At 41.5% G+C, this 67,658-nt stretch overlaps 1 protein-coding gene across 1 annotated transcript; it reads left to right on the forward strand.

The window, feature by feature from the left end:
- The first annotated feature begins 8,506 nt into the window (after window positions 1–8,506).
- Window positions 8,507–54,507, forward strand: GUCY2F (guanylate cyclase 2F, retinal). The gene is made up of 18 exons (XM_090134151.1): window positions 8,507–9,408; window positions 10,967–11,268; window positions 12,501–12,855; window positions 16,173–16,257; window positions 19,464–19,560; window positions 20,283–20,417; window positions 21,053–21,133; window positions 22,299–22,475; window positions 23,422–23,578; window positions 24,871–25,020; window positions 26,930–27,078; window positions 28,843–29,006; window positions 29,321–29,513; window positions 29,635–29,809; window positions 36,380–36,478; window positions 39,253–39,347; window positions 41,612–41,697; window positions 53,284–54,507. Exons 1-18 carry the CDS (start codon window positions 8,577–8,579, stop codon window positions 53,420–53,422), a joined length of 3,471 nt encoding a protein of 1,156 aa, XP_089990277.1. The 5' UTR covers window positions 8,507–8,576; the 3' UTR covers window positions 53,423–54,507.
- Window positions 54,508–67,658: the final 13,151 nt, after the last annotated feature.

Below are 67,658 nucleotides of genomic sequence, written 5' to 3' on the forward strand. Positions count from 1 at the left end.
ATCAGCTTAGGAGATGTAGGTCTCCAGGGAATTTTAATCAGCAAAGACACTTTCACATCCAGAGAGACAAAGATATTATCAATTCCCTTAAATGGGCACCAGAAGAGGTGAGCTGCAGGACTCTCCCACCATTCATCCCATCATATAAATTGTTCCAAGGAGCACCACAGTGCCATGCTGATTCCCAGCAGCTAATGCTCTGGCTTTTCAGCCACAGATGTTCTTTGCAAAGTTCAATTCCTCTGCCATTGAAGGATTTCCTTATCCACGTAAAATACTATACTTGTTTCTCTTAAATGAACCCTACGTGATGGTCACTTTAAAGCTGTGCTGTGCAACAGCAGGCTGTTGCTATTGACCAGTGCCTCGCTGTGTATTTTCAGTGCCTATTTTCACAAGTGGTTTTGATTTGTTTTTTTTTCTCTCCCCCTCTCTGAGGTCACTTGGCCTGCTGTAGTGTACCATGCTGTGCAGCAACAGATTATAGGGACTTAGGGAGGTGTTAGCCTGGATACGTGTGTTTCAGATGGAGGGATTAATACCTGGGGGCTTTTTTCCTGGAGAACTGGGATTTCAAGTACAGCAACAGGGGAGATTTAGTCTGGATATAAGGGAAAAGTATTTTACAGTCGGGGTGGTGAGGCACTGGCACAAGTTGCTCAGAGAGGTGGTGGATACAACATCCCTGGGGACACACAAGGTCAGGCTGAATGGGATCTGAGCACCTGATGGAGCTGTGGGTGTCCCTGTTCATTGCAGGGGAGTTGAACCAGATGGTCTTTAAGGGCCCCTTCCAGCTCAAATGATTCGATGATGCTACAAATATTTGCACTGGCATTAATCTTTTGACTTGTGTCTGGCAACACTCTTCATTAGACTCTCCTGGAAAAAACAAATTATATGGTTGACATCACCATAGATGAAGGCAATTTATCTTTGCTTTCTATTCTTTTTTACTTTTTATTTTTTCTTTCCATGATTAAGTGAGCTGTAGATATTGCTGGTTATTTGATGGCTGGGTCCCAGTTAGGACTGTATCTATACCATGTAGGAGACAAAGAGGAGACATTGGGGTGTTTTGCTTTGTTATCTCAGATATTCCCTTTACTGGAGAGTTGAAGTAGTGATTAGCAGGTGAGTTACTCTAGTTGGATTAACTGAGTTTAAGCAACACTGTGAAATAACCATCTGCAACTGTCCATGTGGTTTGAATCATGGAATCATTTGAGTTGGAAGGGGCCCTTAAAGGTCATCTAGTTCAGCTTTCCTGCAGTGAATAGGGAGTTCAATCAGGGTTCTCAGAATGGCCTTCAGGAACAGACATCTCAAGGGTTATCTTTATGAGTGACAAATAAAAGGCATTAAAAATAGGCATGCACTGAAACAGTGGATATTGGCCCTCATTAGAGTTCTGTGCCGGCTCTGGAAAAGAAGTGAAACCAGAACAAGGCTGCTTTCCTTCAGAGAGAGTCCTCAGAAAGGCTTTAATAAAAATTCCTTATGATTAGCTTTTCTGCCAGTTTAAATAGGGCTAGTTAATTGCCAGTTACTACAGCAGGCACTTGCCCAACCCTATGAGGAGAGTGGCAGTGGGAAAGTTGGGGTTTTTTTTTTCATGGGAGAAGGCTTTGCAGGGAGTCCAGAGAGAGAGAGCTGCAAGACACTGCTGTCACAGCAGCCCAAAGAACTTGGACCATAGAAAATGAGGATGTAAGAAATCATTGTGTATGCTGCTGGTAAATTAATAATTTGCACTGTGACAGGAGAGCTCTGATGAAGCAGAGGTTGGGGTGGTGGGGAGCCCAGACGATGGTAGAGAAGGGAGATGGGGCTGAGTCTACAGTTAAAATAGGGGATATGTACCCCTTGAGCCTTGCTTTATCCCACACCAAAAAGAACAGAAAACTATGAAAAAAGTGCACACTTTTCTTAAGCAGCCTAAACAAGGTAGCCACATTGTGTGTGTTCTCAATTTCTAAACCTTTAAGTGATGATGATGGTCCTGTTCTATGACCAAACATCTTCAAGATGTTTGGGTAACTTGACAACGGGGTACAAAGATGAGTATAATGATGTGCAAGGTTGGAGGTAGAGGAAGTAATAGCACCAGTAGTGTGTGGTCTGTGCTGTAGTTCAATATCCAAGTTAATGCTTCTCCAGGAAACATTTTAAAGTCCAGATGTATAGATAAAGTTGCAAAACAGGCCATTTTTCTTCAAGCTGCCAAAATTGCCAGAGGCTAGGATGGGTCTACTGGGACAAAAGATGCTCTGGGATTGTTTTCTCCATGGAATCTGTAAGCCTGAAAGTAAACAAAATGCAAGTTAGTGTTGCGTTGAAGCTTTATTTTAGGGAGAAATTCAATTTATCAGATCTGTCAGAATCTTATAAACGCTCCAGTGAGGTTATGTGGTTGCAGGAAAGTTTGCAACATAGCAAAGAGTAAGTCATCATACAAAACGTCAGCCAGCCATTCATGAATCAGTTGACGCATTTGGAAGTCGTGTTACCATTCACCGTGAACAGAGCTGGCCAAAACCCATCATTCTTTGTCTGCCAGAAGATTTAGTGTGGATTTTATTTATTTACTTACTTATTTTTGCTATACTGCACTGAAACCATTTATTTCTAAAATATCCAAAGAACTTCCTGAAACTCTAGAAGCGCCGGGTGGGTTTGCTGTTCTTCTCAGGTTAAAGCCATCCATGAAACTTTCATTGTCACTGAGCTGCTATGGCTGCCTTCCAGGCTCCTTTGTGAGGGCTGGACTTGCAGAGTATATATCAAACACTCATCTGCTTTCAACTGCACTACCTTGATGATCCTTGGGATACCTTCCAACCCAAGCCATTCTACCTATGAGACAGGCCTGCTTGATATCTCTGTTCACAGATAAAACTCCTGGCAGCTTCTAAGGCCTCCAGACACAGACATTGCAAAAAAAAAAAAAAAACAAAAAACAAAAAACCAACTTATAGACTCGCTGGGCAAGTGTTTTTCATGAGATACGCTTATCTCCTACTGCACGTAATTTTAAATTGCTTAAATGGTCCCGCTTCATTAAACCTCGTGTAGAGAAAATAGTGAACAGTAGTCACTTCTTAGTTCAAATGAGAGAGCTATTCTAAGAAGTTGGAAATTTTCCCTGGATGAGATTTGTCTATTTATTGCTAAATAATGAGCTTCTGGAGATGAGGTTGTCAAATTAAACACTTGGATTTTGGTGCCTAAATAAATATATATAGTAAGACCTCATCTGGTGCTATAAGGCTGTTCTCTGCCAGCTTTAGTATTGACAGTACTAACTACCTGCATTGTCACATATTCCACTAACGTCAGTGCCAGAGACTTCAGATCTCACAAGATAAGAAAGCAGCGTACAAGAAAGCCAATTTAGAACCATTTTCAGAAGGAAGTTATTTGAGCCTGATTCTCCAGAACTTTTCAGTGCTGGAGCAAAACCAGACAAAATGGAGGGATAAAAAAGAAGAAAAGGGATTCTACATACTAGACTACAACTTGAATGCAGGGCAATATGGCACAGCAGGACATTTCCTCTCAAAAATACACAGCACTGCCAAAAAAAATGGGATGTCAAACCCTTCTGTACCACCCTGCCAAGAAGCTGATGTCAGATTGAGTTGATGTCAAGCTTACTCAAAGTCAAGGAAAGGACAAAATGGAGAGGAATTGGTAATGAATTACAAGATGAAAGTTAACACCAGTCAGGGAGGTTGGCAAGGTAATAAATCTTATCAGCTCGATTTTACATAACTTTTTATTGAGTCACAAGTCTGAAATGTAACATCAAGTGCTGATGTTGCCTTCTTAAATACTGCAAGGCATCGTCTGAATGAAAGGTGATATTTGAGGGAGGTAATTTGTGCTTCACAGATATGTGTCCACATCACAAGGAAATAAAAATGATTAATTGATACCTTGAAATAAAACAATGGATGAGGATGCCTCATTTGGTAGTGGAGCCTCAGGGGGATCTCATTTTTTTCCCCAGTGCTGTTCAATAGCTGTATCACATTATCTCAGAAGAAACAGAAAAATCATTATTGATAAAACTTGCGGATTGTTCCGGAGCTCTCATTAAGCAGACACATTTAGAAAGTGTCCTTTAAACCCAGATGGGGTTACACAGAATCATAGAATCACAAAATTGTAGGGGATGGAAGAGACCTCTGGGGATCATCAAGTCCAGCAGGTTCGTATACACTGGAACAAAGGATTCACATCATATTTCCAAGGGAGGCATTTGTATTAAGGAAAGCAGAACTGAGCTTGCAAACGGTGCTGCTGCAACTGTGCTCATGTGAACTACAGAATTTTAGAGGTCATGGGGAAGATGGGTGGATGGTTGGACAAGATGACCTTAGTGGTCTTCTCCAACATGATTCTAAGGTTCTATAAGTGGAGAAAAACAGGTGGCAAAAGATGACATCAGCTCTATACTCACCCATGAAAAAGTGACGCTTACTCATGGGTACTATTTCTAATTTATCCAATAAAAGGATAAGAAAAATTTAAAAAGATGAGTGTCCAAAGTGTTATGAGGATGAAATCCTGGAACCATGCTCTATGGCAAAAGCCTTAAGGAGACGTTTTTTTTTTTTTATTTTGAGCAGAGGATGACTAGAATGTGAGCTAATTATGGTGTGCAAATGCCTATGGGGAGGAGATATTTATTGTGTTCCTGGCTTTTTGTTTCTTAGGCAAAAGCAGGGTGAGATCAAATTGCAGGAAGCTGAAGCCAACACACTAGACATGAGGTGGATATTTTTAATGTTGATGGTAATTAACAGTTGGAATAACAGAGATGGGAACTTGACAGATCCTCCAAAGCTGGGGCTTTTAATTAAGGCTCGGAGGACGTGAAAAAAAAAAAAAAAAAAGCTGAAGCATTGCTATGCTGCTCTCCCTCCGTTTTCTCTATAATCAGTGGAGATGGAGATTTTTCTGCAGGGAGTGTGGTAACAGAAGCCAAGCATTCCCCATTTCTGTCTGCTGGCTGCAGAGGGTTCCAGTGAGATCAGCTTTATTCATCAGGACCCTCAGGGATAAGTGGTTACAAAATGCATTTTATTTCCAGCATGCTTGGCCAGGCTGCTTCCAGGAGAGCAGAGCGAGAGATTAGAGCACCCTCTTCTGCTCTGAACATTTAAAGCAAAGTGAGACAGCTGCAGCTCAGCCTTCCCATGGGAAGTACTATGGATGCATAAATACATACAGCTCCCACTCACTTCAATGAACACAGAAGCATTGGGAATCTGATGGTATACAAATAGCAGCACGGCAGAGAAACACTGCATGATGTGGGTGTATGCAGCAGTGATGAGTTTAAGATGTGGGAAAAAAGCAAGGTTTGGAGGCATAGGTAGGATCTTCTAACAATAATTCCAGACAGACAGATTGACTTATTAACATTTTTTAATTATTCTTTTTTTTTTTTTTTTTTTTTTTTTTTGCCTCAGCTGTGTGATTATTGATACAGGCTGCCCAGGGTGGTGGTGGGGTCACCGTACCTGGAGGTGTTCAAGAACCATGGAGATGTGGCATTGAGGGACATAATTACTGGGAGTTGTGGGATGGGTTGGGGTTGGACTTGGTGATCTTAGGGGGCTTTTCCAACCTTACTGATTCTGTGATTCTGTGTAGAGCTAGCAGGGTTAAATCCAGCTCTGGGTATCCTAAGCATGGGATGGACAGGGCAGAGCTATTGGAGGTAACCAGCTTCTTATAGAGGATGGCCTCCTGTCACTGGCATTATTTCGTTGCACGAGGGTCTGCTCTTTCACTGGCAAGCAAAAGGCAGAAGGGAGAAAGGGATAGAGGTTTCAGCCCACTTGGCTATGGAAAAATATTAATTGTTAAGAGTGTAGGTATACTAATAAAAAGACCTACATGTCAACTAATTTTCAATCTTTCATTGTTAGATGCCTAACTCAAAACATTTTTTGTTTCAACATAGGATGTTCTAGTACTATAAACATCCCCTAGAAGTGAGCCTGTGATGCTACAGCAGGAGACTTTGAAACTGCTGACCCTGAATTGAATTCACTGGTGCAAGGCCACTGTCAGTACAAAAATAGAGACAACAGTGAATATGCTATATATCATAGAATCATAGACTGGCTTGGGTTGGAAGGGATTTCAAGGATCATCAAACTCCAACCCCTCCTACCACAGGCAGGGCTGTCAACCTCCATATCTAATATTAGACCAGGCTGCCCAGGACCTCATCCAACCTGGCCTTGAACACCTCTTTTGATTTGGAAGGCACCATTAAAGGTCATCTCAGAAGAGGTATACTTGTATATACGTATACATGTAAATTAAACTTTTATGTTCAAAAGTTGCACAATTTGTATAATTTCATTCTTTGATCAAAATCTGGTGTGCAAGCTTGATTTGCTGGTTCCATACTAAGCAGCATCCTGAGTCCAGGCTTAAAGTTTACATGCCTTTTAAGCATTTTCCAAATATGAAGCACTTTGGTAATTCCTGATAACTGTCTTGAGCTGCACCAATCATCACTGCAGCAACTTTCTTAGAACTTTCCTGAATCAGTGCAAGGAAGTGAATGAGCAGAAGGAAATGAATGGAGAAAGACGCTCTGCCCACTGCAGCTGAGTGACTTTGTGGCTTCCCACAATCATTAGTCATAAAGGGAGACTGAACACATACTGAGGAGATGTATGTAATTTATATGGCTTACTTGAAGTACTGCTGAAGGGTTGTGTTAAAAATGGCTCCTTCTAGACAAAGTGCTGGTCCTATAACCTCAGCTAAATTATTGTAAGGGGCTCTGTACTGTAGCTAGGGCAGGTGTGGCAATGTTCAATGTCTCTCCAGTTTGATAGTTTCATTGTCAGGTCCACTGAGGAAGGAATGAGTCTGCAGGGCGTTACTGAAGGGAGCTGCAGGGAGAATCCTGTAAGGTCTGAGAAATAATCAGTAATCTTTTGCTGCGAATGTAAAAAGCTCTGTGTGTGTCAAAGCAAACAAAAAACATGAAACTGTAAAACATCAGTAGTATGGTGGAGCCCAAAAGCAAATATTCTGCTTAACCCAGACCTGAAATAGCTCTTAGCTCTGCTGCTTTTGGGGCACAAGCAGAGCTATCACTGCTGTGATGCACAGAGGCTCAGCTGTTCTGCAAGGGGCAGATCTCAGGAACTAATCCCACTAATCCAAGGGCAGAGCTTTAAGATGCCATCCCTACAATTGCTGAGTTAGATATAAGTAAGTCTTTGCACAGAGACTGTTCGGAGGGAGGCAGCTTGGGAGTTCTCTTCACTGAGGGCCAAAGATCTTGAGATGATGAATCTGAAGTCATGAAACCATGGAGGAGAAGCATGTTCCTGACCAAACGAGGCACAGGAAACTATTGACACCACATGGAGCATCCAAGCAGAAGTGTCCCATGCAAACCACAAGCTGAAGAAGGTGAGCACCCAAGCACATTTACAAGGAAGACTGGCCACACATTACCTCTCCCTGGGGCAGGAATCATGCCCAAGGAGAGCCATCACCACCAGTAAGAAGCTGCTCTGCTCCTTGGTGGCTCTTTCTGGAGACCTCTCCCCATAGGGGACCTGCAGATGTATTTATAGCATGTTCTGCACTGCGGTGCACTGCATTGCATCTCTTGGAGGCTGGGGATCCTGGATAAAAATACTTCTTCAGTAATGAACAGGTAGGCTGGTAAGGGACAAGCTGCTTTTAGAGCACAAAGCTGTTTGGCTCAGCAAATTTTCTAAGCCCTGGGATGACACTGTCAATGGTTGATGGAGGAACTGTTGTGGGTTTCAGATTTCTGTGCCTGAACAGGAAAGGTAAGGTTTTTATTCCCAACAAACATACAGCTCTGCATCTTTAACCAAGAATATTTTATGCCAGAAGTCAACAAAAGGCTTTTGCCATGGCAGTTGTTCAGCATTTTTATCTACATCAAATCATAGCTCTACTTTTCCCTTGTTCTGTGATTACTTGTTGATGCCTCTTTCATTTTGCCAAGACTCTGGCAAGTGAGACAGGTTTGTCCTTGAAAATCTTTTTTCAGAAGTTTTTAATATCTTATGCATGTGTATATACATCTATAAGTACATGCATATATGGATCAGTACATGTGTGTATGTATTTAAGTATGTGGGCCCTAGCATATGTTCAAAACTCACTGAGTATTTGGGATTGGCAAAAGGTGCTGGCTCAGTGCACTTCACCTTCATGTGTTCTTACCTGTGTGTTTATCTGTGTGATTTGGGACATCCTTCCAAATGGGAAGGATACCTGGGTTGTGTTTTCTGCTGCAAGCAGAGTCTCTCTTCACTGTCTCATTTCAAAATATATACCAAAACATTTTAAAACGTTTTTATTAAGTGTGCAGTTCAGGGCTATGGGAAGTTAAATTGATAATTTATGTATGATTATCTGTGTGGTACACTGGCTTTTTGGGTGCTTGTCCATGGGTTTATGCGGGTTCTTAGCACCTCACACTCTTGCACCTTGAGAATTGTTGAGTAATTTGGACTGATTCAGCTGTATCTACATGCACTGAAGAAACCCATATGCAGGAAAGCAAATGTATTCCGCTTTTCTTCCAGCAGCTGGTATTGCACTGCTTGGCTTCCTCCAGTTTAAGTTTCCCCAGTTATAAAACAATGCCATTTCTCCTACTGCGTTCTAACAGCTTGCTCTGGGGGCTGTCACAGCACACTGAATTGCATCACATCAATAATAAGAATCGAATGAAGGCATTTTTCCATGCTGTCTGGTGGGTACTGTTGGGAATAACCATACTTACCTCCCCAGCACACTGCTTTGTTTTTAAAATTGGACTGCTTGGACCCTGGAACTGTGATCCCTTCTTTTCCAAAGCCTTCCCCCATGCTGCTGCCAGGTTAGCAGTAGAACGAATAAGCAAAGACCCTTCAATAGATCTTGGCCAGAGGTTGGATTACGTGGTCCTGCAAGAAGAGTGTGAGACATCAAGAGCTTTGGTAAGATTCATTGACTTTGGAAAGACTTCCTCAGCTTTCATAGGCCCTTTGAACCCTGGCTTCTGTGAGGAGGCTACATATTTAGTGGAAAACTGGAATAAAGCCATCTTCTCATGGATGTGCATCAACTACAAACTGGATTCTACCACCCACCACCCTGCGTTTGCCAGAACCCTGCCTTCTCCAACCCGAGTTTTGTTTACAATAATGAAATATTTTCAGTTGGCTCATGTTGGCATCATTGCTTCCAATCAGGCAGTTTGGATGGACACATCCAACAAGTTAGCGAGCGCACTCAGGAACCAGGGGCTGCCTGTAGGCATTGTTACATCCATGGGTAAGGGAGAAAAAGGCATCGAAGACACTTGGAACAGGATCAAAAAAGTTAGTGGCATTAAAAGTAAGTATTTCAAGTATAACTCCTTTTTTTTAAAAAAAAAAATTATTGTTATATTTCTTTCTCCACTGTTATCCAGCAAGCATAGCCTAGAGAATGAAATTTTGAGGCCAAGTAGAATTTTATCTAAACTTCGCAGCAGCAGAGCTTCAGGTGAAAGAATGCTGGGCATCTTGTGTTTGATGGGGATAAAGTAAAATGGTCTTCTACACTATCAAACTATGGGTAGTACTTAATATAGATGGATATCTGTGCATGACCCTATCCAGTGTAAAGAGGGGTTTGTAGGAAAGTTTTATATTGTTAATGTTTTTGACTATGGATTATCAAAATCTCATGCTTTGGAAATGCTGTGTCCTTGATACCAGTGTTCACTGAGGTATCAGAGGTGAAATCCAGTGTTATACTCACTACAGCAATAGAAGAGTCCCTGATAGTGTATAACACCTATAGGAAAGAATCATCGTCTCTTGAGAAAAGTGAGTAAAAGTTTTCCTGGGTCAAAGCCCTTTTAGGAACTCTGTAATGCAGCTCCAGTCCTGGTTGTATACCTTTGCAACCAGCTCTGCAAATCCGGATGATGATGCATTTCAGCTAAGATGTTTCAGTTAAGATGGGCAGCAAGGTGCTGTCTAACTTGAAGTGTTATCAGAGTTCAGATCTGTGCTGGAAACCAAACCCACCTTGGATGAGTTAATCTCATCACTCTCACAACACTCTATGTGAGTTAGAGATGATGGATTGCTTTCATAACCATTGGAAGGAGTAAGTTTCACTTCAAAGATGATTCATTTGACCAGTTTAAACTCCCTGAAATAGTATGTGATAAATCTCTGCCTAGACATATCTATTTATTTCCTGAAATTCAGACACCCAGGGGAGAACACAAGTCTCCTCTTTGGTGATCTCCAGAAGTCCATGGACATGGTGCTGGGCACCCTGCTCTGGGTGTCCCTGCTGGGGCAGAGGTTAGACCAGATGGACCCAGAGGTGCCTCCAGCCTCAGTCTCTCTGTTATGCTGTGCTAGAGCCAGCGAGTACTTTGAAAATCCCATTACACAGATAGGTATTTCACCAGACATTGAGACACTGGCACCATGTCATAGAATCAAAGAATCATAGAATGGCCTTGGTTGTAAAGGACCACAATGATCATCTAGTTTCAACCCCCTGCTATCTGCAGGGTTGCCAACCAGCAGCCCAGGCTGCCCAGAGCCACATCCAGCCTGGCCTTGAATGCCTCCAGGGATGGGGCATCCATACCCTCCTTGGGCAACCTGTTCCAATGTGTCCCCTTATCCTATCACTATCCACCCTCATAAACAGCCGTTCCTTCTGTATGACTCCAGGAATGGGTAATGCTCACAGCCTCCTTTGCTAGATGTTGCAGACCTGCAGAGATCAAACAAGTTGAGCATAATTCCCAACTTCTTAGGCTCATTATGTGGGTAGGGGACCATTAGGATACAGAAGTTCAGACAGCTCTTTCACTGGAGGGAGCTATTTAATTTTGAAAAGCCCAAATGGATTAACAACAATGTCTGTGATCCTTATGTTTCAGTTATTCTTCTGTGCATGCATTCTGTGCTCATTGGAGGGGAGGAACAGGCTGCCTTACTCAAAAAAGCACAGGAAATGGGACTAACGGATGGAAGATATGTCTTCATTCCATATGACACTTTACTTTACAGCCTTCCTTACCCAAACAACTCATTCCATGTCCTCGACAATGACAGAAAGCTCCAGGAAGCTTATGATGCTGTGCTGACCATCACACTGGAGTCTGGAAACTGGACATTTTATGATGCTTTCAGGGAAGCTAAAGAAAATGGTGAAATAGCCAGTGAGCTAGAAGATACACAGGTAAATATTCTTTTTCTTGGACTTCAAGGGAATACGGTAATAGAACATATGGGTTAGGCAATAGTAACATAGAAAGGACAGTTGAGAGACAACCCAGATTGTATGAGCTTGTATTTTGAGAAAAATATGGTGAAGGTTGGATGTAACCTGCATTTGCTTTGAAAATATAATTCTATTCATTGACTGGCAGTCAGTTAGTTCAACTGTAGAACCATGACAGGAATTTAAGAGAAAGGATTGTCTCTGAGGCTCTCAGATTAGTTTTACTACATGCTGCCTGCAGTTAACTCAAGATGAAGCGGTATCTCTTGAAGCAGACAAAGTCTGTGGGTATTTTAAGGCACCAGAAGAAGGAGCCCACATGCCTGATAATTTGTGTGAACGCGACAACACAATGGATGCATTTAAATGGAAATGATTCATATCATGGAAATCAATTAATATCATTGCTTCCTCATTCTTCTTACTCTTTGTACGATGAGAGGTAATGGCCTTAAGTTGCACCAAGGAACTTTCAGGTTGAATATTAGAAAAAATTTCTTCTCGGAAAGAGTGGTAACACATTGGCACAGGCTGCCCAGGGAGGTGGTGGAGTCACCATCCCTGCAGGTGTTCCAGAACTGTGGAGATGTGGCAGTGAGGGACATAGTCAGTGGGCATGGTGGGGATGGGTTGGGGTTGGTCTAGGTGATATCACAGGTCTTTACCAACTTAAGTGATTCTATGAATCTAAGGTGAAAGTTATGTTTCTTAACATTTTAGAACAATTATTTCAAAGTCTATCTAAGACAGTCAGATTCTACCTTGTAGACTTCAGAAGGACAATTGGAGAATCTGTCATGCAGGATTCAGCTGTGCTCATCTTCAAATCTCTCTATGATCTTTCAAAAATTGGAAGCAGTTTTAAGGCACAGTTTATCAGATCTGCATGGATGTCTACTTCAGAAGGAGATGGTTCATGCCTTGAAAGCATCCATTTCTTTTCCTTCTTTGTAATAGGAATCCAGGTTAACCATATTGAGTGTAGGATTCTTCACTGCAGGTGAAATACCCAAGTCCTCTAATGTATCCTCCTAGCTATCAGTCTGAGGTTTCATATGTCAAATCTGGAGAACAAAACCAGATGTCAATCCTTGAGTTTACAGCTAAAACAATGTGACATCTTTTGATGCAAATGTCAAATAGAGGATGACAGCACTATATCCTGACCTTAATTTATCCTCTAACTTCAGGTTTCTCCACTCTTCGGGACAATCTATGATGCCATTTACTTCATGGCACTGGCAATAAACAGTGCTCGGAGGAATGGAGCATGGGTCTCAGGAGCTAATATAACAGAGCACACAAGAAACGTCAGTTTCCATGGATTTAGCCACTTTGTAGAGACAGACAGCTGTGGGAAGTGGCTGTGCAACTATGTGGTACTAGACACAGATGGTCATGGGAGCCAGCTCTCCCCAACCCACTTGCTGGACATGTCTTCAGATTCTGTCAAACCCCTAGGAAAGGACATTCACTTTCCAAGTGGAACCCCACCAAAGAAAGACTGCAGCTGTTGGTTTGATCCAGATGTTCTCTGCTCTGGAGGTAAGAAAAAGTAGTATGGTGAAATGGCCCATACCTCTTATTTATTTCATCTTCTCTCTTACTCGGAGCAATTGCCATGTAAATTAGATCTCCTCAAAGAGAAAAGACTAAACCCAAGAAATTCAAGTGAATCTGACTGGTTATTATGCTAACTGTAGTGGCAATCCTATGCAGAGATCCTACTACTGATCTACAAGACTCCCTTATTGTTTTTAAGTCAATAATGCTGTTACCACTCTTGTGTGCTTGGAAGAGTATTCCAGATTTAACAGTCAACATCAATCAATTTGAAAGCAAGTAATGTATGCCAGAATAGCAATCAATATATGCCAGCTGCTCAACCGAGCACTGTGTCCCTGTCCTTCTCAGGGACAAAGTACTAAAAAAATTTGTGTTACGACAGCTTTCTTAGGCTGCGCATCTGCAGATGCTCTCATCATTACCCCTGGCTAACCTCAGCTTCATTATGCAGTTTGGTAAGTGGTGTTAAGGATTAACAGAGCTCACCTTATCGAGAAAAGAAAATAGTCATTAGTCAAAATTAATTGATTTAAAGTAGGCAACAGAAGTGATCACTGAAGACAAGAGCAGAAAAATCTTTCCAGGTTTGCTGGACTGGGTGCTGGCTTTATTTATTGTTTTTAATTTGAGGCATTTTTGAATTAACGGGGAAATAACTCTCAGGGGAGGATACTTAGCCTCCACTTAACATATTTATTTATAATAACATGCATTTACTCCTGCTCTTCTGGGATGTGATTTAGACAAACTCAACCTCTTCTACAGAATATTTCGTTCAGCAGCTGGGAAAAACTTTCCTCTTGGCTCAGCCATAGCTGGTTTAAATCACAGAATCATAGAGTCATAGGGCATCCTGAGTTGGAAGGGACTCATAAGGATCACTGAGTCCAGCTCCTACCAGTGTAACTTCATAGGAATTGGAGATGTACTGATCTTACAGCTGCTGACAAACTACAAAAGAGGCAAATACAGTGCTACCATATGTCTCATTCTACATTGTTTCTTGGAACAGTATAGCAATTCAGATTCTCTTTGCAGTCTACAGAAAAATCCCATTGATTTTTAGATAGATTGGATTCCACATTCACACCTTTCCAAAAGTATAAACCTCAAGGCATTTGTCAGTGAAGTGGTGATTTATTACTGACTGATATTTCAGAGAGCAAATTTTGTGACTGGAATTGAACCCAGGCCCCAGTCTGTCTTACGTATAGTTTTAGGGCTGGAGGAGGTGTGGATGTGAAGCTGCTAATGTGCTAAGAGAGGGAGAGGAGGTCTGGATCATTCCCAGGTGGCTTCTGAAGATCTCTAACGAGGAAACTCCATAATTTCTCTCCATCCCAATGTCAGTGCTCTGGCAACACCTGGCAAAGCAGTCCTGCCCCAGGCCTGAGGGATCCCTCTGGGCCCCACTGAGCAGAGCAAATACAGAAGGGAACATAAACAAACTCCACATTATTCTGACCAGAAAATGGTCTGCCATACAGATTCTCTCTGAAACTGTTACAAGGCCATGAAGAGACATGAGGGGACAGGCAGGTTAGAAGGGCCTGTTGTGACAGGACAAGTGAAATGGTTTCAAACTAAAAGAGGGCAGATTCAGACTGGATATATGGAAGAAGTTTTTTACCGTAAGAGTAGTGAAGCACTAGAACAGGTTGCCCAGATGTCCCATCCCTGGAGACATTCAAAGTCAGGCTGGTCGGGGCTTTGAGCACCTGGTGAGCTGTGGGTGTCCCTGTTCATTGCAGGGGAGTTGGACCAGAAGGCCTTTAAAGATCCCTCTCAATTAAAACAATTCTATGATTCTATAGGCTTTTCATGCCCCTACACTGTAGTACCATTTTGTCCGGGAGGGATTTGACCCTTTATCCAGCAAGAATGACCTTAAGTTGTGCCAGGAAAATTCAGATTGGATATTTGGAAAAAAATTCTTCTCAAAAAGAGTCTTAATGCATTGAAACAGGCTGCCCAGGGAAGTCATGGAATCACTCTCCTTGGAGGTATTCAAGTAATGTGGAGATATGGCACTGAAGGACACGGTTTTGTGGGCATGGTGGGTATGGGCTGAGGTTGGACTTGATCTTGGTCTTTTCCAACCTTAATGATTCTTTGATTCACACATCCCAATCCTCCTGGATCGGAGGCATGTCTATGGCAGCCCGTTTGTCTCCCAGGATAAATGCTTCCTTTCAGGCCTGCCTGGTGGGATCTTCCTCAGCCTCATACTCAAGGTGACCCCTCCTGGAGAAAGCTGGCCTGGTTTTTATTGCATTCTGGCGAGTGAAATTTTGGTCTACACCTGTATACAGTCCTTAAGGTTCAGAAATGGTTATCTAGCATTCACTTTTTATAGTACCTGTATTTCTTCTCAGAGGGAGGTGCATAGGTATAGTTCCAGGCTGAAAGATGAAAGGAAAGTGACTTTTTTGCATGATTACAATCAGGAACTGGAGCCATGGGCTGAAGCAGAAAGTGAGTCCAAATCTGGAAGGAAAATTATTCCAATTTTCATGCAGTTTTCACTGGGAAGTTCCGTGTCTCAGTGCTCCCAAAGTGGGCTGTAATTTAGATGCAAGAGAGACTTAGAGTCATGAACTTTTTATCAACCCAAACTTCTGCATGCTTGTTTGTGTTGAAGGATCTCTGAACACAGACAGGATAAAATAAAAATAAATAGAAGGCAGAAGAGGCAAAGACAGCAAACACTTCCCACTGGAATTGAGCTCATCCGTTCATGTCAGCTTCCCTCAGCACTCTAGCAAAGCAACTCATGAGCAAACTGTCTCCAGTACTTTCTGTCAATGAGCCCATTGAGGAAGAATTCAGCCTTCTCTCCCTTCTCTCTTCTCTCTGAAAAATCCCAGATGGACTGATGGCTCACACTGGCAGTCAGTTTGGTATCACATGATAAAGCTTTTTCAGTGGTTCAGTTCCTGAAGAGAAAAGGGTCAAATGTTCAAAAGTTATGAACTTTGCAGAAGCTGTCTCTAAAGCTGTCTCTAAAGCATATCTCTTCCTTGTGAGTCTGTATTTAATCAATGAAAAACTGGGGCTCCGGATCTGGTATAGAAAAAAAATGCATGTAAGTATATAACTAAAATAGTTTCATGCAGATAAAATCAACATTTGTTTATCCATAAATTAACGACAAATAAGAATTATTTTCTGACATTCCTCTAGGTGAATATTTGACTTTGCAGTCTAATGTTGGCAATTTTAATGCTATTAACTAAATCAAAGAGATTTTCTAATCCATTGATTTATTCTTTTTTTTTTCACCTTTCTTTGCACAGGGATTGAGCCTACAATCATGATGTTGGGAGCAATGCTGGTATTTGCCCTGGTGCTGTGTGCTGTGGGCTTGGCTTATCTCATCAGGTGAGAACAGCAGAACATCTGACCAGTTTTACTTTCTGTGGGAGACTTACACCAGCACTTTGGAGCATGTGTTGAAGGTTTGATTGTGGTCTTTGCTCTCCAGAGAAACATATCTTTGGTTTATTGATTGTGGCTTGAACAGAGTGGGCATTGGTTCTCCAGTCTCAGAAGGAGCCATTTCACACTTAATCCAGCCCAGATTGCTGTCAGCTGCTAGAAGGATTAACTGGATGATAGCTTTGATGCATCAGGAAGATTACAAACACTTTGGAAGTGCAAAGTATGCCACAGGAAAACAATACAATACAATACATACATACAGTAAGAATCTGCCTTGAGAACATCAGGGTGGTGACGGAGTGTGCTGCCATATTAAATGTCTTTTTTCATACTCCAGATCATTCTTCCCTTCTCTTATGCCCTTAATATGATCATGTTTCCTACAAAACACACAGGTTGATTGATCCTTTGTCCTTTTTTCTCTATGTTAAAGATAGGCTACTTCTAGAGAGGATTTGGAGTAATTAATTAGAATACATTTCTATTATCAATCCAATTCATTTCCTATTATGAGATGAAGCCCTGTTTCCTTGGTCACTCACGTTTCGTACATTTTGGTTGGAGCATGAGATTTGCTCTGAAGCAAAAAACCAATCATCAGTTCTGCCAGTTGCATGAATCACGTCCTAACTTTACCTCCAAGGTGGAAATGAGCCAGCATGGACTTGGTGGGTTGCTCCTTGGCTAGGACAGTGTAGCCATAAACCAATGTAGTCTTCCACTCCAAATCCTCCCATGGGGGAATCTGTCTGTCTGTCAGACAGATTGGTGACATCTTCGTGGCACAAGACTGAAATTAGAAGGCGTATATTCAGCAACAGTGCGTTCAACAGAGCAAGGTTCCCATATTATCCCATCCAGCCCTGCCTGGCAGATAATCCCCAGAGACATTTTCTCTTCACCCCTGAATCATCCCTCCAGACCTAGATGATTATAAGGCCACCCAACAAGCACCACCCCAGCAGCTACACTGCCTATGACGCACAGCTGCTTCTAGTTCCTTGGCCACCAGCCTCTGCAATTACATAAATAAAAGGCAATTTTTCTGCCTACTCTATGTCTAAGCTGTTCTGCAAGTACCAGACTGTGCCTGGGAAGGCTTAGTCGTGAGTAAAGATGTATGACCATCTGCAGAGGGAAATAAAATGTCTAGCATGACTCAGACAGTGATTTATGTCAGAGAAGGGCATGTCTGGGACTAAATTTAAACCACAGCATGGACTGAGTGCATAAGGGGGAGCACTGGTCCAAGCTCTGCCAGGGTTCTGCTGCATGACCCTAAATGAGTCACTCCACTCTTTGTGCTTTGCTGTGGGAAGCAGAGTGCTTTCCTCCATGCTTGGGGGAGAGGATGTGAATGATGGAGCAAGGTTTTCAGGAGGACAGCTGAAGGGTACATGAGTGATGAGTTTTTTGTGTGGAGCTGACTTGGGTGGCTTGGAACAAAGCACTTAAAGAAAGGTGATAATAAACAAGCCAAACTGATGTAGATGTATGGATGAACTGTGAACTCCAAAAAGCTGTGCTATTCTAAAATGTCCAGAGTGATGCATGCAATGAGAAAGTAAATCGTTGCTGTCTGTGGATATTTTACAAAATGAATCCTTCCACAATATTGTTAGTAAGAGGAATCCTACTGCCAAGAGGATCAAATATGCTCTTTGGGAATAGTTTTAGTTGTCTTAGCAGATGATCAAATATTTGCTGGAGCATTAACAGAATTCTCTGAACAAAAAAAAAAAAATATGTGATAACAGGAGCAATGGGATGCTTTCCTTCCCTTTCTCTGTAGCTGCTTGACGAATTTTTTACTATCTCATAGACAGTATGTTTTGTGCTCAGTGTTAGACCAGGCCTTCATTGAAAGAGTGGATTCAAAAAAACAGTGTGACTTCAATCTCTTTCCCGGGTCCTTAAAATGTCCATGTGGTGGGTATTAGCATCAGATGAATCCCAGTGAAACTCTGAAATGTTTCATATTGGTTTGTGCAAGCCTGTCTGAACTAGCCCATGATCATACAGTCCTTGCCAGTGTGTCCTTTCTTGCTGTGATCTATTTTGCCTTGTCAATTCTAGAGAAGCTGGGCAAATAGCAGATAATACCTGACAAGTGCATTGCATTTTCTGACTTCTCCGTGGCAATTTTGCAAATCTGGAAGTCTACAAAGGAGTCCAGAGTCTCTCTTGGAAAACAGCAGCATCCTGGGGAGATGCCAGAAGCACATTTGTCCTGTGCTGCACAGTATGCGATAGGCATCCTGTCTGGCTCAGATCCTGCAAGCAGATCTGAATCAGCAGTCTTCTGTTTTATCTAATCACTCATGACGGAGAAGAAAAGCACTGGCTCAGCAATACTGCTTCCAAGACCTTCACGCTGCATTGTCATGCACAGCAAACTGCTCATCCCTTCTAGCCTTTCCTTCCGTCTGTTTCTTTGCCAGACAGATAGGCTGGTCTATTAAAACCTAATATTCTCTCCTGATGGGCAATGAAAAAGAAAATTAAGCAAAACAAAGTATGCACTGCATATACATCCAGTTTACGCTTGAATCATAGAATGGCTTGGGTTGGAAGAGATATCAAAGCCCATCCAGTTCCAACCCCCTGCCACAGACTGCTCCTTCCCACAGCTGCTCCTTGACGTGGGCTCCCCTCTCAGGCAATTCCTTGTTTCAGCATGGAATGCATCCACTCCAGAGCCAAGCACCTCACAGAAAAGGCCATTGGTGGCAGTTTTGCTACCACTTGTCTGCAGATTGTACACTTGTGAGCAGATTGACTCAAACTGTCTATTTGTGATGAGATTCTTTGGAATTATAGCTTCGACAGTCTGTGATTTGTGCAGCCCTCGTTGCTTTAGTGGAAGGATTTCAGCCAAGTCAGGTCATCATGCTCACACCCATGTCCAGCTCTATGCCACCATGCTGCATATTCCCTGTACTGCAATAAGGCCAGATATCCCTGGAGGCATTGAAGACCAGGTTGGATGGGGCCCTGGGAAGCCTGATTTAGCAGATGGCAACTCTGTTCATGGAGGGGGGTTGGAACTTGATGTTTTCTGAGGTCCTTTCTATGATTCTATGATTCAGTATTGCAAATTACTTACCTAGCTAGAAGTCATAACTGTGGCTCTCCAAATCTCCCAGGCATAGCATCCTGAACAGCCAGTTATTCAGGGGTCCTAACAAGATAATATTGACACTGGAGGACCTCATCTTCATTAACCCAGAGCTACACAAAAAGGTAAGTCTGTCCACACATGCAATTGGTCTGGGAGGATACTCAAAGATAGGTTTGCTTATAGTACTTCCATACCCATTTCTCTATGCTTCGTTTCCCCCTTCATGTCGAACACTTTCCCATATGATGAGTGGTTTTGAATTTCAGGTTAGGTGCACCAAAATAAATAAATAAATACATAAAAACCCATTCTAATGTAAAATAGTACCCTTGATTATGTTTATTCTAATAACTGGGGCTTATTATTTGTTCCTAGGGTTGGAAAGTATAGCACTGCTTATATCCACATAGATAAACCACCTTACTACTCAAAACAAAATGTTTGCAACTAAACTACTTACTGGGAATGCCTCCTGGATTGTGTTGGCCGGCTCCTTTCAGCTCTGAGTATTGTTTGGGGGGATGCTATTTGGCACAGGCCAGACCCATGCTGGGGCCATCTCACTGCTTAGGTTGATGGCACAGTTACAGGCCTCTTGTCAGTGCCAAAGGAGAAATTACCCAGTGACTGGCTCAGAATGAAACCTCTCTCCTCACTTCTATCACCTAAAACACTGCTGTAGTGTTTCCAGTTACTATTTATGAGTATTTCAGAGGTGATATGGAGAGTTTGGGAGTGCAGGAAGCCTTACTAGCATGGTGACATGGATGTCCTGGGCAGAGCTGGAGTGGAGGTTTACCTCTAGAGGTGTTAACTGTCTTCCACCTGCTTTCCTTGCATCCAGAGACTAACGTTGGACAGTCTGACTGATGCAAACAGTGTAGCAGCTGAAACCAGAAGCCAGAAATCCACAATCCGCTCTGGTTCCTTGAAAAGCACCGCTGCCACTCATGAAACCTCCAACGTGGCTTTATATGAGGTAGGTATGGACACAGTCAACAATCCACCACTTTGGTTTACTGGGCTGCTTAAGTGGGGAAAGTCTTCAGCCACAGAATTGTAGATGCCAGGATATGGGTGCTGCTGATGGCCCAAGAGGGTGAAATGTCTTCATCTCTGGAGACATTCAAGGTCAATCTAGAGGGGGCTCTGAGCATCTACTTGAGCTGTAGATGTCCCTATCACTGCAGGGAAGTTAGACTAGATGGCTTTAAAGGTCCTTTCCAACTCAAATGATTCTACGATTCTACAGTAAGCTTCTCCCAAGCATGGAGCTACCAGTGTTTGAGGTGACCGTACCCCAACCCACACACTGACTCTTGTAGTTATGTGTGGTTATGTGAAGTACTCAACAGGAAGCACCTCTGTCAATACATAGCATTGCCAAGTCTTGTCTGTATTGAGATGTCACCACCTAAAGGCACTGAGAAGAAGCTTTCTTAGAAGACAGAGCCTTTAAGTGGTGACATCTCTAATAAGGACCTTTCTTGCAAGACACAATCCAAATATTTTATCCACTTTTAAAGACAAGGATCTGGAATTCAAACCTAGGTGTCAATGTTAACTGTTGCTCAGAGACTCGCTCTGTCATTCACCCACCTGTATTGTGGACAGGGAGACTGGGTATGGCTGAAAAAATTTGAGACGGGAGCAATTCACCACCTGCGGCAAAGCTCTACCAGCATCCTGAGGAAGGTAGGGACAGGGGCTGCCTGGGCGTGTGGAGAGAAAGTTGTTTAGGGGAGGGGGTTTTGTAATGGCAGGGAGATTTTATTCTCTTTGTCTCACTTTTATATCTATTGAATCATATTGCATGACTGTCAATAATTCTCGCTTGGTTAAATCTATTGGAGCGTGTAGGATTGCATCTGACAAACATGACCATGGCCAGTAAGTGGCAGTAACCAAACCCCACCCTGGGCCTGATATTTCAGAGCTGGTGCAACACTCAGGTTACAAAAAGTCCTCTAAGTAAAGCTGTCTGCAAAGGCAGAGTGGTTTGGAGGAAATCATCCTTTCCTGTATCAGGGCAGGATAACATACTGGTAACTATTTTATGTGTTGTTTGTTGACTACCTAACAGTGCACAGATACAGTGGGATTTGCTATGCATTTCCAGCTAAGATTCCCTTTAGAAGTTCAGTCATGAAACTTACTGACTAACAAACAAACACATTTGTTTTCCATATTCAAGGCCATTAACTGTTGACAACTACTGTTAACACAGGAGTGGCATTATAGAAACAGCAAATTTACCAGGGCGTTTAGCTGATGTCACCATTGATGGATGATTTTGGGTACTCCAGGCATTGCTTTCCAGATCAATCCTGAGCTGAAGCAAGTCTCCATATGCTGAACTCAATTTACCCCAGCTAAGTCATTCTGTCCTGGTGAGAGGTCCAGGTTGACTAAAGAAAAACAAATTACTATTCAGCTTACTTTTGCCATCTTGCTTTCTTTGTCTTAGTGGTTAGATTAGGATGAGCAAAGATTTAAATAGACAAAAGCAAGTGACAAAATGTTTGTGCCACGGGAGGTTCATGTTGGATGTTTGGAAAAATTTATCCTATGACACAGTGGCAATGCATTGGCACAGGCTGCTCAGGGAGGTGGTGGAGTCACTGCCTTGGAGGTGATCCAGAACCATGGAGATGTGGGACTGAGAGATGTGGTCAGATGATGGGGTTGGGTTGGGGTTGGATTTGGTGGTCTTAGGGGTCTTTCCAACCTTAATGATTCTATGATTCTATGATCCTGGTGTGAAAGGCTGTTTGGAAGCATAGGAATGGTAAGAGCTCATGGTAATTCTAAGCAGATGTCTAGCTGGCTTGGTCTCCTGTGATTCACTGTCTTGTTTCAGATGAAGGATCTACGTCATGAAAATGTGAATCTGTTCCTGGGATTTTTCTCTGACTGTGGCATCTTTGCCATAGTGACAGAGTACTGTTCCCGAGGAAGCCTGGAAGACTTGCTGAGAAATGAAGATATGAAACTGGATTGGATGTTCAAGTCCTCACTCCTGATGGATCTAATTAAAGTAAATCCATTGCTCCTGCTGAAGCCTGATCTGCACGTGATTTTTATATTACCATAGTTATTTAATCCAGGACAGTGGGATTCTCAGATGCAATGCAGGGAAAGCCAATATGAATATAATTATATTTTATACTCTGGTCTTTAATGGAAACCTCTTATTCCTATTTTGTTACCATCTGAGCAGCACAGTTTAGGATGGTAGAATTACATCCACTCAAGGGGATGAGAGGTTAAAACTACCCATCGAGCTGGAACTGATCACCTGGAACAATGAATCTGATGACATAATCCTCCTTCCCAAAGTCCCTCTCTTGACATAAATCAGAAATGTTTCCAACAACCATAGAAATCTCCTGTCATATGATGGCTACACACATTGTCACTTTGCAAGAGCGCTCACTCATTTCCAGATACATCCCATGTGTTTACATCCCATTAAAGTGAGCTAGGGGCCATGGGAAGGTGGTTTGCAGAGGGTTTACTTCCAAAACCATTCATGAACAATGTGATCTTCCTCCTTGAGGATCCTGGGTCATGGCATCCATCTCTTATTGCCTCTGTTGCTTCTCTTGACCTAATAATCATTGAGTATCACTTGCGTCTACCTTCTTAACTTCATCCAAGAGTACAGCTTCTGGGCACAATTACTCCTAAGGCTAGGAGGCAGCTAACTCTTAAAGGTGCTAGTGTTTTCCAGTATTACAGTTAACTCAAATTTTTATTTCTAGTCCATTTCTAAACCTATTCCATTGTTTCTTGGGCTGATTAATGCTGGCTGTGTGGTTTGGATCATTCCAGAGTGTGGTACCTGAATCGACTTTTGCATTTGCCATAAAGCCAATGCTGTATGTGATGTCCTACAAGGTGACTGGTTGACTCACTGTCTCTGAATCCTAACTGATAATACAATCTCAAGAAACTGCCTCAGTCTCTTCTATATTTCATAGGGAATTAGGTATCTGCACCACCGAGATTTTGCCCACGGACGTCTGAAGTCTCGTAACTGTGTTGTGGATGGAAGGTTTGTGCTGAAGATCACTGACTATGGTTATAATGAGCTCTTAGAAGCCCAGAAATGCCCTTATGTTCAGCCACCCCCAGAAGGTAGGTGGCATCAGGGAAGATTTTGGGGAAATATTTGCCTATTGATTTAGTAGACGTTTGTCCTTGTGCAATTGCGAGCCAGTGGCCATGTAAGATCTTTGTGCTCAATCTCACAACATCCAGGAACCTGTATGCAGTGCACTGTTGTAGGAAAGGATATGTAAAGTTTCTCAGACTTCCTAAAAGCTAATAGCAGAGATTTTATTGTAAGCAAGCTTGTTGTAGTTGGGGAAGAATTTCAGTGCATCTCAAATCTGAAACAATTCTGAATTGCTGTGACAGGTGAAATTGGCTCCAATCGTGTCTTTGAAGTTTTAAGTTAAGCCATATGCAAAGAGCTTTTTATTTTTTTTTTCTCCTATCTGAAACATAGGATGATACTGAACTCTTTGAAATAGATCCTCTATATTCCAGACATCAGAGGTTGCTACATGACATTCCCACCACTTAGGGGCTGCACTTAGGTGAGATTTGGAGATTCTGATAAACTTTTCTTCCACGTGAGAAGAAATTGGCATTTGTTGCCTTGGGATCATATGATAGCCTTGTAAGCTGGTTTCAAGTGGCATGCAGTGCTTCAATCCCTCTCTCATTGGATTTGTTTCCCACATTTCCAGTGTCTCAGTTATAGCAGTTGTCAGAAGACCACTCTTCTCCCTTAGAGATATTAAAAATATCACAGTACTTGAAATGTTCTTTATTCCCACTACCCACAGTTAGCAGGTTAACAATACCCCAGCTTGAAGAAGATTCACTTCCTGATGAGGCTGGCTATGTTTTAACTGTGCTTTTTACCACTTGAAGTACAGAATTATGAAGATTTATCGTATTTCATACTTCTGTTATTTCATCTGAGAATAGTTACTTAAAGTATTTAATAAGCTGTTATTTTATTAAAGAGCAACACCTGTAACAAGACATCCAAGCTTTAACACCAACATTTTGTCTGAGTGATGCTTTTTGTACAGAAAATGAGTTAAAACTCGACACTGGTGAGATGACTTCTTACACAGAAGTTCAAGACTGGTGTTATGAAATGTAAGCTGTTGATACTGCAAAAAAATTAAAGACAGTGAAATTTGGAAAATTCACATTGTTTGGCTGTATGTAAGAATAGTATTTTGGGAACATTGCAAGAAATAAAAAGACCTGATCTACTAATCAATGACATATGTTCCATCCCCTCATCAAATAACTGAAATGAAGGATGCAATTCATCATTGGGAATATCACTGAAATTAACAGCAGTATGGGCCCAAATATAAAGAATCTGATGCTCTTGATTTGTTTAGAATTGCTCTGGACAGCCCCTGAATTACTGAGGGACCCAGACATGCGCAGAAAAGGCACATTCAAAGGAGACATTTACAGCTTTGCAATTATCCTACAAGAAGTTGTTGTTCGGGGCCCACCATACTGCACTTCAGACCTCTCAGCTGAAGGTAAGCAACAATTTCTGTTCATTTTTTAAGGCTGTACACAGAGCACTCACAAAAAGTCTGGCCAACCCCCTTGGATCAAGTGTTGATGTGGAAATGATGTCTCATTCTCATGACCATTCTTGGTGGGGGGGGGGGGAAAGGATGTCAAAACATCCATAATGAACATCAAAATGCATACGTCTGACCTCAGGTTCTTTGCATGACTAATCACTCCTATCAGGGGTGTTGGAACAGTGGGTCACCTCCCCAGATGCTGCAAAACTGTTCAGCTCTGCTGTAGCACTTCCAGTGCCCTTTCACACTTTTGACTTTTCATCATGGTGTGCAGTGAAATCTGTCAGCAGAATTTTTCACAGCTTGAAAATTCCCTTGCTTCCCATCCATTGCTCCTTTTCTGTCTGTCATAAGAAGGGTGAGGTTTTTGAGCTTTTTGGCTTTTTTGTATTTTGTTCATCTACCCGTCTATTTTTCCTTAATTGTTTCTCCACTTAAAGAGTTTCTCTCCCCTCATCAGAGATCAAAGTGATGCATCATGACTCTGATGACTTGTGCTGAAGGTCTGCTAGTGTCAGAACTAGCATATAGGTGAATTTGTTAGGAATTGCTCATGGTGTAACTCTCATTGGTTCAAATCTTGTTGAGAATGCATGGGAAGAGCAAATACACTCAATCAAGTTCACATAAGTACTTGGCTATGGAGGGGGTGAAAGCAGTCAAAAAAGAGCTGATTTCAATGAATGCCCATTGTAAACCCATTTTAGGTTGGAGAATCACCAGGTGGGGTACAGCCATCAGTATCTGCCAGTTCAGTGCATGGAAAAATGGCAGTGGCCCAGACTGCTGCAGCAACACTATGACAATGGTAACCATGGTGCAACCTGCTCTGTAATTCATACCTGGACCGTGATGTGATGGATGATGTAAATTGCACGTGTTCTCCCAACTAGCCTCACTGGGCAACCTCCAGCAGATGCTGAAATGCATTCTAGTTTCCTGACTTGATAAAATGATGAATTTCTACTTATTTCTTCCTAATCCTCAAGGAGCTTTCACTCATGGTGTGAACTTTAAAACTGCCTGAGGAAGGCATTTCCCCTTGGCAGCCCCTGGAAATGTTAGGGCCAAGTGTTTTGTTTAGTTCATTTGGTAGAGACTGGTGGGATGGGCTAAAGGGCTTTAAAGTAAACTGTCAACACTGAAAAGTTTTGGGTGCTCACGGTAACAGCTGTGGAAATGCAGGGTCCCTGCCAGAAAGAGAGTGGTTTTCACTTCAGATGACTGCTCAGAATTTCGCAAAATGAAACCTTCGGAAACAATCACAGTTGTTGTATTTTAAGCAAGAAGATAGAGTTCTACCTTTCACTTTTTTCAAGGCACAGTTAGCTCCCTGAAGGTAGCTCTCAGTCTAAATAGCGGAGAGTCAGGCTAAAGAGCAATAACAAAACCCCACTGCCTCTCTGAAATCCTCCTACATATTATTTCCCAGTTAAAGATGAAGTGTCAATGGCTGGTATCCTTCCTGTCTGGACTTGGCTGTAACCCTCTGCTGTCTTAGAGGACCACAAATCCTGATGGAGAGAGTCAGAGGCAATTTCATTAAATATAAGCCTGTAGGCTCGCACATACCCATCTGTCACACAAGCTTCCCTCATCCAGCCACTTTATTGCTTGTAACCTGGCTCTCCAGGGACAAGAAGGCAATTGAATTGCTTGTCTTGTAAATCCTCCAAGAGACTCCTGACAGAGGAAAGTAGAAATCCCCGGGCTCGTTTGACACAGCCATAGAAGCATGCAGAATAATAGCACCGACGAAGGAATGAGCAAGAAACAGATGAAAAATCTCATGTCTTTCACCCTCATCAAGTGCCTCCATTTCTAATTGTGCTTTGGATCCTTCTCTTTGCCACAGAAATTATAAAGAAGGTGAAGAAACCACCTCCCCTGTGCCGCCCAAACATAGCTCCTGAGATGGCCCCCCTGGTGTGCATCCAGGTAATGAAGCAATGCTGGGTTGAAGCTCCTGAACGACGTCCCACCTTTGAGGAGGTATTTCATAAGGTCAGTGTACAGAGCACAAGGTGCGATTCTTTATTAATATTTAGCAGGAAAGTGTTTTTGTAAGCAAGCCCTCAGGAAATGATTGAGAGAACACTAGAGCCTTGCCTTTGCTGTTGGGTTATTTTATAAATTGTGGCGTCTAGACGCTTGTTTTCATCAACTATTTACACCATATTCTGAACTTGGACTCAAGGGGGACTACAACATGGGGTGCAACACAGGAAAGACATGGGCCTAGTGTATTCACATTTGTGATATGCCTATCCTGATGGTCTCACAGAGATCAAAAAAAGCTATGAATTATCATGTAGCTTTCATATCAATATGTTGTTTCATCTTCTGAAGTCTCAAAAAAAACCTCTGTATTTTTTCTTGGTTACAAGAGTTCCAAAACTGAGTGATCCTCAGTGCCAAAGCTCTTGGCCTGGGGAAGAAGCAACTGAAAGCAGATATGAAAACCTTGTGTGATATTATGACTACTATATAAAAGGCGATTAGAGGATAATTGTTTTCCATTTCTATTGCATAATGCAAGAACTAGAGGCATCAAATAAAATGAGCCAATGATCCAGACTCCAAGAAAACAAAAAGCACTGCTTCTTTACATGTTATATTTGTGAACTGTACAGCTTCATCAAGGGCTGTTAAACACGAAAGTACAATATTTGGCATCAGAGATCTCTGCATTGCAAAATGGTGGATTTTGGGAACGTATTCTGGAGAAGTATGATTGTACACGAGCTCTGTTTGAACATCTTTTCTGGACATCTGTTACTGGCCACTGACAAAATAAGCCTTTTTTCTGATCCAGTAATCCTGTTCCTATGTTGTTCTAAGATCAAACGAGATAATCCAATATCCATAACTTGCACCTTCTAATTCTATGAAGCTATGATTGATTTCACACTCACGTTACTCTTGATCATAATGAAATATTTGAAACCACAGATGCTCCAAATTGTCCCGGGGCTCATTTTCAGGTCAAGAGGAGCAAGCATAACTCAGTGTGGTGGCATGCAACAGTGCACATACATGTCTGTGTACAAAGGCAATTTAAGACCAGTAAGACAAAGGTAAGTATTGCCAATGCCCTGGCAACACTGACATCATCACTTCCTACAACTACCTGTCTCAGGTGACAAGTGATAAGACATAAGGAAATAGTCTTGAGTTGACCATAGGATGTTTAAATTGGAAATAAGTAAAAATTTCTTAATGGACAGGGTGGTCAAGCATTGGAACAGGATATCCAGGGAAGCTCAGGAAGGCTGTGGAGTCTTGATCCTTGGAGATATTCAGGAGACATATGAACATGGCACTAAAGAACATGGTTTAGTGGTGGGACTTGGTAGGTCAAGATGGTGCTAGGACTTGATGATCTTGAAGGTCTCTTCCAATCTAAATTATTCTACAGCCTGGTTCTGAAGAATTTATTATGGGACAAATGAGGGTGCAAACCTACAGCATTGTAAGACTCCAAAAAATCTCACATACCTGCTTATCATACCAAGGGAGATGGTGCTTCACTTAACCTTCACAAAAAGACTGCAGAAGAACAGCTTGTCCAGGCAACTTCCATAACCAGTGGTACAAATTCATCATCCATTTTACCTCTTTCTTTATTGCAGAAGTTTTGCCATTGAGGAGCCTAGTCTTTAGAATTGTGACTTAAAAATAAAGTGCTTGCTTTTGTTCTTTTCCAGGCTTAGAGTGCTACAATGATGTAATGAGATAGTGAAGTAATTCTCCACTTTGATTTTCCAGTTCAAAACCATCAACAAAGGCAAAAAGACCAATATAATTGACTCAATGCTCAGAATGCTTGAACAGTATTCAAGCAACTTGGAAGATTTAATCAGGGAGCGGACGGAAGAGCTAGAGATTGAAAAACAGAAGACAGAGAAACTCTTATCACAAATGCTTCCTCCGTAAGTACTGGTACTTTAGATGGCAAAAAGCCCTTGGTGTTATATAGCTGGACTGGACAAAACGTTTCTTCCAAATTGAGTAAATTTGCAGGGCAGATCTCCAGTTTTTGACAAGCATCTTTCAAACAAAGTGAGAAACTTTCATCACTGCTTGTTTCAGCAATGTAAGTCCTTATATTTACTGGAAGATCTTTTAGGTATGCCAAGGCTCTTGGGCTTGCCACAACAAGGGCATTTGCTCTGTCACCCTTCCTTCTGTTATCATTTTGAATCAGCATTTTGCCCTGTCACCTCTCCTTGTGTTACCATTTCAGATCAGTAGCAGAAGCCCTCAAGACTGGTGGCACTGTGGAGCCTGAGTATTTTGACCAAGTCACCATCTATTTCAGTGACATCGTGGGCTTCACAACCATTTCAGCCCTCAGTGAACCCATTGAAGTAGTTGACCTCCTGAATGACCTTTACACTCTGTTTGATGCTGTTATTGGAAATCATGATGTTTACAAGGTGAGGGGTATCTAGGAGGGAGGACCAAACCATCTCTGAGTCAAATCTTCCTACAGTTTGGTTCTACTGCTCTTTCCCATCTTCTGTTTCTTTGCTTTTTTGATGCTGTGGTATTTGCTAGGTAGAGACCATTGGAGATGCCTACATGGTTGCCTCAGGGCTTCCTAAACGGAATGGAAACAAGCATGCAGCTGAGATAGCCAACATGTCCCTAGACATCCTCAGCTCAGTGGGAACATTCAAGATGAGACACATGCCAGACATCCCCCTCAGGATAAGAATCGGCCTGCACACAGGTAGGCACCTAAACATCAAAGAGCTCCTGCAATTGTATTTCCAGCATTGAATGCCTTCTCTTTTCTCACCCGAAAGCAAGAGCCCTTAGAAGATGCTTAACAACCTTCCACAGCAACAAGGTCATTAAAATGGAAGTGCAAACCCAAAGTAGAAAAATGGCTCGGTGTCAAGTAGAGAAATTTTGTATTCTGTCGCTGTCAGGAGCTACATCAGAAATGTTAGTCCCAAAGGCTGCATTGTTAAGTGTGGATTTTTTATGTGCTTCAGAATCTTTGCTGGCATGATACTGAGACATCCAAGTCTTTGTAACTCTGTTCTGAAATGGAAAAAAATTAAATAGAAAAATCATTATATGGAATCAGAGAATTATTAAGTTTGGAAAAGACCTCTAAGATCACCTGGTCCAACCATCAACCCATCACCACCATACAAATTGAAAGAAAAGACTGGGGGTGCTTATTATAGATAGGATGTATCTGAAAGAACATGATACAGATATTTTTAAAGTTATGCTATAAAATAAATGTCCTCTAATGCAGAAGTCATGATCTATTCAATGAACAAAAACAAAAGCTTTTTTAAAAAGAAAAGGAGTTGGCATGGAGTTTAATTTTTCTAAAAAAACAAAAACAGCAACAACAAAAGCAGCAAGGTTGCAGTCATCATATATCTGAAAGTATGGCTGGGATTTTAAATTGAGGAAAAGACATCCACTGTTGTAAGAGTCAGTAGTTTTAGAAGAAATATTAACCTCCAGAATTCTATAATATGGTCATCTGCTAATAAATTTTTCCCAGTTGTTCATCACTGGACTTCCTGCATTTTCCTCTCAAGTACAAGATACCAGCCATTGGTAGAAGAAGAAGAAGAAGAAGATTGTCAAGGAGTCTTTATTGAATTATTGAATAATATCCACATTTTTGCAGCTCTGGCACCACAAGTACAGAACTCCTTGTTGTACATGGAGGGAAACAAGAACAAAGGAAGCATCTCACACAGAAAACCCTAAGACAGAGCTGTGACTTGAGCACAGCTGAAATCAATGCCTCATACCTCCCTAGACTGTATTTTCTTATTTTGGAATTGTCTCTGACAACTCATTTTCCCTATTGTTTTCGTTGCAATTTGGGGTTCTTAGCTGGCTCTTTACAGAAGTCTAAAGTGTTGAGGAGTGATTCCAGACACACTGTGGGTCTTATACTGTGGGTTTTATAGTATGGTTGGAATCAGATGAGCCTGTGACCCAGAGCAAGAGTCTCTGGAGCAGCAGTATTGCATTTTCAACACAAGAAGTGAGGAATACAGCATGCAACATCTGCTGCTGCCTGTTGGCCACAGTTCTGCAGCACGCCTTCCATGCATCAGCCAAAAATCAATCCCTAGGTGACTGGGAGTGGGGAGTGTTACTTGTGGGGTTTTTTTTTTTCTTTTTCTGAACTCCGGGTATCTGGAAGTAAGTGCTGCTATGAGGGTGTGAGAAGAGGGAAAGGATTGTTTTCTTTTTGAAGAAGCAGAAGCTGGATCTTGTTTTGCACAGACTTAAACCTCAGGGTGGGGATTCAGGGGAACAGAATCCTCCCTCATTGTAAGGGTAGAGGAAGTCAGAGGCTGCCTCATGAAGAAGCACAAGTCTATGGGGCTAGACAGCATGTATCCCAAGTCCTGAAGGAATGTGATGTGGTTGCTAAGTCACTCTCCATCATACCAGAAAAGTTGTGGCTTTCAGGCGAAGTCCCTGGTGACCAGAAAAAGGGAAAAATCACTTCCATTTGTAAGAAAGGAAGAAAGGAAGACCCAGGGAACTACAGGCCAGTGAGCTTCACTTGAGCCTGCAGAGATCATGGAAGAGATCTTTTGGAAGACATGTTATGGCACATGAAAGATGAGTAGGTGATCCAAGACAGCCAGCACAGCTTCACCAAGAGCAGGTCATGCCTGACCAATTTGATGGCCTTCTATGATAGAGTGATGACATTGGTGTACCAAATAAGGGCAACAGAGATGTCGTCTAAGTGGACTTGTGCAAGGCCTTTGACATGGTCCTGCATCAGGGAGACCTCGTTGCAGCCTTCCAGTAGTTGAAGGGAGCATATAAACAGGAGGGAAACCTACTTTTTACATAATCTAATAGTGATAGGACAAAGAAGGATGACTTTAAACGAGAGGAGATTTATGTTAGATGTTAAGAAGAAACTCTTTACTCAGAGAGACACTGGCATGGACTGCCTGGAGAAGCTATGAATACCCAACCCTCGAGATATTCAAGGCCAGGCTGGATGGGATAACTTGATCTGGTGGGTGGCAATCAGCCCACTGCATGGGGTTGGAATTGGATAATCTTTAAAGTCTCTTCCAACCTAAGTCATTCTATGATTCTGTGATGATCTGGCAATGTCAAACTATCATGGGAGCAGCAAGAAATTTGTGCTCCAAGACAAATCAGTTCTCTGAGTCACTAAGGTGAAAGCAGAGTTTGAATAACCCTAGATCCCATTTCTCCTGAGGAAAGAAACATGAAGAGGAAATCACTAACATAATGAAGCAGGAAGGTTTGAGGAGAAGAGGGCTTGGCTATCACACCATCCTGGAAATGATGGAGAAGGGGTGTGAGCACTAGCTTTGTTGACCAACTGCTCTCTGGAAACTAGTGCCAAGAGGAGCACATGGTTCTACCTTTGAAAAAGAATGAAATACCTTTATGATGTGGGCTGTCCATGTCCCTTCTGGCTGCTTTGTCTTCTCTGACCACTGTAGAGAGCCACAGTTCTGGGAACATTTGATGGACCATGCATGTAACCAGGCGTGGGTAAGTCAGGGAGGACAAAAAGACCAGTGTTTGATTTGAGTTCCTCCCCTGCTTTAACTGCACCCTGGATTCTTGGCTCTCCTTTCTCAACTCAACTGCCTGTCCAAAAGAACTTAGCTGAATCAGCTGTTTCCGTGCTGGCTGTATCTGGGTTGGGGCTGGATGGCTGGGGAGAGTGAGAAGACAGGCATCTCCATGGAGGCTTAAGGAGGTCTGTTTATCGGTCAGATTCTCTGGCAGGCAGTCCTTCATTTCCGTCGAGCTTGTTAACTTCCAAGGCACCACCGACAGTTGCTGCAGAGGCTCAGCCAGCATGACTTATTAACTGACCCTCCAAAGCCCTGGCAAAGTGCCATTTCAAAACAAACTGGAGAACCTGTGTAATTAAACAACCAGGCCAATGCATTCTCATCACAGAGTCTCCTCCAATTTCCTTTAAAGTTGTTACTGTCAGAGATTTATCTCTGGAAGTTTCTGTTATCCCTTTGCTGAGGCAGTCTAGACATAGGGGAACTCACACACAGGCAGAGAAGGCAGCAAATGAATTAACTCTTGGGTGCTTTCAACATTGAGAAATCGTTTTGTCATGCTAACATTTTAACATTGGATTTGAATTAATCCCTTTATGATGGCAATGCTCTAGAAAGATATTATCTTACCCTAAACATCTTTCATAGAGTCGTAGAATCATTAAGGTTGGAAAAGACCTCCAAGATCTATTCCAACCATCCACCTCCCATCAATATTGCCCATTGAAAAACACGTCCCTTGGTACCACATCTCCATGTTTTTGAACTCTTTCAGAGATGGTGACTCCATCACCTCCCAGGACACCGTGTTCTAATGCCTGACTACTCTTTCAGAGAAGAAATTTTTCCTCAAATGCAACCTGAACCTCCCCTGGGGGAACTTAAGACTGCTCCCTGTCGTTCTATTGCTCTTACCCAGAAGAGGACAATCCTTTCCTCACCACAAGGAGGCAAGGAGAAAGGGTGCCTCCCCTTCTCAAGACTGAACCATCCCAGCTACTCTCCACAGAACTTGTGCTCCAGACCCCTTACAGCTTTGTTGCCCTTCTCTGGACACACTTTGGGGCCTCAATGTCTTTCTCACAATGAGGGACCAAAAATTGAACACACCACTCGAGATGCAGAGCTTTGTGAGCTTTGTGGAAGTGATTGGGTGATTGCACTGACTGATTAGGAACCTAAATTTAGACATCCATGTGGAGGTGTTTCCAAGACTGTTAGGGGGTCAACTCTTGCCCTGTGGTTGGTGGAGATCTGGTGAACGCGATAGGTCCAACTCCCCTGATGCTCTCCTGAAAAGCTTGAACCTAACTGAGAATTGATAAAAGTGAGAATTGAGTTAGAAGAGACTGAAGGGCAGTGAGTTATCCAAGGTTGCACAGTGTGCTGTTGGCAATAAAAGCAGTAAACCAAGTCCTCATGATCTCCAGCATTCCCTGCATGTTGCTTCAGTCCAGACTGTAGAAAAGTCCTTGTAACATTAGTGGTATGAAGCCTTCTTCCTCTCTGTTTTTCAGTCTTTAAGCAAGTGATAACTCATCAAGCGGGAGTAAAAATATGTCTTGCCTCTCAATTTTCATCTTCTGTATATTGTAACAAAATGCTCTTGCTTTGACTATGCAGCAACAGTTTTTCAGAGGTCTTATCAACAGAGTCCTTGCAAAGCTCTCCATGGCTTTCAGTTTTACAAGAGATAGATTTCAGATTGTGATTCAATACCTACATACATGCATATATAGGTTAAGGTGAAAGTCAAATTTTTTGCATGTGCGTGCCTTGATGGTGTTTCACTTTCCTTACTGTGCATCTGAAAACTGCATGAAGAATCAATTTTGTGACAAAGAAGGTAAAAATCTCAGTAAAATTAATTGCTTTGTTACATTGTTTACTGCTGGGTATTTATGGCAAGTAAGTGATCTCAATTCTAAATTACTTTTTAAACATTTCAAAACATTTTTAAACATTTCAAAAATTTTGTATTATGGAAAGCTTTGTATTTAATGTATCTTTAAATATTGTTGATGATGTACTGTATTGACAATTCTTATAAACTTGCATTTCAAAATATTTCAGAATCACAGATCACATATATTTCTGTGAAGTTTTGAGACATCTTAACCCAGAAAAATAATGAAAATTAAAAGGCAGGCGAAGCCTCATGAAAACATGTGCCATAAATGCATTCAATGGAGAATGCACAGGTGCTTGTCTTTTCTCTGCAGAATGTTCCATATCTACTGAGACTGCTGAGATTTTTTCTTTTTAATTTTTTTTTATTTTTAAACTTTTAAAAAAATATTTATTTTGCAACCTTGATATTTTAGTACGTGGGTGATGAAATTTAGCAACCCAGCCTTCAGAGCCCAGTCCAAACACTAGCTCATCCAAGTGCCCCATATGACATACATCTGTGCTGCTTGGCTGTCACATTTTAGCTGTGTGTGTGTGCATGTTCAAGTGAATCCTACATGCATATCTCTCCCCGAGAACTTGGCACCAGCTCTTTAGGAGCTACTTTGGAAGGGAGTGGATCTTGTCTTTGGGATGAGACTGAGGAAAAATAAACAGCTTCTGGCTAGACAGGAAAGCTAATGATGTCTTCCTTTCCAAGGAGGGGACACAGGGTGGTCCAATGTGCTGCCAGCATCTCTTGACTTTTAAAGCTGATTCTCAATCTTGCTTCACTGGGATGTGTCCCAGAGAGCTAACTCTGCTCAGTCTGGAGAAGAAGAGGCTCCACAGAAACCTCAGAAAGGCCTTTTGGTATCTAAAAAGGGCTGAAAGAAAGAAGGGGACCATTTCTTTAGCAGCATCTGTTGTGATAGAACAAGGGGAAAGGGTTTCATACTAAAAGAGGGGAGGTTTAGATGTAAGGAAAAAGGTTTTCTCCGTAGGGATGGTGAAGCACTAGAACAGGTTGCACAGAGAGATGGTGGATGTCCTGTCCTTGGAGACATTCAAGGAGAGGCTGGATCAGACTCTGAGCATCTGATGGAGCTGTGGGCGTCCCTGTTCACTGTGGGGGAGTTGGACCAGATGGCTATAAAGGTCCTTTCCAGCTCAAAAAATAGTATGATTCTATTCTATGATTCTGTGACACAGGATCTCAACTTCAGCTTTTTAGAAGGAAAAGTAGGTCGAAGAAAACTTTTTAAAATGAGATTTCAGTAGTTCTTGAACTCTGTGAACTCTGAATTTTTCCCAGATGACAGTGAACTGACACAAAAAACCTTTTTTGGCCAATGTCTAATTTAGAGAAATGTCTGGATTTTGACTACTTCTACCAAGCATGAAGTCCAGAGACATATTTAAAAATCCTTCTCTTGCATTCCCAAGTAGTTTCTGGACACCAGAGGGGAAGATGAAATTTCCTTGTCTGTGAGCCTCATGGTTTGTATAGACAATGGTTGGGTTGTACAGGTGATGTGTTTTCAAAGCCTTGTCCTGGGAATGTCCTTGTCCTGACCACAGAATCATTAAGGCTGTAAGGACCACTGAGATCATCTAGTCCAATCATCAGCCCATCACCACCATACCTCTAAACCATGTCACTCACTGTGACATCCACCCTAGTCTTGAACACCTCCAGAGATGATGATTCCACCATCTGAACACATGTTAAACACCTGTTTTCCCATTTGGCTTTTGGATGTCAAAGATGAGATTTGTGTATCAGAGAACTCTGTGAATATACAGTATATAACTCAGGCTTATTCAGACGTTGTGTCTTTCAGGGCCCTGTGTGGCAGGTGTGGTTGGCCTGACCATGCCCCGATACTGCCTCTTTGGAGACACAGTGAACACAGCATCACGAATGGAGTCCACGGGTCTGCGTGAGTACCTGAGGCAGTTCCTGGAATGGATCACTGACAGATTTAGAATCATAGAATCATAGAACAACTAAGGTTGGAAAGGACCACTAAGATCAACATCCAACCCCAACCCATCCCCACCATGCCCACTAAACCACGTCCCTCAAAGCCACATCTTCAAGGCTCTGGAACACCTCCAGAAACAGTAACTCCAATAGTTCCCTGGGCAGCCTGTTACAATGCCTGACCACTCTTTCTTAGAAGAAATTTTTCCTAATATCCAAGCTGAACCTTCTATGGTGCAACTTGAGGCCATTATCTCTTGCCCTGTCACTACTTACCTGTGAGAAGAGGCAGATCCCCACTTCATTACAACCTCCTTCTTGAAGGATATGAAGAAATGTTCATCTTAATTATAGGCATTGTAACTGAATCAGCTCTCAAGAAAAGGGCAAGTACAAAGACTAAATTAAAAGCAGCCTGAAACCTTCAGAGGCCAATATTTAAGACAAAGAGATCATTTAGTTTTGCTCTTCTTTTCCCTGCAAAATCTCAAAAGAATGTTTAGCCTGGTCCAGTAACCAATGTGATTCACACCCTGCATTGTAGCTACAGTCCTCTGATCTGGATTCCATCAGCTGAAATGAATATGAATCTTGCTTTAGATTTCTCCTGCATGGAGTTGTATCTTGCTTTCAGACTGCTGAGGACTCTTAATTCAGAGCTCTTCTTGTACAGTATAATAATGCACCTACCTGCCATGGCTAGTATAAGGCAAATGGGGAAGAAAATGTGGGCACTGTTTTCCTCAAGGCAGTGGTCATGGCACCAATGTGTTGGAGTTCAAGAAGCAGTTGGGCAGTGCCATCAGAAATAAGATTTGAGTTTTGGATGATCCTATGTGGAGCCAAGAGCTGGGCTCGATTATCCTTGTAAGTCCCTTCCAGCTTGGGATATCCTATGAATCTATGATTCTATCATGATAGAGAGAGAGAACAATAGACCACAGATGATGCTGCCCTGAAACTTGGGGGGTTTACTGGTGTGTTTTGTGAGAGCTTCATTTATCAGCAATAGAAACTCTGTGAACAATCCTTAAGATTCCCTTCTCCTTTGAGTATTCTTGATGTCTTTCTTGATGAATTGATGTTAATGCTATTTTCCCCTTAAGTTCTTGCCTTAATTTTCCAATGGCTTCAAGTTACAGAAGCCAAGTCTTCACTCCTAGAGCCAATGGCTGCAGCTGATAATGCAACACTACATGACAGCTGTTTCTTATTGTCCCATAGATGAAGGCTTTTAGACATGGAAAAGGGGCGATGGGAGAGGAGCATTTGTCTGCATTTCAGTCATATGCATAAACAGATTTGCTTTCTGCTGTGTCCTTGACTGAAGCATGGATCTGTAAGCCACGGTGGATGAACTGTGGATGATACAGTGGAGAGCATGCTCAGAGCCCAGGAAGAGTTTTGAATTCACTTTTGATGTTCAGTCCATCAGTACAAGTTGATTTCCAAAGGCAAAATGTCTTGTGTATTTTAACCTTTGATTTTCTCTGGTCTCCCTTTTGGTATTTTCAACAGTTCTAATAGATTGGCTAATGTATCTACTGCACAAACTACAGGGAATCTGTGATACTTAATGCTGAAATCTTGAGGAACTGTCATGATAAAATTACTTTGTAATATGCATGTAACATTACAAATTTTCTTTTTCCGTCATATAACCATCACATTTCTAATTCCAGTGATTGAAATTACACTAATCGAGACTAACAATTAAATTAAACTCAAATATGAAGATTTTCAAGGCTTAGAACCACTAAGACTGGAAACTGCTAACACTGCAGATTCAAGATGATCTTCGTACACTAATAGAAACCTATACAGATACACACTGATAGGTAGACTGTAGCTTACTGCTGCACTAAATGTAGCAAAAAGCTGTGCAATGTTCCTCTGCATCAGTTCCTTTAAACTGATATGCTTTTTTTCTAATGGTTCTGAAAAAAAAATAATTAACTAACTAGTTTGCCCCCACGTTCTTTATGGGGGAAACAGAATGAGATTGAGACACTGGAAAAAAAAAATATCTTAAGAGCATCAACAACAATTTTGGGGAAAGTAGTTTTGAAATATTTCCTGGCTTGTTCACATCAAAAGCACAGCAACAAATTTCAGTGAGTTCCAGCAATGGCTGCAAAACAAACTGGGGAGATGGGAATTTGATAAAGATCTCTGCCTTTGCCATTTTCGTTTTTAAAATGTTAACAGCAGCTCTGGGTGGAATCAATTACTGAAAAATGCAGATGGATCCACATGTACAGACGCATTATCGTTCTGTCTCATTGCAAACCCCACCTCTCTGCTCCTAATCCCAACACCTGTTTTTCAAATGATGCTGGCTGCCTGGAACAGAACTTCAGTCAATCATTTTTCTTTTCTTTTCTTGCTGCCTAGTTTTGCACTGTGGCAAAAGATATTAATAATGACATTTTTCATTCCAGCCAGCGATTTTGCTCAATTGGCACTTCTCATCTTTATGAGGAGCAAGGCTTCCCATGCTTAGTGTGTTTGTTATCCTTCTCAAAGAAATCCCCAGTCTAGATCTCCTCTCACCCTGTACTTGTTGCAACCTTACCTGGAAGGATCCAATCCATCACCATTGTACTCTACCCCACAAAACTACAGCATGCCAACAAGCCCTGGAGAAGTTTTCCTTGCCAATACAAAGTAGTGGGGATTCACAGTGTGTGTGCAGTGTAGTGAGCCAGCTGTTTTGCTTTCCATTCTCAGCTTACAGAATTCACGTCAGCCAGAGTACGGTGGATACACTTCGGTCTCTAAATGAAGGCTACGAAATCGTCCCTAGGGGAAAAACAGAACTGAAGGTAAGAAGGTCTGGTCTGTGTGAAATGCTTCATGAGGGAATTTTCTTGCTTAAAGAATTTTCATATTATGTTCTTCTTTGGCCTTCGTCCATCACTCTTCCACACAATAGTTCCTAAATGATCCCCATCAGCTGGTTCAATACATGAGGTCATTCTCGAAGGACCGTGGAAAAATTCATGCTATCAAGCAAACAGATGAATGCTCTGTATCTATTTATGCTATAAATCAGGAGAGAAAGCTGTTGGAACATTTAGTAACAAAAGGGAAAGCGCTGAACAATGCCATTGCCATCTGAAATCCTCTCCCATGAGTGGATTCCTGGTGCAGAGGGTGAATGGAAAGGCAAAAGGCTTTTCCAAAGCTATTTTTTTCCCTTTGTCCTTGGTGATGTACATGTTCTCAGGCATAGCACTGGGACTCAGGAGTGGTGCAGGTGCTTCAGTACTTCTCCTGAATCACAGTTCCCAGAAAGTCTCATGAGAACTTGTTACTTTTACCCTGTAGCCCATTAGAAATGGAGCACCAGGCAATTCCTTCCAGTCTTTGTTTCTGAAGTTTATAATGAGAGTTTACCTAAAACATATATCAACTACCAAAATTCATACCCCTTTCAGCTACTGCCACACAGAGCTCTGCATGACATCAAACTGAATATTCAGTCAAGTGCAATCACCCTCTTTCCCTCTTTCTCACCTTCACATTGTCCTTGAGTCATAGCATACACATAACAAAGACCCACTCTCTGCAATAGAATTGCAGTTGCTGAGGGGGGATACCACAGGAGAATGAAGTCCTGAGTTGAATTTAGCAGCCTTTCAGTGGTTGTCAGAAGAGTGTAAAATAGTGGCAGAAAGAAGGAAGAATGCACATGGTATGAGGCCACTGCACTCCTTATTCAGAAAGAGCATAGGTTAATAAATGCCATGGGGAAGAGGAGAGGGAGATGTGTGTTAGAACAATCCATGATTCAAAAACTGCTTTTTTTTTTGGAGGGAGGTGGGAGGGAGGGCTATTATATAATGACAAGAGACTCACAAAATTGTAAGGAATTTGTGGAAACGACTCATATGAAGGCTCATTTGTTCTAAAGTCAATGTCTATATGTGCCTCCACTTCAGCTTCCTATCATCAAGAACTGTAGATACCAGTGCAGCACCCTTCCAAGGTGAACATGCAGAACAACTCAGGGGACATACAATTAAATCTAGAAGTGCTGTCATCTTTCTGATGGTGACTAAAGGTTACCTGGTGACTTGCGTCCATGCTATGCAGGTTTCATACAAACATTTGTATGAATTTGTATATTCAGCTTACCCATATGGGACAAAGGGCGTACCTTACTCCATTGATCAGCCACTCACAGTATGAAATGAGGATTTTAATATCACAATAATATCTCTTATCATTCAAAATGTAACTACTTTTCAGCCAGAAATACTCCCAGTATTTAGGCTTCTATTTAATTTTCACGGTGCCTAAACCAGATAAAATAATGCGTCACAAAATACCACACAACTAAATAAAACATCACTTATCTTCTTATAAAATAACTAGAAAGAAGTAGTTCTGCTTACCTTAAACATCTACAGTAGGAGGTATGATTATGTTACCAGGTCTCCCAACAATCTTTTATATCAAAGAAGTATTTTGCCATCCAAGTTCATATGGCTGCAGTGGGATATCTGAGGTAATCATTCAGGTTTAGTTAACAGAAAGAAGCCATTGCATAGTCAGTGATGATAAAGTGGCACTTCAGGAAATTATTAACCTGACTTACTTTCAGCGTCCAGTGTTTGTGAAGATAAATGTCACCCTAGAAGTCTCTGTTTTCCAGCACTGGCTCCAGACAGGGATGGTTGGCTCTGATATAAATGGCTGGATTATATCAGATGCATCTCACTTTAAAGGCTAAATTATTGATGTAGGAAAAGGAAGTGATTGTTCTGATATTCAGCCCACAAGCAGTTGTAAAATCTTTCTATTATTGATGCCAGTGCTGCAAAATAAGATGATCAGAGATCCTCATTTCTAATAAACTGTGAAGTTTTCAATGACCCTGATTAGAGAAGGTCATTTGTACATGGCAGTTTGAACAAGGTCTGTTTTTTTAAAGGCAATGAAACTAAAATTCTCCCTGAGTCATTGTAAAGGAGAGCAAAAGACTTCCAGCCATTCTGTGTCTCTGGATATATGTGAAGTCCTCACAGTGTGTTGAATAGAGGGTGGTCCAAAAAATGTTCTTTATCTGGACTTTTTATTTTAGGGTAAAGGAGTAGAAGACACATATTGGCTGGTTGGGAAAAGAGGATTTCTGAAGCCCTTACCCAAACCTCCTGAAATAAAGCCAGGGTGAGTGTGTCTTATTCACTACTCAATACATTCATGAAAAGGTCACTGTTGGAGCTCACTGCTGAAATAACTTCTTTGGTGTCTGTTTGCAAAGTTTTTGCATCCTTTGTCCTTGGTGATGTACATGTTCTCAGGCATAGCACTGGGACTCAGGAGGTGCTTCAGTACTTCTCCTGAATCACAGTTCCCAGAAAGTCTCATGAGAACTTGTTACTTTTACCCTGTAGACCATTAGAAATGGAGCACCAGGCAATTCCTTCCTGAATGCCCCTCCCACCCAATGTCTATATGCGTGACACTCAGATTTTTCTCATTCCATCAAAATCCTCCAGAAAACACTAGCTTCATTACAAACACATTTATTCCCTGAAGCACTGCTCATTTCAACCAAACCATAAGAAGATACTTTGTTTTAGAGATATATCAACATTATGGAATTAAAGACTTAATGCTGTTGCCTCCATTCCAGAGGGGATGAGCGTAACTCATTCAGCCATTTTGAAGTTCTACAACACCTGACTTTGCAAATTGAGTGTCCCTGCTCAGCTGTCATATGCTGGATGCCTGGAAATGATGTTGTGGTCAGGTTGTGAAAACTGGGAATATGATTCATTTGACTAGAACAGCGTAATCACCCACACTGGAGTTACTCAAGCTTGATTCTCTTTATAGTCAATGAAGAGAAATACATGCTAACAGGGTGTAAGTAGACTGGCCTGCTTGAACATCTACATCAGAATATGGTAAATTGTACTTGAAAGATGGTCGTTGTCTGTAAAGAGGTCCTGCAGTCCTGCAGTATCTGACACCAAGCATCTAACATCTCTTGAGTAATCTTTTTCTAAGTTTTGCCTCATTTCCTCTTAGTAAAATTGAAAGGGTATTTATCTCCCTTATCAGATAGCATTTAACTACTGGACAGTTGCATTCAGGACAGCCCATGTGTACAGAATGCTAGCAGAGTTTTATAGGGATAACATGAAGTTAATAGTATTTTGGGTCACATTTTTTAAGGTATTTGAGTGTCAGATTGGAATACAGTAGGTGACTGGAAGATAAGTGTGAGAGAAGCACAATGTTTCTTATACTTGGAAGCATTTTATTGTTAATATTTGATGGAAATGAGCTATTGATTAATGTGTGCTGATATCCTTGATGCATTTTTCATGAGAAATACAGAACTTGGAGGAGATTAGCCAGATTGCGAAGGTGAATTGTGTCTCCACACTACCAAGGGAATACTAACTCTGCTAGATCCTTCTCATCTGGATTTTACCATCTTAAAGTCAATTTTCAGGCCTCTGTTTACTGTTGACAGCCCTCTAAAAGTTATCTGCTAATACCTGCCTGTATTTGGTCAGATTTATGCAGATTAGATCTATTTTTAAATACAAATTTTAAATGATGACAAATACACCAGGTCTGGGTGGTGGTTGAGGATGGAGGCAATATGACGAGAAAAAAAAATTGTCCTACGCACCCAAGATCGAGGGATCTTGAGCATCCTTGTGCCCTGATCTTCACTGTTCTTTTGCACTATTTCTGTCTCCACAGTAGTTGAATGGATGTAAAAGTAATCAGAGGGAAAATCAAACCTGTTTTAAATGAATTTAAGGGTTTAAAATGAAAGCTGGGTCCTGCAGAAGGAAAGCAAGTACAGTAGAACTTCAACTTCATGTACGGGCAGTGCTATTATCAGGCAAGGTTCAGATATAGTGTCCTGTTTTTCCAGCCTTGTCTTGAGGTTCAATTTTTATGCCAATTTATTAGAGGCTGATTGTTATTATTCTGTTACAGCTATGTTTTGGTCAATATGCTGTTTTCAAGCCACTGCTTGATATTTTCCTGAATTTTCTCATCTGTAGGCTTTTGAGATAAAGAATCTTCTCCCTCTTCAATTCATCTTTACACCTAATCCTGAACTAACTCCTCTTATGTTTAGATTTTTCCTTTCCATGAGGTCTTGTACAACCTGATCCTTCATGACTACTGGGATCAGCATATTTTTCTCCTTCTGTTCATAAGAGTGAGGAATGCATTCCTCATCGCTTCATTCATCATCATGGCTCACAAAAGCAAGTAACGCTCCTTTGAGAGGTGCCTTGCAGACTTTCGACTCATAGTTTTGGCCTTCTGTCTGAACTCTTGACTTTTAGACCACCACAGGTCACAAAGTATTGAACAACAAGGAAAGGGGATTTGCGCCAGTGTAAATCTTCAGCTCCTGGACTAGGAAAATCCCTTTACCCAAATGAGCCTGTAATGTCTTTTTTAATGTAATCTGCTTGGCACCCTGGAGAGATATTTTGCTTGAACTTGTCCTTAATTCCTGGTGCCTAGTGCTCTGAAAAATAATGAGTGCCCACAAGGCTGGATGAGGGTATTTCACACACTGTATGCTCTGAGGAATTTCGCAAAACAGAATTAAATTGAGCTATATGGCTTCACGCTTCCCCATATGTCAACTGGATTATCTTTACTGCTGATGTGTGCTTTCCCCAGCCAGTTAAGAGATAAAAATATCAACTGCCTGTGTCTCATGCTTTATTTTACAACCTGAGTGGCCTAAACCTTGTCAGACAGACAATTGTGGTGATCTTGCTGAGAGTTTGTACTTACTAAGAGAAGATTAATAAATTAGGTTTGGTCTCATGTCTATACTATGGAAGGGCAAGTCTGGGGGCCATGGATTTAAGCTTCAAATCCTTGGGATGGAAGTGGTGTGTGGAGAAAAGGCTCAAAGTAATCCTAGGAAGATTGCATTTTGTCTTCATAAAAATGGGTGGATCTGTGTCCACCCCATGAATTATCAGATAAAGCTGGGCAGCTTGACCAACTTCATCTCTCTCATGGTATCTTAGTGCTTCTTTCTGACATAAGTCCGTGATTTTTGTCCATTAAAATACTGTGTGAAATACAGAGTATTTCAGGCCTATGTTGCAGTGTAACATCAAGAACGTGCTAACTTTATATGCCATGATATAGAACTTATCAACCAAATAGAGCTGAAAGCCCAGTCCTTGGCAGGAGGATTTCTTGATAGATGTGAAGCCAATTTTCTAGCTCTGGTGGGCAGTCATGAGTAGATCTATGGTCAGGTAGCTCATGTTGCTGTTCATAGACCTCTAGGGGTCAATCAATTCATTATTCTATTTCCAACTATCAGCATGCTTGTAGTGTTGGCATGCCTAGGTCTGGAAAATGATCCTGTGCTTGCACAGGTGAGCCTGCATATAATGCAGGTTAGAAGACAAACTTCAACACACGTAAAAATGAGGGAGGTTATTTAATTACGTGACTTGGTTAATACTAATAGTCCCATAAAACACTGTGAAAACAATTCCTTCTGGTATTGTTGAAATTACTGAGAATATATCTGACTGTCTAGTAATAAACCTCAAGCCATAGCCAAATGATTAACAAAGGAACCATTACTGCATCTACATAATTTGAATTTAATTGATATTCACCAACCTCTCTGTTTAATCCCAATTACAGTCTTATGGAGGCATTAATTGGAACATCATCACTGAATTCCATTGTCAGCACTAGGCCTTAATATATTTGCAATTGTGTGAGGAGGTTCAGATAAACACATATAACTCTTAAAAGCCAGGTGCTGCAGGTGACATTGCTCACATAGGGTACAATGCATTTTAATTAAGAAGAAAGTTTCACTAAAATTCCTAAGATGCTTCTTAGCACCTCTACTTTCTTCCACCCATGCATAAAATCAAATGAACTAAAAGGCAGTTCATAAAATCAACCTTATGTCGAGCTACAGATGATCTGTATATCTGTTTTCAGATGTAAAAAGTTTACTGGAAGTTAAGTAAGAAACCCATTCACATACTGTTTGTATGGGAAATGGGTTCATGTTCATCAGTGTCCCAGGACACAGGGACATAGGGACATAGGGAAAATGGACGTTTAATAACCAGACTGTAGTGCTGCCTCCTACTCCAGATTTTTCTCTTTGAGGTTTAACCTCCCTCAGAAAACAGTGCAGGCAGTGAAATAGATTCCTTGGTCCTTTCTTTGCTCCAAGGCAAATTCCTACAGCTTCCCTGATAGATGTACATTGTGATGGATGTTATTTCTCCTCTTTCCTGGCAGCTCATTAGGATTTGTATTGCTTCATCTCAGGATCTTGTAGGTCAGGGCTCCATTGTGCAAGACTAAGAAAAAGGCTTTCTACAGCAGTTTTATACCTTACTGCAGGAAACAATAGCAGATTGGTTTGGGCATAGAGAAAGTGTACCAAAATGGTGAGATAGACAAAGCAAGCATGCTAAACAATTGAGCAGCAGTCTAACTGTGCCCTTGATATTTTTTGGAGATTTCAGTTAGGCTTGAAGGAAAGCTGGGAGGTTTCTTTGAGGGTACAACCAGGAGGTAAGTCTGAGGGCTAAAGAGCAGCCAAAGAAAAAGCACAAAGATGGTGAGATACTGGAAGCTGACGTGCTGTGATGCTCTGAAACAGGCAGACATTTGTCAGCACTGGTGAGGCACTCCTTTTGCCCCAACAGCAGAAAGAAGGTTATAGAAATCTAACAAATGTAAACCTGCTGCATTTTCAAAGCACTGAAAATTATCTACTACCTGGAAATATTCAATAACATTGGAAATTCAGAAAGAAATAAAGAAAACAAACAAACAAACCACAGTCAACAATGAGAAACAGGATCACATCCATCTGCAGTTTCAGGGAGTTGAGTGACATGATGGCTCTTCTAACTTTCCAACTTCTACAGTCCAATTTCAGAAATCTTATGCTTTGATACTGAACACAGTGCTTTATAGCAGCTGGAAACTTCTATCTCAGGAGGCAGTTTTGTCTGGGAACTTTCCTTTTCTAATCCTATCTTAAATTAAATAGTGCCAACAGGAGAAAAATAAATAGATATATGATTCAGATATTGGATAGAGGCCATGGATCCTCTCAAGGGTTTTTAACACACTGCCTAGGGAAGGAACATACAAGAGTTTTGCATTGCTGTCATCAAACACAGAGCCCTGCTCTTGTATGAAATCATGTAGTTCTTAAGAGTGGAAGATTCCATAGAACAATCAGTCCAACATCATCATAAATACTAGGCACAGTGTGAAGTGAGAAATCACTAAGAAATGAGTGGAATCATAGAATTGCTCAGGTTGGAAAAGACCTTAAGGATCATCAAGTTACCATGAAGATGCAGCCAGGAATTGGAGACAGCTTTAGAACTTTCCCATACATGAGGATCAGCCTTGGAGGAAACACCAAGAATTTAATTGAAAATGAAATGAGTGAGAAGCAGTGGAGGATGCTCAAAGAATCCAGTTTCAGATACCAGATGACAAACAGGTCTTTGTGAAGAAAAAGATATCCATGAGGACGATATGGCTTCTTACTCTGCCCAACAGAAAGCTCTCTCATTCTGCATCTGTATGGAGGCAGTCTGATGGGAGAGGATCAGTGGGGAATCTTTCTTGGTCCTGCTGATGTATCTTTCTGAGGGGCAAGTGGAATCCTAAGGACCCCACTTGAAGTTTTTTACCCAATACACATTTAAACTTGAAATAAAGAGGTAGAGCAAGCAGCAGCAGCAAAACAAAAACAAAAACAAAACAAAAAAAAACAACAACAAAAAAACTGTCCTTACATGGCTGGACTTATACAACAGCATCACAAGATTTCATAAACAAACTTTATATAGAATATAAGATAAGCTATTTGGGGAAATCAAAGCATACTCTGGCTCAGAGTCTTGATCACCTCAATGTCAGGACAGATTTTTTTTTTTTTTTTTGCTTCACAGTCAGTGTTTGCTTTTAAAATTATTTCTAAACCCCCAATAATACAACAGCAAAATGAAGAAAAAGGAATATTCTGGCCACAGCTAAGCCACAAACAGGTGAGAAAGAAGAATTTCTATCTTACTGTTTTAAAGAGGGAAAGGTAAAGAAAGCTAGTGACTCATCTCCCTTTGAACAAGGCTCTGTGATTTGAAATGTGGTTGCTTCAGCTGATTTATTTAAACAGGTTCTTTAAGAGCAAGCTGAGGCTTCTGGAATATTGGAGAATTGCTGTAAGAAACTCTAAATGAAGTGTTCAGAAATGAAGAAAATTTAGGTAGCAGCCTTTGATTGTGATTCATTGCATTGCCCTTTCCTTTGCAGGTTATTTGTATGGATTAAGAGGAGGGCTACTTACCTGTCTTTGTCCACCACATTCTAGCTTGCAGCTCTGGCCCTAGGCATGACATTGCTGAAATGTGCCTGGTAGTTTCTCCTGTCTCCCTTAGGCAGGCTGGGAGGATGCTTTTGCAGAACAAAGTTCTTTTATGAATTACATTGCTGAGAGATAAGAATAGGAATAAGTACTGAGAACACTGGGAATCAATTACATTATAGGCCCCAGGGTGGGTTGGAGCAGGACCACAGAGCTGAGATGTAATGAGTTGCCCAAGATACCTGGCAGTAGATCATGTTTTGCTCCAGTACAAGAGTTTGTATGAGATGGGAATAAGAAAAGAAGACAGATAAGACATCTTCACTCATGACTGAGGTCTTGAGGCTATTTGAGCATAGTTGTTCTTAGTGAAGGGTAGAGTGGCCAAGTTCACAATGATGCTCTGTCTATGGACATCATGCAGTTGTAGAATCATTTGAGTTAGAAGAGACTTCTAAAGGCCATCTGGTTCAACTCCCTTGCAACAAACAGGGACACCTACAGCTCAATCAGGATGCTCAGAGACTCATCCAGTCTGACCTTGAATGTTTCCAGAGATGGAGCATCTACCACCTTTCTGGGCAACCTGTGCCAGTGTTTCAGGAAGATCCTGTCCAGGGAGTTGGAGTGTAGGACCTCATTTGAGCTTTTCTCCTGATAGCTTCAGAAACAAGGTGGAGGGAAGAAAAGATCTTGGAAAAAATAACAGATGATTTCAGACAGGGTGAGTTAGAAGAGATTAGGATGGAGGATGCAGAATCAGCAGTCTTCAGTTGCTCAGACACTAACAAGTTCAGGAGATGTATCAGTGTTGTTTGTACTGGATCTTTCTTATTATTGTTCTGTGGGAGGTCCAACTCATAAGCAAAAGTTTATTTGATATATATATAAACAGTGTTTAGAGTTAGAGCTTAGAAAATCTGATATTGGGCTTGGACCACAAAGACCCTGGTCAGGTCTTGGCCTGCTGGTAGGTCACAACCTGCTGCACTATTGTGCAGATACAGGCAACAACATCCTCCATCACCCTGTGGATGATGTTCAGTGGGGTTATTTCAGGGATAAGTTTCTCACACTTATCTCTGTGTGACTGAATTTTGCCACTTCTTGCATAAAGGGGCTGGAGTCCAAGTGTTCCTCCTCTTGGACCAGCTGGTCGTACTTTAGCTAATGCAAATTATCTAGCTCTGGCATAGCCATGTCCTTCTGAGCTTTGCAACTTACACAGCTTTTAGAATGAAGTAGAGATTTGGGCACTTCCAGGTGCCACTCTTCTGCCCTTTGGAAAACATCTTCTTTGAGATAAATACACTCTCATTCAGCAATTTCTATCTCCCTCCACTGGCTCAGAAGAGAGCCCCGAATTTTTTGTTCCAATGGAAATATTTCTGTTGCAGGTAATGGGATGACTCCCACCTGAGTTGTATATTCCCAGAAGAATCTATTCCTCATTCAATTCATATGAATTAAGTCCTTTGGTCTTCCTTTGGTCTTCAGCACTCATCCCTGAAGGCTCTGGCACTCACAGGAAGGTTTATAAATAGGAGTCAATGTTTCTATGAGAAGGAAAGGTACTGTAGGAGTTGAGGATTTAGGTAAGACTTGAAAGAACAACATGGTTATACATCTGGTTTAGTGGGCATGCTGGTGATGGGCTGATTGTTGGACTTGATGATCTTAGTGGTCTTTCCAACCTTAATGATTCTATGATTTAAAGATAATAATTTATAAGACAGAACTGGTGAAAGAGTTGAAAACTGATTCATTTTTCCCTCCAGGAAGTCTGTTAAAATTTGTGCTAAGCTATCAGTTAAAACTGACAGTCTCAAGGGACAGTTATATAGAAATTCCAATTGGAAATACGTTGATAGCTTTGAGAGATAAGAATTGTTGAAACCAACACCCCATGTAAGGGAAAAAGGCACTAAGAGAGGAACTACACTAAACAAATTAAAAGTCACAGTATCATAGAATATCCTGAGTTGGAAGGGACCCTTAGGGATCATCCAGTCCAGCTCCTGGCTCCACACAGAACCACCCAAAAACCAGACTGTAAGATCTTCATAGAAGTTTGGTTCTGTTCTTCCTTTTGATGAACTAAGGAAGGATCAGAGGAATAAAAGAATAATTACCTTAGGGTTCATGTTGCCTAAAAGATCCATCTAGTCAAAATCTAATTTGAGCTCCTTGATCAACAAAGTCATTCATCTCATCCTGGGAGAGGTGTCTAAGATGTGTCAAGAGCAATTTGGAAGTGCCTGGCTATAGAGATTACAAAATGTGCTGTCTCAGCAACTTCAGGACAGTTAAAATTAAATTAGCTAACTTCACTCTTTGCAATATGTCAAGCTGAAGGCCCAACAATTTTTTCCGCTTTTCACACTAGAGGGCACATTTTCATATAGTCACCAGTATGGTCTGTTCTTTATTGCAGATGAAACTGAACTGATTCTTTTTCTAATGGCCTACCTGTTCACTGCAGGTGTAAAGCTCATGGGTTACCCTCGGAAGAAATTGCAGAGTTCAAAAGGAGGAAAGCTGCAAAACAACTTGGCAAAAAGGCCTAGATCCGAGGTAGTAGCTGTAGGACAGCCCCTCACCTAGCTCTGCTGTTTAGTGTCCGCTTGTGTGTCATTTGTCTGCACATTGCTGATTTTAGTTTTATGCCTTTTTTTTTTTTTTTTTTTTGGTCAAAACGATGCATAATTATACTTTTAAAGTGTCTCATTCAAAAGATGCTGGGAACTGCACCAAAGCTGTCTAGAGAGAGGAGCAGCAGCCTTGTTGGGTGATCTCGTAGCAAATTTAGACCTGCTTTCCCATTCATTCCTACAAGACACATGCTACTACTGCATCTACTTGCAGTGTGTTATTGATACACCTGATGGCAATGCACAGTGTGCCAGGAAAAGCCCAGCTCATGGTAAACTCAGATGAAGCTGGAATTCAAGCCTGGAGGAACCCATATGGCCTATTATTGCTTTCTTTTAGCAGACCTCATGAGATCAGAGCTGTTATTCATTGTTATGATACCAACTGAGATGAGAAATAAATGTCTAGTGAAGATTATCTGGTTGGAAATCAGAAATTATGTGGTGTATAATATAGTCTATAGTTATTTATTTATTTATAAATTCTCCCTCTGTTTTGAAGTCTTCATCCATGAACTCTGCTCAGTAAGAATAGACCCCTCAAGTTCCTTTCATGCTTGAAAAAATACAGTAGTTGCTTCTTGCTGGCCAAGCCATAAACTAGCAAGGAGTGGTTGACCAGAAGTTCAAATTTGAATTTGAGGTCTGAAAGCTGATTCAGCACAGAATTTTTGATAAAGATTCACATTGTACTTGAAAGTGAAACCTGCTTTACACAGAAGCCCAATAAAATTACAGCTTACTATTTCTCCTTCAACCCCACTGTTGGAATAATATTAAATGATTTTGCCTGCATGATCTCTCTAAATAATAAAAATATAACTTCTGAGACCAAATATTCACTTCTGTTGATTTCTCTCCCATCCACATCTTTCTTCTCTTCCATCTGCTGCTCTGCATCAGTTACTTCTGTCTTGGCATGCAGAGGCATCTCTCAGCAATACAGTAGGAGACAAATCTTTCACTGGCACCAGAAAGGTTTAAAAAAGACACCTAAGGAAATTTCTTTTTCTTGACTCCTTACTGGCTGCACAAGAGTTCTGATCATTTTTTACAAAGTCATTAGCTCTTTCTCATAATGTTGAATAAATGAACTGTTGGGGTGAATCCTAAATCACATATTGACTTGGTACATTAGCAGTTTCTTAAGATTCAGGAATATACGCCTTAAAATTTCTTAGTTTTCTTGCACTTGGCCATCCCTGGTCTCCCACCAAGTGTGAGAGTGAAGAGACCACAGTATGTGATTCCAATCATGGAATTGTTAAGTTTGGAAAAGACCACTGAGATCACCAAGTCCAACCATCAACTCATCACCACCATCACCACTAAGCCAAGTGCCACATCTAAGCTGTTCTTCAACACTTCCAGGGATGGTGACTCCACCACCTCCCTGGGCAGCCTGTTTCAATGTCTGACCACACTGAGAAGAAATTTTGCCTAGCATCCAACCTCAGTCTCCCTTGAAGCAACTTGAGGCCATTACCTCTCATCCTACATGCAGAGAATAGGGAGTCCTGGATGTTTTGTTACTTCCAAATTGAATAACCTGTCCTCAGGGGCCTTCAAAGACCATCTGTAGAACCTTAGATCAAACAATAAAACACACCACCCTTAAATGATAACACAAAAGCAGTAGTGGGTGTCAGAGTGGTCAATACAGTTCTGATTCCAGTGTTATTAGTATGCTTTGTACATGTTGTATATCCTTTGAAAATAGCTCATCCTGTGCTGTCATTGAGGACAATTTCACAGGGCTGCTAAATAATCCTATACTATTAATTGGTCATTAGTGTGAATAATTTTTGGGCCTGATACCCTCCTGTTCCTCTACTTTCAAGGCCCCTTGTCTTATATTCTTGGGATCCTGATTTATATAGTCAGTTTTACATATATTTTTCTTCTAAAGTAATTGCTTGTTCATTGTTAACAACAGTGACGTTTACAGTTTGAAACCTTATATATCCTGTATGTACAAAATAGTTTCTCAAATAATTCTCTTAAATGCTTACATAATGGTAACTGATATTGAAATGTGTTAGAATTTGGTTCTTTTCAGCTTACAACCTGAAAATTTTCTTTTACTGTACAGAGTGAATTTGATTCCATGTGATGCATGATGTAGAGCAAGTTGTAGACAGAGTTGAAAACTAACTGAAGCTCAGCTTCTGGCCTTTTACAACTCCTTTTGTTTCTGAATCTCCCACTACACTACAATAAATCTGTGCCTGTCAGGTCTTTCTGTGTCACTGTGCCTCCTCTGTCAGACATGGAGGGACTGTGGGGCTGTCAGAGCATCTGGGCCTTCACATTTCCCATAAGTGTCAGTGAATGACCTCAAACCCAAAGAAACCCATCTGATTAACAAGGAATCTCTACTATTAGCAGACAGAGGATTTATCAGGCTTGTGATGTACAGTTAGAAATGTTCTTTATGAGCAGCTGAAGCCCTTTGGTATTTTTATGGAAATAATCTTTACCTTTATGAAGTGGATATCCTTGGTTGAAAGCTCTGCATTTCTCACTAACCCATGTGACTCCTACAGTGCTTTTGTGGGGACCACAGCATCCCTGTAGTTCTGTACCAAAAGTCTTCCCTGCTTGGTCCTTGATGGCTTAGAGAAAATCTAATGTTTTTGCTTGATCTGATGCAAAATGATGTAAAATGAATAGCTATTCCTCAGAGAGCAGGGCTGCTGACTTCTCCTGTCTTCTGTTTTACAGCCACAACTGGTCAGGCATGTTGACCAGGAAACTTAAATTTGTCCTAAGGAACACAAAGAGGACACTGACAAAAGCAGCCTTTAAAGAAAGGGGGAGCATAAAGGAGGCTGAGATAAGTATTGAAGAGGAAGATATCTGAGAACAACGAAGAACTAGTAAGACTGCGATGGATACTCTGAAGTCAACCCCAGCAGAAAAGCTCACACCCTGCAGTTAGTTTCCTTTCAGATAAGAGAATTGCTACAGCCTCATAGCTTTTGCAGGTGGATGAATCCTGACCATCATTTCTGGTTGAAACTGGGTCCTGATTCATCGTGAATTCACTTGTGCAATTTTGGAAAGAGAGTAATGTTGGTGGGTAGTACCACTTCCTCATCAGTATTCCAGTCAGTCAGGAATTGTAGAACAGGCTAAACACTTTGCAATAAATAGATTTGTTGTTGTTGTAGGAAACTCTGGTTTCATGAGGATCAGTACAATTCACAAGGAAGTGTTTTTCACAACAACAAAAAAAGATTTTTTCCTCCCCCACAAATGCAAATTTTGAATCAAAATATTTTGGTTGCTGTATGTCAATTTAAGCTGGAACAGTTTCTTGTAAATTGACGTTTCAGTGGCAAATGCTGTTTTAATGTTATCTTCAGACTGAAATGACAGTTTTGAAACTAAGCAGTTTGGTATGAATCAATATTTGTTTCCAAATGCCAAAATGTGATTCTGATCAAAATGTCAAAATATGTCATCTTTGCAATTCCAGTTCTAAACTCAAAGACCTTTTTATTTCCTTCTTGCTTTATACACACACCTGTGTACTACATCTAAAACATTTCATGCTCATCATCCCAAAAGAGGATGAAGAGAGAATGTCAAGGTATTGGAAAACTGAGATGCAGAGAATGATGTTCTGCATTCCTTTAGCTGAGTGATAACACGAGATCAATTTTCTTAACTTAAAAAGTGAGGCTGAGAGAAGGAAAAGTCCATCATTTAATCAATAAAAAAAGCCTGAAGCATCACACTCTTTTTCCTCCCCATTCTCTAAGTAGTTTCAAAGCCAACGGTGTTCAAAGTAAGCCATCAGTGAGCAAAAGCAGCTTTTTGCCAAGGGCCAGCACTTGGCTTGTAGGCGCTGCCGACAGAGCACTCTTCATCAGTGTCAAATGCTTTTGTTGTTGGCCACTTCTCTGTCCATTTTTTTCACTTTCTTTCAGTATCTGGCTTCTAACAGACTTTGTTAATGTCTCTCCTGCCAGGCTGCAGAGAGCTGCAGATGGGGTAATTTAATCAATATTGCCACCAGAAGGTGCTCATATAAAACATCAAGACCTTCCTCAAGCCCGAGTTAAACTCTTCTCAACAGAGGACCCAGGACTTCTACCAGTTAAATGGCTTCTACCAGTTTCTACCAGTTAAATATTAAATAACAACCAATAACCCTCTTAAATTGTTGAAGATATAGTTATGTAAGGCAGCAAGCCAGACACAAAAAGCTAAGCAAGTTACTGTCAGAGCAGCTAATTCACCATATTAAGTATAACACGTGCATTGTCAAAGTCGTTTATGTTATAATTATTAGTGAAAATAGGAGGAAACTTTATTCATGCTCTTCAAAATCCAGATTTTACTCAGGGGCATTGGTCTTTTTGGCAGTAACTGTTGGCTGTTTTGGTTGAAAGCTGGTATTCCAGGTGGGACACTGGAGTGTCGTATCAGCCCGTTGACAGCTATCTTCCAACTTCAGTTGCCCAGAAAGGCTGAGGTGAGCTTTCACCTTCTACACTCTACTTGCCCATCCAGTCACAAATTCATAGAATCATGCAATCGTGGAATTATAGAATGGCTTGGGTTGCAAAGGAGCACAGTGCTCACCCAGTTCCAACCCCCTGCTGTGTGCAGGTCGCCAACCAGCAGACCAGGCTGCCCAGAGCCACATCCAGCCTGGCCTTGAATGCCTGCAGGGATGGGGCATCCACAGCCTCCTTGGGCAACCTGTTCCAGTGCCTCACCACCCTTTGTGAGAAAATTCATCCAGGAATAACATGCTGTGGAAGAGATGTAGGCCAAGCAGTTCTCTCTCAGTATACCTCAATACATACTTCCAGGGAAGGATACTATCTGGGTTGCTCAGTGCAAGTTTGAGTTTAAAATCAGCTTATGTATATTTTCCACAGTTTTCTCATGTTAAAAACATTCATCAGAGCTGTTCTGTTACGTAGTGTTGTGGCTTACAACAACTTTCATCTTGTCTAAAAATGCTTCTCAGATGTCACAGGCAGAAATGCATGTTTTCTATGGGAATCTGATGATCTCCTCCACCTTCGCTTTTGACATAGCATTTCCTCCTAAGTAAGACTTGGATCATTGGGTTTGCCTTGTGTATGACTCTGTGTATTCAAATCTGGCCTCCAAATGAAGAAAAACACCCACAGGAACATGACGAAGTGGGTGGCAACCCTGCCTACAGTAGGTTGAAACTAGATGGTCTTTGATGTCCCTTCCAACCCAAGCCATTCTCTGAAAGGAAAATTATCTAAGTATGGATCTGTAAGGTGCAGTCAGAGACTCAAGATATCTGGCAGCTGTAGGAATATGCCATCATCCCTCCTGAATGACTTCCCATTGATCCTTTTATATGGCAATGTAACAGTGAGCACATAGGAGAATAGCCTTCTGTTTCTGATATATGTTAAGTTAAAGATTGTAAATGCATGAGGAAAAAAAAACCAACAATGCAGTAACAACTATAAAACAGCTCTTCAGTTGGCCACGATGTATATATTCCACCTTCAAGGATCTGTATATAAGCATGGATACATAGATATGTTTCAGTCTTGGGGTATCCTGTTTTGATTTCATACTTACACACTAAAAATACTCTTTTGAGTATGTTTTTGTTTTTGTTTTTTTTTTTTATATTGCAAAAAGAGACATTTTAAAGAAAATATTCAATAGCTGTAAACGTTTTCCAGCTGAAGAGCGTTTGTACAAGAAGATTTCAATCTGCCCTTCTGCACACAATTTTTGAATTCTTTCTTCAGTCTGTTGTCTTCAAAAATAAACAGCATTCTTTGAATTTATTAAAAAAAAATAATAAAACAGTCAATCTGTGGGAAAAGGGAGCAGAAAAGCAAAGTTCTGATCACTGACGACTTGAGTAATCCCAAGATAATTCTGAATTCACTTTGAAGCCACTTTGTTTTTTTAACTCTTAATTCCAACAGGAAGAGGCTGAGGATTCATCCCAATGTGTGATAACCTCTGCTGTTAGAAGGCTATAAAACATATGTATAATTTCCTGGCATTGTTCTGTCCAGGCAGGTTTAGGTTTATGCATGAGATTTCTTAACGTACTAAATGTAATTATTGTATCACACTCTTTTCTTGTTATTTTGCTCCTAAAATAGTGTTAGGATGTTGTAAGAGGAAGGCATTTGCTAGAAGTAGCTCTGCAGACAGCATCTCAGGTGACTGTGGATAGATCTCTTGGTTGATTTCTTGGACAGTGAGGCATGCACTCAGGAAACCACTATCAACCAGTGACTACAGGAAGGTTTACTGCTCATTTTATAGGATAAATTTTAACGTAATCATGCAAATCTGCTGACAGCTGTAGGAGCTGCACTTATGTCCAATTCACACTGCCCCAAAATAGTTTATGTTTCCTATAGGATTTACAGTATTTTTAATAGTGAATTAAATCTAAATGACAATAAAGATCTTTGGAGACCTGTTCCTCTATATGAAAGCCTTGTTCTTCTTTGTCTCTGTGTCTTTTTCAGATTACTCCTCAGCACTCACTGCTGACAAAGCCATATAGAGACCCACATATTCACTCTATTACTCAGTTATTTAGAGACAAATCTCAACAAAATCTCAAAATGCCCAAATCAGCAGACAAACAGGGGGGTAATGGAGGTGATATGCAGAAGGGCATGGATGAGTGACAGATGAGCTACAAGGAGAAGGCAGATTTAGATTAGATGTTAGGGAGACATTCTTCGTTATGAGGTTTGTAAGGCACTGGCACAGCTACCCAGAAAGTTATGGGTGCCCCATCCCTGGAGGTGCTCAAGGCCTGGCTGGATGTGGGCCTGGGAAGCCTGAGCTGGTGGGTGGCTACCAGCCCATGGCAGGGGATTGGAAGTGAATGGGCTTCCATTTCAACCACTTCCAATTCAACCATTCTATGATTCTATGACTGATTCTATGATTTAGGAAAGTTTCCCACAGTAGAGGATGCTAACATGTAGGGAATCATGCCACTCTCTGCAGTACATTTGCCATTGGAAAATACTGAGATTCTACCATGGGATTTGGATGAAGGCAGGAGAGGGACTGAGAGCACTTTTGCATTACTACCCCTCTTTGAACTCATGAAACTGTGCTGTCTCTGACATCCTCATGCAACAACATCCGCCTTCCCTGAAGCTCTGGTTGTTTACATTGGCATTAGAGGAATTTGTCCTTCAGTGGTGATGTCAGGGACAGCATGGTCACTGCAGCAGGAACCCTCCTTTCTCTACAACCTTCTGTCCTAACATCAGCAATGGATTTTCCCCTCTTTTGAGTGCATGGAGTTCATCAGATCAACCTGCCTCCTTATAATTGTGCAAGGTCATATGCACAGGAATAACATTAAAGCCCCCTCTCCCATCTACTCATGCTCAGTAGTCATCAACTGGATGAAAGTCCATGAGCATCACAGGTGAAGCTGGACTCAGGATTTCTTTCATCTCTAGTCACACATACAATCATAGAATCATAGAATCATTTGAGTTGGAAAGAACCCTTAAAGGCCATCTAGTCCAATTCTCCAACATCCTTGTATTTCCCTTCAGTCATGCTAGAAAATCCTAGCATGACTCTCACCAATGGCCTCATCAATAAAAGTATAGGTGGGAGAAGGCAGAGAATTTCTGATTCTCCATGCTCACACTGAGGTCCTATGGAATGATGTGCTTAAATCTGTTTTTGCAGGCAAGAGTTACAGGATTGCTAGGTCAACTTGTGAGGGCAGTGATGTAGGTTACAGAAAATTTGATGTAAGGGGAGACCAGGAATGTACTACGTTGGTCATTCTTATGATGACCAACTCCATATTCTGTGCAGTGGAAGAAACATCTAACACTTCTCCTATGATAGTCATTACTTTACAGCTGTTGGTATTTTCATTCATCATCCTATTCTTCATTCACATACTTTTTCACAGCCCTCCTCCAAGCCTGGCTTCATGATATCTGCAGATCTCAGTCTCCCTTGGTCCTCCTTCCTTCTCTAATGAGTGGTTTTAACTAGATGATCTTGGTAGTCTTTTCCAACCTTAATGATTCTATTGATCCATGACTTTTGTCCCACATATTGTCATTACGTGATACAACATAGTCTCCTTTCCTGCAAAGAATCCATTAAACACCTGAAAGTCAATTAAAAAAAATGACCTCCTTGTTCTCCTAGAAGATTAAAATGATTCTATTCAGAGGAATTAAGCCCCTCTTTTGCCTGGATTTAACTCATGAGTCAAACTAGGTAGTGCAGGCTGCAGGCACTTTCGAAGACCTGTACTGTGAAAATAAATGCATTCAATTTCAAAAAGCTAAATGTCTGAAACGTTTTTCATTAACATATGTGGAGAAGCTCAAGGAAAGTGAATATTGGGCCAAGGACAAAATCTGAAGTACACAGTTACAGAATGATAAAACATCCCTAATTGAAAGAGACCCATAAGGATCATCAAGTCCAACTCCTGTATGTTATATCTATTTAGGCTTGATGTCCCAACAAAGATCACGATTCAATGCATGAAATTCCAGTTGGTCTTAAAAACATTTATTAATGTTGAAGTTTTTTGTGTTATTGTTGCTAGAATTGGCTGAGTTGTGAATGTTCTGCAGTTTCCAAATGGAAAACGGTCTGGGTTTCTAACAGTTTGCCTGCCAGACACCTCAGCTGCCCGTCTGTTGGGCCTTCTCTCTGATCCCAGCCCCACTGCAATGCAGCCCTGGAGGCAGATGTCTCAGCTCCAACCTCCACATCCAATTTCCTTCTTTATTTATTTTCTTTGTTCAGAAGCTGGAACTGAAATAGTATTTCAAAATCCTGAAATCCTACAGGAAACCAACTGACCTTTCTCCACAGCAGTCAGAAAGTTGTAGGCAGGAAGAGAAGAGAGCAAACAGAGTGTGTGCCTTGAACTCTGGTCTTGAACCTTTTGCTCACCAGGCAGATTGCATTGTCCAAATGTTGCGCAGCAGAGAATAACATCTCATGGTAGATGGTACTACTATTAACTGCGTTAGCAATCAGACCAGATTTCATTATTTATTCATTATTCCTTATGTAGTGGAACCAGAGTGCTTTACTTATGAATTGAGTCTCTGCATGTGTTAGTGGCAATATTGGTGGTGGGTGGACGGCTGGACTAAATAATCTTAGAGGTCTTTTCCAACCTTAATGGTTCTATGACTCTTTGATCTTTGCTCTGACACATCATTGCTTTAAAACACAAACCTGAAATTTGTTAACCTGAACAATTCTAAGTTTAAAGGAAGTTCAGGCTTGGATCTGAGCACATGTTTGTGACTCAGGGCTGTTTGTAATGAGAAAGCATCACAGGAGCAGAGTGTTCCTTGCCAATCCTTGTTCTGAACCGTCTGTGAAGTCTGGGACCGTATCCCAAGAACACTGTGTGGAAATAAAGCTTTTGTTTAACCTACTTGTGTGGGCTCCCTGCGAAGGTGATTGCCTGCCTGGCCAGATCTGTAACTCTAGCTCCCCAGGCACCATCACCACTCAGAAAACTCTGGAGAGAATAATCACAGGTTGTTATCCAAGTGAAGAGACAAAATTTATTCACAGAGAGATGTCATCGAGTTTGGTCTGCTTGGCTGCACCTGTCAGGGCTGCAGCACAGCTGGGACAAAGAGCTATGACATGTTACTCATGGTGAGCCCAAGCCTAGACTCAGTATGCAGAATGACCAAATGAATGCTGCTCTGGGGGCTATGGAGAGCAGGAATCAGCTTGAAAAGGGTAAATGTAGCACTGAGGGACATAGTCTGAGTGGTCACAGGCATGGTTTGACAGTTGGACTAGATGATTTAGTGATCTTTCTGACCTTAATTGTTCTATGATTATTTAGGTGGAATGAAACTGTCACCATTTCATGCTCAGGCACTGCTGTCCATATGTGCCCAGCCAGCAGAAGATGGTCAGGTGGAAATGCACTAAGTGAAGAACCTCCTCAGCTGCTGAGCCTTCCGGCTGTGGTGAGACGGCAGGTTTCACATCCTGAAAGATCTTCAGCAAATCATTCATTGTACCTGAAATTTCAATTTTCTTCTGCTGTTGAACACCCAGAATACTTGGTAGGAATTTTCTTGCCCCCAGAGATAGAATCGCAGAATCATATTATAAATTGGCTTGAGTTGGAAGGGACTTCAAAATCATCTAATTCCAACTCCTCTGCTGCAGTCAGCGTTGTAGACCACTAGATCAATCACTACTTCAAGATAGAGATACCCTCAGACTGTTTGGGAGGGGCCTAAAGACCATCAGTGATAGCAGTTTAACAGCTGAATCCAGAACGTAGGAACTGATGAGTGGTTCAGATGGAGCTACCACGATGCTTACAAAAGCATAGAGGTGTACTGCCACAGTCAGTATACCATGTACATTAGGGGTTTGGTCACTATGGATATTATATCCATGTTGCCTAAGCTAAATGAGTGCGGTGGCATGGTGTACTCCTCCCTGTGCATGGCTTTGAAACATCATCCAGGGCAAACACAAAATCATGAACATAGTCTACAGAAGGACTTGCAAGTCTTAATGACTCCGAGGGCTGTTTTCCCAAATGGGAAACCTAGCTCAAGTCAAGTGAAGGTGTTAAATGAGTTTTTCTGGCTCACATCCCAGTAGACTTGGAACCTGGAACAGGTTGCCCAAGGAGGTTGTGGATGCCCCATCCCTGGAGGTATTCAAGGCCAGGATGGATGTGGCTCTGGGCAGCCTGGTCTGGTAGTTGGTGACCCTGCACATAGCTGGGGGGTTGAAACTAGATGATCATTGTGGTCTTTTTCAACCCAGGCCATTCTATGAATCTGTGATTCTATGAGACTTAACATTTGTACTAAGAGCTGTTTGTGTCTCATTTGCTAGAGGAGTGTCCTGTTGCAGATCCTCCTTTCTCTCCATCATCCAACCAAAGGAAAGCCAAATTGGTGAGAAAATAAGGGACAGATTCTGCATGCACCTCAACAGGGAAGGATGACTTTATTGCCATCTAAGTTCTCCTTTTCTTTAGGACACTATTGCTTCTGTGAACTCTATTGCTTTTGCTCAATAAACATGCCAGCAGGAGATTCCCTTTTCCCAGTATGCAAGTGCCAAAAGGCATGAAGCAAATCCCTCTGCTCTTTGCAGCTACGAGGAGAAAAGAGCAAGAAAATGATGCTGAGCCCTCACTGAATTGACAATAAAACCCACACAGAGGCTCAAGGAATATATCTTCTCCCAGCAATCATGGCCAGTCTGCTTTCAGTCCAAAGCCACCTTTCTCCCTGCACCCTCTTGGTCATCCAGACTGGCATTGCATAAGGAAAAGCGTATCCATGCAGTTATTTTTATTCAGTCCTTTATTTGCTGCAAGAAAAGGTCCTGCAGAATTTTTTTGCCCTTAATTTTGTACAGCTGACTCAGTTGCAGCAAGGTTTATTTATAGAGAAGGAAAGGACAGATGAAGAGCTCACAGGTCTCTCCAAGCTGTTAAATAAATGTATATATATATGTGTGTGTGTATGTGTATATATATATATATATTAGATATACTTCTGTTATTTTCATGCTGATGTTTCAATGGGGCTAAATGTTAATACATTCTCAGCCAAGTGGAAAATCTTCAGCATAAAAATGTCTGGTGCCAGCCCACGACAACCACTGCTACTCACATCTGCAGCATTCAGACTGAAGGTGCAATTTGGGTGACAGCATTCTTTGCCATACGTCAATACATATGCATATTCAGAAGTATGTATACGGAAAAATGCATCTGCATGAAAAAAAAAGACTAATCAGCCATTCGCCACCAGAGGGCAGGCAAAGTATATGTAAATCGGCTGTCTTATGTGTTCCCTGAGCATCAATGAGTGAAATGTTCAGTGGTCAGAAAGATATTGCCAATGTTTACTTCGACGTCTCCAAGAAAGCCATCATCAATGACCTTCTTATTGTGAACCTCGAGCTTTACAGCAGCCTCGTGTTGCACAATGTGCTGGCTGTTTTATTACTTTTTTTTTTTTTTTTAGAAGCTGTCTGCATTTTTCAAGGATGAAAGCTGGGAGTGGTATAACATGGAGTAACCACAGGGAGCACTTGCCCAAGGAAGTGTTGGAGTCACCATCCCTTGAGGTGTTCAAGAATCATGGAGATGTGGCTTTGAGGGACATGATTAGTGGGATGGTGGGACTGGGGTTGGGGTAGGACTTGGTGATCTTAGAGGTCTTTTTAAACCTTACTGATTCTATGATTCGGTGATGATGTGAATGGTGAGGAGTCCCAGTGCCAAGGCTAAAAGAGGAGTGGGCATCGTGCTACGTGTGTCTGGAGAAAGAGGTAGGTCACTTTTCAGCAAAGGTAACCTGAAATTACTCCTTTGCAGTCAGTGTGTATTCACTGATGTACAGTAGAATTGGTCCCTTCTGAGGTGCATTACACATCGATCAAGAGTGTATTACTTGACAAGAAAAAAGAAATGAAGTCTCGATCCAGCAAGGATAATATGGAACAATGAGCAATATGCCCATACCTGCAGGCCTCAATGCTAAAAGCATCCTATTTCCAATACAGACACCCCATATAGAATAACCAACTGAAAGAGAGTCCCACCTCTGGCTCCACACAGCACCACCCAAACTTACAGCCTATGCCTGACAGCAGTGCCCAGATGCCCTTTGAGCTCCAGCAACTCAGGGCCATGCCCACTGCCCTGGGGAGCCTGTTCCATACCCTATCAGTATAAATAATATAACCCATATCAAGTGCAAGGCATCATACAAGTTCAAGAGAACCTCTCTGATTCAAAGAAGAGCCAGTAGAAGGGGAAAAAAATGACAAAAAATGAAGAAGCAGCATATAGATACAATGTGTGGTAGAAGGTATACCAACCTTCTGGATACGTACAAATAGCAGAAAGAAGTTTATACCCTTTGCACTCACAATATGCAGAAAATAAAAATACAGTAGTCTAGTCATGAGAATGTAAATTCTGGAAGTAAAATTACAAATAGGAAATGATTATGTCATTAACAGATAATGAATTTCTAGTTGTGATGGACCATGAGGTTTATGAAGACAAGACGTAATGTCATTAGGTTGCATCAGGGGAGGTTTGGATTGGACATTAGGAACAAATTCTTCTTCAAAAGAGTAGTAGTTCATTGGAACAGGCTTTCCAGAGAGGTGGTGGAGTTGCCATCCCTGGAGGTCTTCAAGAACCATGGAGATGTGGCACTAAGGGACATGGTCAGTGGGCATGGTGGGGGTGTGTTGGGGTTGGACTTGAATTTAGTGGCCCTTTCAGCATTAATGATTCTATGATTCTATCACCATTGTCTAAAATTCAGCATCTCTCTTTGACCTGAGGAGAAGGGATGTACAGTGTAACCCTGGAAGCTGCATTCCAATTTGCTAACCAAGATTTTTGCACCTGTGTACAAGATGATGCTTTATGAAGACACAGAGAAGTTCTTTGGGGCAGGCATCCTACTTAGGGCACTGTTCAGCAGGATGATGGATGTCAGAGCCTCAACGTGACAGCTGAACGGCAGAATCACTTACAACATTTATAACACATTCAGAAACATTGATCCCTATGTGGCTTCTCCCAGGTAAATATGGACAGTATTTTAAATGATCAGTATTCCAGTCTGGGATGGAAAGCCAGGATTTACACCAGCAGAAGCTATACCCAAAACCAGCAACAAATGTATGTGTACAGAAAGTGTGGTTCTCTTTCTCCTACTGTGAGAAGGATTCATTTCCTTTAATTTTGAATCTGTTTCTGTTTTTTTAGTCACTCTCTGCTCCTGTTGTGTTTAGAGGAGAAAGTAGGAGGTCCCTGCGGGTGATTCATCACAGATATCTTTGATATCTGCTGAAGAATTAAATGAATCACCGTGAAGAAGGGCTTCCATTTCCCTCCATGATGGGATGGATAGAGATGAGTTTGATAGATGTCAGCCTTGCAGATGTCTACATTTAATCATTGATATCTCACCTCTGGTATATGTGGCAATCCTTCCATAACAAAGGCGTGGAACTGGATGACCTTTAAAGTCCCTTTCCACCCAAACCATTTCATGATATGATTCTATTATATCATTCTGAGGTGAGGTTACTGATTTGTATAAGGAAAAGAAGATCAGGAGTTTACTCAGCTCTCCACTGTTACTCTTATAGGTTCTACTAAATGTGCTTGGGTGGGGAGGGATGATACATGTTTAAGAAAAATTGTATGTGCTTCCGTATTCTCCACATTTCACCTCCTGCTGGAAATGCAGCCACAGTTGTTCTAAAGTTTTTTTCTGGGAAGGGTATATTTTTTACTTAGAAAAGGCCAATGTTTTGCACAGAAAGCACAGACATGTTGGAGATAATCCAGAATCCAGTTGTGGGTTATAAAATAAGAAGAAAGAATTCAATCAGTGATGACGTAGGGATGGATCAAGGGGCTATGGGAAGGATCAAAGGGTTTAAGGAACATGACAAAAATAGAGTATTCCTAAGTCGTTTCATCTCTCCCTGGGATTATGATTGTAAAATTCTTTTTCAGGGTTTGCCTGAAAAATCAGCAAAGGACAGGTCAGATAATTAGAGCAAAGGACTGATCTAATCACACTCTTGATCAGCAAGAGTTGAGACATTTTCATGATCACCTTCAAGACCTTGCAGATACAGTGCTGACAATTCAACAGTGTTTGATAAGTTGAGGACGTTTTGGAAATATCTGAGTCAGTAGTGGGGACCAGAAACAACAGGGGAGAGACCAGCTTTCCTCATCTTTTCCCTGCTCAAAAAAGAAAAAAGGAAAAGAAGGAAGAAGATCTGTTCTACGCTTTGTTTGGCACCACTCAATTCATTGATCCTTCTGTTATTGCAGTGGTAGGGGAAATATCTGCAAGAGAAACCACATCAGTCCCCTCAGGGGGAGACATTTCAAGATAAAACAGATCTGTCCCATGGGGCACGATTTCCTAACTGATTAATAGAGTGGACATTGCAAACCTCTTCCTGACAAGTCACATCTGGGTGCATGGATGAGTTTGGAATGTCCCAGGAGAATTGGTCATGCATTTTTCACTTTGATTTTCAGATTTACCTTGCAGCTACTTAGGCTTCTAGGCTATTGGTAACTGATTTGTAGCTAGATAAGGTATAATAAGGTATACCTCCACTACAGTTGCAAGTTGAGCTGTCAGAGTCTTGCAGTGAGAGTGTTTTCATGGTCCATGGTCAAGTTGACTTGAAGGAAGTTATGGTTGGTACCAGAGGAGACTAAGCCACTAAGTCCAAGGAGGTGCCAAGAGTAGTATCTTCCTCCAGAGTAACCAATGACAGTGTCTGAAACCTGCAGGTATCACACAACAATGCCAAAGACAGGAACCTCAGCTAGCTTTGTGGTGAGGTCAACCCTCCTATCCTGCTTTTTACCAATGTCAACACCAAGGCAAGTCAAAATCCCAGCATGTAAAGCATCGTCATCTTCCCAGTGGCAAAATTCCCTAAAGAGCTGGAGGAACAGAAAAAGAGAAGCTCTCTTTCTTAGTGCATTTTTTTTTTTTTTTATAAAGAACAGGCTATAATCAGAGCTGGAGGAAATGGAGCAGAAATATCAAACTTTGTTTAGTCTGGGGAAATATCATTTATAATTAGAGATGGGCATCCTGTTGACATGATACAACCTATTTTAAGCGTGAGGTGAGCACATGGTCAACTGTTAATCTTTTGCAAGTGATTAATACTGCCAGTTCATCTCTGACTGGCTGGTTTCCATTATTTTCTTTTTAATTTGTAGTCCCTGAAAAGCAACTGGGCTAATGCCATCTCAAGATAATGATGCTTATACTGGCAGTGATGCCTTGGAGCATCTCAGTAGTGGGAAGTTTTGGTTTCTGTTTATTCATGGTTGTTCGTCTCCATGCCAGCTCCACCAGCCAAACTTGCTGTTTTCTCCCATGGAGGAGTGAGAATCCCATGAGATCTGGAGGGGCTGAGCCTGTGGCAGGAGATGGCTCATGGTTGACCTCATATGACCATGCACCAACCAGTGGTTCTTTTTTCTGAAGTTAAATTTGCTCGTTGACACATCCTGCTGCCTGAGTGTGAGGAGGGCCAGGTCTGTGCAAATGGGGCCAGGGTTCTCTCCCTGGGACAGACATCAGAGAAACATCCATCCATCAGATGTCACCTGGAATCAGCCATAGGTTGACCCATGTCTTCTGAGACACACACAGCGGAGCTGGAGGTACAGCAATAGTAGAGTCTGTGGGAATAATTTCTTCTGTTCCCATATGAGGATGAAATTTATTTTTGGAAGACTTCTTCCCCTTTCAGTGATGGATCACTTTCTTATTCATGCTCCACTTGGAATATACAACAGGACTCACTTCTCTGAGTAGCAGGTCCACATGGCTGCCATGACATCAAATTGGCCATCAGGTCTGCCTGGCAAGGTGACAGGAGGTGAAACAACATACCTTTGTGCTTTGGTGAACTTTCTCTGTGTGTAATTCCTAGCTGACTAAAATAGCATGGAATTAGAGAAGAGTTTCAGCTTGGGTGGCAGGTATACCTCAAGAAAATAACGTTGAGCTCATGCCAAAGCAAACTGTGTAGCTGTTCACTAGAGATGATGTCACAGGATGAAGCAATAATGGACAGTTAGTTCAGGCATTTCACAAAATGTCCAGGGCCACGCTCCTTTCAGATCCTAAGCTCACTTCTTGATACATGTCATGCTGTCTTTCATAAGGAGGCAACATTCATTAGGAATAAATAAATACACTGATGTGAATCATGACATTGTAGGATGCTCCTAGAACATTTAAAGTTTCTACAAGGGCACAGGGACATGCTCATCTTTATATTTGCCATCCGGGGTAACATTTCTTAGGGATAAGGCTGAGAGAGTTGGGGTTGTTTAGCTTGGAGAAGAGGAGGCTCTTGGAAGTCCTTATTGTAACCATCCTATATAGAGAGAGTGGCACTTGAGAAAGATGGAGAAAGACTTTTTACCAGGATCTGTAATCACAGGGCAAGGACAAATGTTTTTAAACTGACAAAGGGTAGATTTAGATTGGCTATAAGTGGTGGTGATGAGA

Source organism: Phasianus colchicus, chromosome 1 (genome assembly GCF_987193195.1).
Source record: "Phasianus colchicus chromosome 1, bPhaCol1.hap1.1, whole genome shotgun sequence".
In the NCBI taxonomy this organism is placed as follows: Eukaryota; Metazoa; Chordata; class Aves; order Galliformes; family Phasianidae; genus Phasianus; species Phasianus colchicus.

Excerpts from the sequence above, each read along its gene's own strand:
- GUCY2F (XM_090134151.1), top strand. The coding sequence starts at position 8,577 with ATGCAGGAAAGCAAATGTATTCCGCTTTTCTTCCAGCAGCTGGTATTG. Across the intron at positions 11,269-12,500 it reads GTGAGCTAGAAGATACACAG|GTTTCTCCACTCTTCGGGAC; the intron begins GTAAATATTCTT and ends CTCTAACTTCAG. Across the intron at positions 16,258-19,463 it reads GGCTTGGCTTATCTCATCAG|GCATAGCATCCTGAACAGCC; the intron begins GTGAGAACAGCA and ends CAAATCTCCCAG.